The sequence below is a fragment of the Diuraphis noxia genome, unplaced genomic scaffold (genome assembly GCF_037042655.1).
Source record: "Diuraphis noxia isolate RWA-SAM2 unplaced genomic scaffold, SU_Dnox_SAM2 contig0003, whole genome shotgun sequence".
Lineage (NCBI taxonomy): Eukaryota > Metazoa > Arthropoda > Insecta > Hemiptera > Aphididae > Diuraphis > Diuraphis noxia.
Genome location: NW_028301713.1, coordinates 45,181,780 through 45,250,028, shown reverse-complemented (window position 1 = coordinate 45,250,028; position 68,249 = coordinate 45,181,780). Strand labels below are relative to the sequence as shown.

Sequence of the window (68,249 nt, the reverse complement as noted above, 5' to 3'; positions counted from 1 at the left end):
TAGGAGTTATACTTTCTGGTAATTAATGTTAAAATATTTTTTATAGTAATAACTTTTTTATAGTAAAAGATAATTTATATGACAATGGAACAAACGAAGGCAGACTACATCAACTCTACAATCGGAACCAATTCACAATATGCAAAGAGGTGTTATCCAGGCTGATAAAGTACCACCAATACATTTGTTTGACCATTTTTTTTCAATCGCAGCATTGATACACCTTGGTGTGTCTTCTTAAATACAGTATTTATCGCTTATTTCTGAGTTATTATTATTGGCTGCTTCCTTTGCTAGAATATTAACTTTTTCATTACCTTCTATATTACTATGACCTGGTATCCAGACAATAGCTATTTCGTTTGGATGGTCATTTATCGCTTCTATTATTTTTGATTTTAGACTGTTATTGTTTTTATGGTTACTTAAACATTTTACGGAGCTTAGTGAGTCTGTAAATATTACGTAATTATAGAGTAGTTGTGAGTTTTTTATATATTTTATAGCAGTGTATATTGCTAGCAATTCGGTGGAGAATATGCTGCAGTGATTATTTATTTATTTTTTATTTTTGCTGAAAGTTGGGAGCGATGATGGCTATTCCAGTACCTTTTTCAGTTTTCGATGCGTCGGTATAGGTATGTTTATAACTGGGGAGTTCTTCAATAATTTCATAAATATACATTATTATAATACATAGTCGGAAGGTTCATGCATCATAAAAAAAAACATATGTCAATAAAGTTGCATAATATTTGCAGTACTAATTTTTTGATTTATTAACAGTCTTTTTATTTAAATATCATATATATTTATAAGTCCAAAAAGAAAAATGAAGATGAATTCCACCCTCATAGTTTATAGTAGTAATAATATAATATACCTAATCGGTTTTGAATATTAACAATAATAAAAATAATATTTAAAATATTATATAATAATGATTTATAATATAATTTATGACATAATACTTTATTTCTTACAAAATTATAATTGAAAATTAAATTACTTATAGACTATAATGATTTTATAGTATAGTGATATAAATCTTTTAAAACATATATGCTGACTCAGCTTAGAATAATTATACGTTTTGTGAGAGGTACTTCTTTCGCCCAAAAATGACCTTCCTCTTTTTGCCCACGTCCTCTTTTCGACTAAAAATGAAAAAATAGTTTTCTTACAAATAATTGTATTCTTTTCGCCTACGTTTTCAAGTTTTACATTTTGGAAACCACCATCTCAAAATTTCTAGACTGACTATATTAATAATAATCAAAAACCCTTCGGTGCACTAGACCGGCCAGGCCAGGCCGATAACAATATCTAGATTGCAAATATAATTGATATATATAATATAATTTAACGAATTTGATATCGATACGTAACACTCGTAACAGTTTTAATTTTAGTATGTCGTTCACTTTTGTGCCGAATAGTGTGATTGTATTTTTTCTCGTGATTATAGTGTCTACATTTTATAAAAATGGAATTTTTAGAAAGTAAAAGAGGTGGTTGTATGGTTCTTTACAATAATTTTAAGTACAATTTTTGATCCACTAATAAAAAAGACAACTTTACCCGTTGGAGATTTGTAACAAGAACGTGTGATGCAAAATTATATAGGTGCAGAATTATTAATTTTGAGACAGTGGTTTCCAAAATGTAAAACGCGAAATTGTGGGTGAAAATAATAAAATTATTTGTAGGCGAAAAGAGGATACTATTTTTTCATTTTTAGTCGAGAAGAGGACGTGGGAAAAAAGAGGAAGGTCATTTTTGGGCGAAAAGAGTTCTGCCCACGTTTTCCTACATTAAATAATTTGAACGATGAATAATAATTGTAGTTTAAATGTCATCACATCAGTTACCCACTGTGGTTACCTTATAAATTACGAGGGATACTCAAAATCTTCTATACAGCAAAGTGAGTTCACTTTTTTTTTTTTTTGTTCATTAAATTAAATTTTTTTTATTAATAATTTTTCTTTTCTTACTATAATATGTATATCCACTATCCAGCTCACCGTTAATATTTTTAATAATTCTGCCAATATAATATACGTGGCTATAAAACATAACTACCTTCTACATATTTAACAAAGCTGTTAGATACTTATTTATAAGACTTGAGTGATAAACAACAGATTGCTCATACAACTATATGTTTAAAAAAAAAAATACCAGATGTATTGTAATATTTTAATTATTTTCAAATAATATAATGACATTTATTGCTGATGCTATTTTAAGATAATGCGTTTATTTTAAAATATTTTAATGGAATAATTTCTATATAATAATTTCATAAAAAAGACAGTTTTTTCGTAAAGCTTTTGTAATACATCAGTAGACTATTGACCAAGTGGTTGGTCAGATAAGTATGTAAATTTCGCTTTACGTGGATGAGTAAGCACTGTAATAACAATGATAAATCACGTCTTCAGTCTTTACGACGTGGCTACAAAACGACGATGGTTGGTATTGTTATTGATTTTTCAATACTCAATAAACAATAATATAGTTGCTGATTTAAAATGAATTCATCATCTAACGAAATTCCATTCATTATTTTATATGGGTAAAATTATTTATATACCTAACTCCTGTATATAATTCGATTTCCTTTAATTAATCTAATTTTCTACGTATAAGTAATCATAAATAATTATTGATGATAATTTGTTTGCCACACTCATACTTTAAATATTTAGCATTGCTAGAAAAAAGTATTTTCATGAATTGAATCATGCTGTAACTCTACAAAAATAGTTATTTTCAGTAAAATATATTCATTTGTATATTTATTTAACTGATACTCAATCTTTCTTAACTTCCAATACCTCTATCTAATGTAAGTTATTGACGTTTTTTTGCCAAATTGAAGTCGTCAAAGCATAGCCTTTTTAAACATTCCTTCTTATCTTCTTTAGCCCTTTAAGATAACAGATGTTTTATCTAAATTATTCTATATTATTCTATTCCCTTTAATCTATTTTTTTATTTCATAATATACGTTGTATCTGATATTGAAATGAATATTGAACCAAATTTCCTATGTAGTATTATTTTATTTTTCAATTATCTAATTTGAAATGTAGGATTAATTTTTTTCATGTTATTTAAACTTGCTATGCCATTACCATTTTGAAAAACATTTTCCATATTTAGAGTGTGTTTGTGCAGTAATAATTTTTGCAAATGGTTTATTTTCAAAAGAACTGATCAAATTATAATAATTAAAAAATACTACTTATATATATATATATATATATATTATTTTTAAATCGTATTTCACACTACTAAATATTTTAATTATGTTTTTTATTCGTTTAACATAACAATTTAGATTATACAAATTGTGTGGTATACTTATAATTGATTGAACTTAGTTATGTGTACCTACATAGGATTCTCTTTTTTCTTTATCATTCTGTTTAATCTTTAATGATATTATCATATAACTTCTATGTCTTATTGTACATATAATTTGAACTGAACAATAGTATACCTATTTATAATAAAATATTGTTTTAAAAATATTTTCGTTTAAAAAATTATTAATTTTTTTTAAAATTTAAATAGAAATTAAATTGATCGATTTCAAACAGTATTAATACTCACATTAAAATAATGAAAATTTAAATTTAAGAATACGTACATTATGCTTGTAAAATGTTTAAATGTATTTCAATAAATTATATTTTATACAACAGATAGGTAAATAAATATAAATAAAACAATGGATACTTCTCGCATTTTATATACACATTAACACATTTCTTGGCTGTATACGAGTTGGATAATGTCAACGTGATCATTTTATTTTAACGTACGTGTCAAATGTTGTACTTACGATTTTCATAGTAAATATTTAATGATACTAACATAGCAGTAAAAATAAACGCTACGAAGTCAAAATTGTCAAAATATATACTTTTATAATGTTTGGACATTATATCTGCTAAAGAACAAAAAAAATATGTCATCTCGAAATTTTGTATGCTTTCAATTTTCTTTTTTTGTTTAACTGCCTGTCCATTTGACGTACATCCAAATTCTGCAATACCATCAGTATTTAAGAATTTTTGATGGGGATCCAAATAATTATCGCAGAACAGTGTTGTGAATTACATTTGTAGTCATACTTATAACCCTATAAAAAAATTGAATCAACAATAAGGAAGAAGCCGGACTCCTTCTCCTGTAAATAAACCATTGGAAACCATGGAGTACTTAATGTTACGGAAAAACATCCAAGACACAACTAGTATATTACATTATATAATTCAGGAACAAACTATAGTATTATATAGATTCAATTATCGTGCAATTTCGAACATTTCGTATATTTTTATTTCTTAACGAACTATCTAATAATTTTGATTCTGTAGCTTTGTGAGGCACGATCTGCCGAAACGAACCGGCCGCAGTTGGTAGCTTCCAGATGGGTGACAACCCGGGATTTTTAGCAACATTCCCTTGAAATACATAAATATGTTTTACAACCATACCAACTTAAAAACCTACAAACAAACAAATAAAAATAATCCCCACACCCAATGGCCCATGTTGCCGCAAGTTCCCCCTAAAAAAATGTTTTGATTTATTCGGTAAAGTTATGTTAAATGTATACGATTTCACATTGTATGAATAATTTAATATATTTGAAATTAACATATTATGTTGTTTTTACTAAACATGTCGAATTATAACCTGTATCACCCACTTCGATATTGTTCTACACTGAATAGTTCCTCTCTTGCAATTTTCAATGTCCAACGCCCTGGCATAAAACATAAAACCATTATTTTATAAGCCTGCGTTTCAGATTTTTCCCAACTAGCTGAAACTTACCTCACAATCATTGCTTGATACCTTTGCATCGGTTATCCGAACCTTGTAAACGCCGACACTAAACATAATGGTATATTACACTCACAAAATTTTCTGTAGGTAAAACATTAAACTAAAAATAAATGAATGAAGCTCTTACCACATTAAGAACATTTTTTTTCAAAACTTTTGATCAATCAAAATCAATTCGTAATGCAATCTACATAGACACATTGAAATCAGTAGGATAAATTTTGAAAATATTAGGTATAATGTATACTTAAGTATTTTGGAACACTAGAATGTTTTGATATGTCACTCATTCAATCAAGTGTGAATACACACTAAGGTTTTCAACGAGTTCTTCATTTATTACTTGTTAGTTAGCAGTTTACCACTAGACATTTATGCTAACATATCACCATTAACTTAAACAAAGTGTGTTTTTTTTTCTCATTTTGTATATTATATATTTGAAGATATTAAATATCCAAGATCAACTTGATTTAAATAATTAAAACAGTAATTATTTAGTTATATACTAAAATCGTCCAAATCAACAAATTTTAAATACAAATTAGTGATTATTATTACCTGACCCAATCATTGCGGCATAATATCGATAATATTGTTTTATATAATATTATGTCTGAAGTAAAAATGTGTATTCACTTAAAATGTTCAAATCTATGCATTAAAATATGCACTAGATTATTTCATTTTTTTTTTATACTAATCATTATCAAAAAAAAAAAAAAAATGTTTAGAGCAATCAAGCTTTTTGAAATATTGAATTCATGAAAATTTAATTATCTACCTAAATAAAAAAAAAAACAATTGAAATATAGAACCAATACAACAATCAATTAAAACAAATTAAAGCTTAAAAAATATATCCTACAAGTTTTAAATATATTGCACGCAAAACTGTTAACTCTATACTTCATATCCTTAGACCACTCTTAAAATTCAAACTTTCCCTTTCCAAACTTACAGTATACAAATCAATAATTCGACCAGATTGGACATATGGTATCCAGTTATGGGGCTCTGCAAAGCGCCCTCTAACAACAAAACTCTTCAAGCTTTTCAATCTATCTGCCTACGATTAATAACGTCTTCTCCTTGGTATTTCACAAACAAAAATCTTCACAAAGACCTAAAAATTCCTACACTTAATCAATTAGCAAAAGCACATTACTCTAAATTTCACTCCAACTTAAACTCTCACAGTAATCCATTAATAAAGCAAATTTCTTTCACCTCACTTCCTAGCAATGTACGCAGAGGACTAAAAAGGTAGTGGCTTAGAGGCCTGCTAAAATAAAAAAAAAATAAAAATAAAAAAACCCACGACATCTAAAATGTTCTCGGTCGGGTGGTGCTGCTGAGTGCCTGCCCCTAAATGCTAATTTCTGTTATTTCATATTATATTAATTATCAAATTTGCCCATTGTACATAATGTTGTATAGATTGTAAATTACTTAAATATATATATAAAAAAAAAATATTGCACAACATTTTTTAGCTAAATGTTAAATAATTATTAATTTTTAAATACGATAAATTATTTAGACTCAAACACAAGAAACAATTTTAATTTAAAATTTCAAGTATTTGTAGCTATTATTTTTAAGTAAAATCATAAAAGACAAAATCAGTTTTGCTAAAAACTCATTTTTGAACGTATATAAGGATTATCGTTGTCTTTCTCTACTTTATTTTTATTTTACGCAATTATTTTGAAAATAACTAGGATATTTTTTCGTTTGTCCCTTTAAAGTACCAACTTTATCCACTTCGCTACCAGAAAAGATCCTGAAGATAATGACAGATAAACAAAAAATCACACAAATAATAGTGTAAAACCAATAAATGTATCGCTTTTTTCAGAACCAAAAGTGTACCCTTATGAACGATTTAAGCACATTTTAAATCACGTATATTGAACACTAGTTTTATAAGTAGTACATATTATAATAGATAGGTACAAAATAAAAAAGTTGTGTACTATAAGAGTAGATAATACTTTCTAGCTCCAGTAATCATGAATGCAGACTGCACAAATGACCATTCTCTGTCAACTATCACTGATTCCATGGAACATACAATCAATCTAAATTAATTATTTAATTATTTAACAAATAGTCACTATCTACATATTTTAAGTCCTCTATAGTGATTTTTAAATGCATTTTTGGTCAACCAGAATATTAGCTCAAATTAAAAAATATTTCGTGTAAAACCTAAATTTACAAACCATAATTTTTAACTGATCAGTATTCATTTTAATTAAAGGTTGAACATAATTTATATAAATCTTAAATCTATATCTGTATAATACGCTACTATTATAATATCAACTATTTGTGTAACAATTATAAGAACTCTTGAAGTAAGATCTAATCTTCAAAACGTTAATGGAACGTAGTAAAATGACAAATGAATTTTTAATCTTAACAACAGAAGTTTTAGTACCTAATAGATTTAAGTAATACCGTATTTTAGAGTTATTACTACATAGAGACATGCACGATGCACATCAGGGCAATTTACTTGTGATGGAACTACCATAGATGTATATACCATAAACTATATATACCATACTACTATATTCTGTCAAACTACTACCAATATTAGTATTGCATTCATATCATAAAATCGATTGTAAACGCTTTAGATAAATTGAATTACAAAATTCGGTAATCAAAGTGCAAATACTTAATAAGTGAATTAATCAGACAGCAGCATCCAGGTGGGAACTCGTCTAAGCTTGTTCTCCGGTCGACGATGTCCTGAATAACAAAGAAGTATATAGGAGCTGTTTTCGTTTAGTACTTAATATGATGAAAGTCCGCGCTAAGTGTATGTGTTATCATATAGTATATTCTAAGATTTTTATTTAAAACACATTATAAAAACTTAATTTAAATTGGACGTTTTAATTCAATTCTAACACGATCAACAAACCGTGAAAAATTTCAAATTTTACAAGAAATCGGTATAACTCTGAAAACCAAAAAGTTTTCAAAGATTATGTATTCATTTTTGGTAAGTAATGACAAGTGGATAATTAACCATAGATAATGTTATTGAAAGACATTTAGATGCCTTAAATGTAAAACCTTTTTAATTTTCCTATATTTTTACACAAATAACCAATACATAAAAAGACAGAAACAAAGTCAACAGGAAAAAACATTAAAACAATATTTTTTCATTTAAATACAAGTTAAGTTTAGTAATACACAGATAAAACTCATTGCATACCATAATGTATTTAAAATAGAAAGAAAAAACTACAATAAAAAATAAATAAAACCAAGTAGATGAATATAATAATATTTTTTTTTTCAGTACAGCAATAATAATTAAAGTTCTTAGCTTACAATAATAATAATATTCACACACGTGTACCAAAAACCTTCCCAACTTAAAACACTGCAGTAAAGTCTCTACACCCAATGACCTATGTTTCCACGGGTTAACTAAATAAAAATAATAATCATAATAATAATAATAATAATAATACATATTAATGAGTAGGTACGTTAAATTACTTAGATTGAGGTGTACCTATTAATAATAATAATATTGTTTTGCACATTACTGCATGATTAGGCATTTAGAAATTATGAAAAATATTTTGTTGTTACTATAATAAATTATAATATAAATGAATAATTGTATAATTAAAAATATATGTAATATTTAATCAAAAAAAGTTATTATTGTTTAGAAGCGGTTATAATATTTACAAATACTAATACGATTAAACTTTAAAACAACAAATAACTTATGGTCTGTTCATAAAATATTTCATGCACAGATTAGAGTAATAACATAATTTATGCTTTTAGGTAAAATTAATTAAATCGGTACTTATTTTGAGTGCTTCTTATGAGCTTAATAATTTAGGTACTTAGCGAAAATACAGTAACTTCAATCTTGTCAGGAATGGAATTGTTAATTTAGAAGGATCACTTAAGTGTTTTAATATTTTTTCATTCATACCTACGTTTTAGAATGAAGGATCACACGTATATCTAAAAGAGAAAATAGAAAATTAAAAATTATTATATCAAACTCCCAATTAATAATAAAACATAATAGCTTAAAAATAATAAATAAATGAAACAAAACTATGTATATACTCAGCTATAATAACTTTAGTTATTATGAAAATGTATTATCATATGTATAATATTAAGTCCATTAATTTTGTTATTTAATTATGAAAAAAGAATGACAAATTTAATATTATAAATCGACTTAATATTAATTAATTACATATCTATTTGTTAATTTCTAGGTACATTCTTCAAAATTCGTGAGTCCAATTAAAAAACGCGGTGCCTAAACTTTATTTTTATCTAACATTTTTATGAGAATTCCTTTCTTTGCATTAGGGTCATAATAATATTATGAACATGATTTTGTTTCTTTTAGTATACTTCTATCGTATTAAATATAAATATATATTGATTAAAAATAATGAAATTTAACAACGCAAATTAAACTGTGATAGATAAGGTAAAGTTTAACACTCCGTTAAAATCGTTTTGGTCCCAGTAGTGCACTGAATCATTAAACTGCATAAAAACTCTACAAAAGGTATTTGAGGTCATCGTTAAAATTAAAACTTTTAACGTTCATCAAATGGTTTTACCTTTAATATATATATTTATATATACTCCAAATTCTTCAGCTGTTTTTTGTTTCCCTTTAATGGAAAAAACCCAGAACTCGCTCTACTGAATAATTATAAAATTCGAATTTACTTCGTCATTGAGTAAATCACTGTAATAATATTTGTTAAATTTTAATTCGATTAAAAATCATTTAACACGGTAAAATGATTCAGAGCGAAGGGTTAAATTTATTTATGTTAATAACATTGTATATTAAGATAGTAAGTCAATACCAATGTGACATATTATGATAGAAAATTGTGAATATATTCTTGGAATAAATATTTTAAAATTTGTCTAAATATTTTTTTTTTAATTTTTAAAAATTATTTTAATATAGGTAATATCGGAAAATTTCAAGTCCCTATATTAGATATTTTCCAAAGTATAAAACTAAATTCGATTCAGGATCCAATGTCGTCAAGAACATCAAATGCTGATTAAAAATGATCCTATATGTAATTTGACCAATAACTGGTAAACATTATGAAATAGGTATATAAAAATAATTTAAAAAATTCAAATATTATACAAAACATTAAACATGTCTGGCTAACCAATTTTAATCCAAGTATTATATCAACATTTTGGAGAGAATAAAATATAATGCAAAAAAAATATCGACTGAAAATTGCTAAAAAAAACTTCAACCAATATAATAATATATTATAAATTTTAATACTTTAAAAAATATATCACGCAACTATGCGTATACGGAACTTCGTTGAAATAAAATTATGAAATATCGAATGTTCATAAATTATGCAAATTTCAATCTACAAACTAAATTAACGGTTTTATTTTATAAGATATCGTATGTTTAGAGTACATTGTATGAAGAAATAATACTTAAAATCTTGTGAAAAATTCTATTTTTTAGATTATAATCCCTAATGTTGAATTATATATTTTATATAAAGAGTGATACATTTAAGTAGGTACACTAATTATCTCGAAAAGTATTATCTTTTTCAACTTTAAGGGTTATATTTTTCTTAAACTGTATAATATTTAAATTTTTTTCACCCTTATAATGAAATCACTATCAACCCTTGTATTTTAAGTGATAACATATAATAAAAATATCATAGATTAATAAAATCGTTTTAACTATTTTTCAATAATTTTAAAGAACAGAAGTTAGTGATAAATTCGATATCGTTGAACCCAAGATAACAAAATCAATAACAATTAATTAAAGATTGTACTTTGAACCCTAATTATTTATTAACTTATCGTCTAATTGGACATTTTGAATTACCCTAGAATAATAAATGAAAAACTGGAAGTATATTAAGATAAATTTATTTTAATCACAATTTTACAGATAATTATTTAAAAATTAAAATGGTATCCCACAAAACTCTATCGTATTAAGAACTAAGGTATACCTTGATAAGTACGTGACTTACTATAATTATAATATGATTATAATATCATACAGAAAATAAATAGTAAATATAGGTATCTAGGTGATAATAATGCTCAATGATGTCTTTATTTAGATAGTCCTATAAATTATATAACAATATTTTAATATAAATTGCAATTTACAATAATAATAAAATTATCTACTACTGATTAGTGTGGAGGTTTACACATAAACTAAGTAGTAAGTATACTATTATCTATTTAACACCCATATTTTAGGTGGCTATGGTAGTACGGTCCATGCTTGATTTAAGATAGCTAGGTTGTTAGCTTAACTTTGGGGACTGAACTAAAATAAGTACATTCCTAGCACTTCCCCCGCATATGATGTATCAATAACTTTTGAAAGAGTAGAACACTAATGACCGGACAAATCAGGCACGGATCCAGTGGGGGGCTAGAGGCCTAGGCCCCCCAGACATAATATTTCTCATATTAAATTAAATAGCAAATAAACAAAATCTAAACTTCTTTTCACATTGTCCCTTTATATATTAAATAATCAATAATTTATCAACTACATTGATTATCTATACTATTATGACAATATTTTTAAATTAAGAATGACGTATTATATTATAATTGTATTTGTGTTGTAAAAAAATTGTGCCCCCCCTCCACATCTTTGCTCTTGATCAGCGCCTGGGATAAATAACATAGTAAAGCAATAACGAAGCATAAACGAATTATAACATTTTTGGACCCAGGATTCAAAATCTAAATTATCATGTCCTAAATACCCCTTCCCATACCCGAAGGAAATCCAAATAAAATTTTAAGGTATTGAGCATTAACGACGGGATGAAAAGTACTATAACGTAAACAAACGATCACCCTGAGTTTGAAGTCAGAATGGGGGGTTCTGGGAACATGGATCTAACAATTCAATTATTTCATCATTATATCAGTCGTAAAAATATAAAATACATATTTGGATATATTTTATTGGTAAAATTATTATCATGTTCAACATTTTAAAAGAAATTTGTCCAGCATTCATTACAACATCGTATAATTGGACTAAAAAGTATGTCTATCATTAGTATTATATTATATCAGTGGTTTTATATCAAACTCGTATATCAAATAGTCAAACGATATCATTTAATTTTTTTTTTCAGTTACCTTACACCTCGGAAAATGCACTTTATAATAACAATTTTTTTAACAGCAATGATATTCAAAATTTTAATAGAAATTAAATCAAACATTTCAGCAGATTCCAAGTAATTTATTATGTAACTATAATTTGAAAATTAGAGTTTAATCGGCCCATGATTGAAATGTTGTATTTACTTGACTTCTAACTTTTAAGATAGTTAAATGAATATTCCCAATAGATTCAACAATCGGGCTATACAGTGTGTTTACGCTAAGAGGTACCACTAAATATTTCAGTTCGATTACCTTGTACTGAAATAGGGTTGACAATAACCCCAGAAACACCGAAGAGGACACTGGCGGACACACATCGTAACGGAAGCCTCTAGCCCACAGGGACTCGTGTATCCGATATTGCTGTGCTCACGACACGAACCACAGGGTTACCGGAGCTTGGATGGTTCTACTGCGACGCAGAAGTGGCAGTATGGAGGGAAGTCTCAGAGTGCACAGATGATTATTCGTGTACACTATTTGGATGGATGAATACTGTATGAGACACGGAGGACAGGAAATTATACGTTACACGATGACTTGTGCGGAAAACATCAGTAGCCAGTTGTTAGTTGTTCGACACCAGCGCCCATCGGTAGTATCTTAGCCATCCCATCATGGCGTTGATCGGATACGGTTAGGGCCGATCCGGGTAATTGATGGGTGATTTCCGGGTGATTGCATACAACCGGGTGATTGCCGGGTGATTGCAAGTGATTGTCGGGTGATTGCATACAACCGGGTGATTGCTGGGTGATTGCGGAGTGATTACATATAACCGGGTGATTTCTGTGTGATTTCGGGGTGATTGCTGGGTGATTGCTGGTGATTGTCGGGTGATTGCATACAACCATGTAATTGCCAGGTGATTGCCGTGTGCTTGTATACGACCGGGTGATTGCGGGGTGATTGCTGGGTGATTACGGGATGATTGCTGTGTGATTGCATACAACCGGGTGATTGCGGGGTGACTGCTGTGTGATTGCATACAACCGGGTGATTGCGGGTTGATTGCAGGTGATTGTAAGTGATTGTCGGGTGATTGCATACAACTGGGTGATTGCGGGGTGATTGCATATAACCGGATGATTGCTGGGTGATTGCCTGGTGATTGCATTCAACCGGGTGATTGCGGGGTGATTGCTGTGTGATTGCATACAACCGGATGATTTCTGGGTGATTGCGGGGTGATTGCAGGTGATTGTAAGTGATTGCCTGGTGATTGCATACAACCGGGTGATTTCAGGGTGATTGTCGGGTGATTGCATACAACTGGGTGATTGCTGGGTGATTGCCGGGTGATTGCATACAACCGGCTGATTGCGGGGTGATTGCAGGTGATTGTAAGTGATTGTCGGGTGATTGCATACAACTGGGTGATTGCGGGGTGATTGCATATAACCGGGTGATTGCTGGGTGATTGCTGGGTGATTGCCTGGTGATTGCATTCAACCGGGTGATTGCGGGGTGATTGCTGTGTGATTGCATACAACCGGGTGATTTCTGGGTGATTTCCGGGTGATTGCATACAACCGAGTGATTTCCGGGTGATTTCTGGGTGATTGCGGGGTGATTGCAGGTGATTGTAAGTGATTGCCTGGTGATTGCATACAACCGGGTGATTTCAGGGTGATTGTCGGGTGATTGCATACAACTGGGTGATTGCTGGGTGATTGCCGGGTGATTGCATACAACCAGGTGATTGCTGGGTGATTGCCGGGTGATTGCATACAACCGGCTGATTGCCGGGTGATTGCCGGGTGATTGCGGGGTGATTGCTGGGTGATTGCATACAACCTGGTGATTGCGGGGTGATTGCCGATTGATTGCCGCGTGATTGCATACAACCGAGTGATGGCGGAGTGATTGCTGGGTGATTGCTTGAGGTGTTTGCATGAGGGTGTAATTATGTTCACAAATTGTTATTTATTAAATTCGAAGACTATGTCAACGGAATTTACATCACTCCGGTATTGCCGATATACATATACGGTTTCTTTTTTGTATAAAAATTAATTAAAAATAGAATAACCGTTCAATCAACTCGAAGCTTACACTGTTTCATTGCAAATGTTCCTGGCTACCATCCCTGGTAGTTTCGGTAAAAATACTAAAAACCCTGGTGGCGCCGAGTGGATGGCCGAATTCTGGTCGATCGCCCTGCAGGCACCCGGGTGGTTATGCAAATTTCTATTTCAAAAATTAATTAAAAATCGAATAATTGTGCGATCGACTTGAAACCTGTACCATTACATACGTTCCCCTCTACCATACCTGCTATTTTCGTGTATAACACTATAAAATCTCGCTGTCCAGTAACGGACGGCTGGAGTCTGGCCGATCGCACGGAAATCACCCGGCAACTCTGCGAATTTGTATTTAAAAAATGTATTAAAGACCGAATAATAGGACTACCTACTTGAAACCTTCACTGATAGATTGCAAATGTTCCTGGCTAACTTTCAGGTAACTTTAACTTTAAGGAACCAACTTCCCTCACATTTATTATTGTATATAATCCATATCGCACAATAAACAAACAAATGTACAAAAAACAACTGTGCGTATAATTATTCACGATCACGGAACGTCGAGAGTCGTCGAACCGTATCAATATATATATACATATATCTGTCATGTTTAGTAGCACAAATGCCGTTTTTATAATATATAACCTAACTAAACTTAAAGACATCTAGAAGACATTGGATTATACATATACTTAATGAACATAAAGACTATTGTCGGATATCGGTACAATATACACATATACATATTATTCATACTTTATACGTATTTTTAACGTTCGCCGTTATGGCCTTTATCGATACTCATTAAGATATCCGGGATCGTTCTAGAATTTTCTAGACTCCCCGCTCGTCCGCTCGTCCATTATCTTTACCGGTGTGTGACGGTGTCACCAGCAAGCCGGACATCAGTTGTCGTCCGACAGTTGGACAGTTGCTGACGGATATTTGTCACCCGACAGTAGTAGGTAGTTGTCGCCCGACGTAGTCGGACAGTGGTCGCCGATGTGAAGGTGCTAATAAATGCACACCGGAAGGCATTTTTATTGTTTGCAACGTGTAATATTTCAACCGCGTATCAATTTATATTGACACGTATTGTTTGTTGTGGCGTCCCGACAACGTTGGATTTGGTCCATCTTCCTTTCGTTATTTGTGCGGCGTTTAAGGATCTTTTATACACTCTTATACGAAGATTTCATTCATTATGCTAGATCGTATGTATGTACTCTTTGTATCGGTAAATATATTAAATATTGTATTATTTGGTTAAGGCCATCAAGGCCTCATGTAAATTTATTGAATTAGTTTAGTTCTTGTATTACTGAATTGGGCGCCCAGATATATATTTATATATAAATTTATTTAAATTTGATTATTTCTATTGTATTATTTGATTATTTTTTATTTTGAATAGTACGGCGGCGCTTTGTGCCCGTATCTAAAACACAGTATTTGCGTGTTCTTAATTTTTTTTTGTATTTTTTTTATTATTCAATCTCCATTATATTTGTAAAGTGTCCTCTTTCCTCTTTCGTGGATTGGAGCAGTGCCTAGGAGGTAAGTTTTGAATACGCCGTGGTAGGGTATACACCACAATTTATTAAATTCATTTAAGTGTAGCCGGATCGGTCGATGACTCTGGGTTGGCAGTTCGTGCCACAACTATATTGAAAATAATGTGAAGTTTATGTACGTCAATATACTTTTTTGATTAAAAAAAAAAAAAAAAAAACTAAACAAAACTAAATATACTTGTAATTATTTATATAAAATGTTTCTGATTTTTGAAAAAAAGGCATTTGTGTAGCATCTTTGAATTAAATAGTTTTACAGTATCGAAATTTAGTATGAATATTGAGCACCATGTACAGAACGCACATTAAAAATGTTTTTACATTATCACAATATTTTGGAATTCATGTAGATTTTTATAATTTCCCGAAACTTCTTCTATTGAAATAAATGTTCTTTTAACAAAAAAGCGATTCTATTGTTCCATTTAAATATTATGGTATGTGCATCGTAATGATGTCATAATATTATCATGTAATGAAGATAATGGGGGGGGGGGGGTCTAATGTGACAGCCAAGTTCAACAATACGTAGCTTTTACGATCAAATTACCATATATTATTATATGTGCATAGGACATTCAATTATTAATCAGCTACAAAGTACAACAGTTAGATTATTAAAACTATTAGGTTGAACAGTAACGAATTAATCGGTTATAGCTCCTGGACTTTTCAAATACAGACAGTTTAAAAAATGCCACATTAGCCACCTATAACATTGCATTTCACCACGAATACTTTGAGGAGCTGTATCTCGCAAACCAATTAACGAAAAATAAAAATTTTAACGCGTAAATTCATAGTAAAAATGGTTTTATTAATCCATGATTATTTTGTTTATATATTACCATTTGCATATCAAAAGTTGATAGTGTTTCACCAATAAATATAAGGGTGATAAAATTTAAATATTATATGGTTTAAAAAAAAAAAACATAAGCCTAAAAGTTAAAAAAAAAAGGTTGATACTTTTCGATATATTTAGTGTACCCACTTAATCAATCTGTATATTATAACACTTTAATTTTATTCTTTGAAAAATTAAATAAAACGATTTAAATTTATTGAAAAAGTTCTGATTCAGTTCCTTATAAGTATTTTTGTCCTGGAAAAATAGTTATTTTATTTAAATGATAAGTTATGGAATAATAAATAATTTTTTTTTAACGAATTTAACATAATAATATTTCAAAAAATAAAACGACATAACGAAAAATATTCAATATAAAAATTATAAATCCCATCAATATATTTTCGAAGTTTGTGAATGTTGGTTTTAATCTTTTAAAATTCGACTTAAATACCATAATGATAATATTATTATCACCATAATTCTTCTTCCAAAGGAAAAGTAATACATTTTTTAGATTAAATAATTATATTAGTAACTTTTACAGGAATAAATGACTATATTTTTTAAGAACCTATGCAAAAAAATGTATTCAATTATATTTATAAACGTTAACGTATATATTATTTTTAGTCAGTATTAACTAATTTTTAACAAAAAAAGAATATTAAGTTTATTTTATCTTTGTCAAAAATTTTTTACAAATCTATATGATATAAGTAGTATGAAATATGTGTTATATTATAATCTAATTTTTTAAAAGTTGCATGGTAGTTATTAAACTAGGATTTATTTTAACTAACCTTCTATTAAAACTTAAAGTATATTAATTTTGAATATCAGCCGAATAATTAATACATATTTTATGGGGTATAAAATAGTTATGAAGACCCGAAGTATTATTTCATCCTCATAAATTTGTAAGATTATATGATCTTAATTTTGAAGTTGCACTGATTTACTTATAGACAACTAAACCATAGTATTTTAAACTATATTATTACTTATTTTTACCAAAATAACTTGAAAATTAAAACATCATCACATAAATTATTGTTTTAATCAACAGTATTAGATATTTTAAATTTATATAAAATTAAGAATATAATTTGCAGATATAATTACCACGACGAATTTTTTCCCATAATGTTTTTATTTCAAATAATAGTAAATATTAAAAAACATATTTGCATACAAATTTGTTCAATCGTCGTTATATTATTTTCATTTTCATTATCTTAATATGCAATATGTAAATTAATTGGAAATTCAGTATCTGTAGGAATAATACAGCTACCTGCAGACTTCCCATTAATTTACATATTGTATAAAATAAATAATATGATTTTATTTTAAAAATAAGACTATTTTTATTCATTAGTTAACAAATTAAATTTAAATAATTATTTTTTTAAATATTATTAATTATCCGTTGTAGTGCTACAGGTTGTTGCCACTAAAGGGGGGGGGGAGTATCAATATATTTATATATCTACTTTTATAATCTTGCATATAAATTAATAAAAAAATTTACTACAAAGTACTGGATGAGATCATATTATTTAAATTATTTTTAAAAAAAAGTATTTAAATATAAATAAAACGATTATACTAATAAAAACAAACTTTGGTATATTACTTAATTCAATAGGGTCATTTTTTTTAAATAGTGTTTACTAACTATTAAATATCACAAAATCATGATCAGACGGAGTTTTGGATAGGCAATTTAACTACAAAGAGACGTTTATTTTTTTTAAATAATAGCTTTATTAATAATAAAAATAGCTGATCCCACACGTCGTTTCTCTTAACATATTCAATTCCTGTGGACTAACCTCTTTTTAAACTCCGTTCAATTTAAACCGTATAGATTTTTGGTTGTTTGTAAACTCTGCCAATTTTAACGACCTGTAAACGCTATCGGATCTACTCCAATACTACCTGACGGAAACATTTAATATCAATAGACTTCAGAACTACTAAACTACTAATATTCATTTTAAAAAAAGTAAACAATATTTAAAAATAAACGAAGGCATAATCAACACTTCTTTGGTAAGTTGACTTGAGCTATACAAATAACTCGGTTGAACCATTATAGCCAATATTGTTATTGGTAATTTTAAATATTTAAATGACAAAAATATAGGTTAATGCAGTTGAAACGGATAAAAATTATAAACACAGTCTTTGTTGTGTAACCAATTCATACTGTACCAATAACATTTAAAACAACTCGAGAGAGTTTACACATTTCCTTCAGGTAAAAACAATATATTGACTAAGAAGAGTTTACGAGTTTTAAAAATCGAGAGTGTTTACAACTGTTTGAATTTTTGACACGGTTATTACTTATTTATGTTATTTTAACTTAAACCAAATACAGGTATAACATTATTATTATTAGCAGGTGGAGAAGATAGATTTTTTTTTGTGTTTTCTAAGATTTTTTGAGAAATTTGTTTTGGATTTTAGAGTTTTATAATATCCAGACGCTCTGTCTTTTGTTAAGGTAGCCCCTAAAAGGGTTTTTTTGCTGATCAGGCCAGGAGGTCCCGGGACGTTTGGCCGCCGAATTGATGTCATTTCGTTTCGTGCTGACGTGCTGTTATCATATATATTCACATGCACTTGATTATATATTTTGGTGAGACAACAACACTACTCACAGGGGGGACCACGGGAAGGTACGACATCATCCCCCTCCCCCCCGTAAAAAATTATAACTAATTGTATTTAACAATTTATTTATTTTTTGTAACTTGTGACAACTACATATAAATATATAAAATTATCGTTTTTTTGTAAAGAAAATGTATTATTAAAATATTATTTAAAACGTCTATGTGTTGAAAGGTTAAACGTGAATAAAAAGTAGCTTATGACACCATGGATCTTGCTGAATCTATTGAAGAACGTTTTATGAAATTCGGTCTCTAAAATTTGCATAAGGGGATCCATTTTAGGCCTCTAATTTTACACAGTTGATATATTTGTTACTTATTGCTGATCCTACATGGTATTTTCCTTGACAAATTAAATAATGCCAGTAGAATTATCCTGTCTTAAATTTCAATAGCTATAAACTACACATTTTTTTAACTCATTAATTTTGATAATTTTTACCAAATATGAAATACATGTCGAACACTATATCCAATTATAATAACTATTTTATTTCCTGAACCAACAAAAGCTCTCGTGCGTCATTCTTTAAACGTACAATTAAAACAATTTTTTTTTTTGATTAAGATTGATATTATAATATTAGTGTGTATAAGTAGTATAGGTAGTATAGGTAGTATAGGTAATACGGTGTACTATGTAATGTTATCGTAAAACTTAAGAGAGTGAGTACTTCATAATATTGTTAAGATTAGTATTATGACACCATAAATGAAGGAATTAGACATAGGTAGTCTTATTTTTTTGTACAAATTTCAATTTAATTAAAAATATATAAATATATGGTTTTATTAATAAGTAAATACATACTAACTATAACAAACACGATGGAACAAAAATAACAGAAATAACTGGAGGCTAGAAATTGAGTTATTTAACCTATCTGCTTATGCATAATAATATAAAACTGAAAATTATTTTTTAGTTTAAATTATATAAGGTTTTAAATCTTAATGGCAATATTATTTCTCATAAATTTTTTTACAAAATCACAATTATTAAAATATATATTATTCACATTAGACATACATTTGTATGTCAATAAGTTTATATCAATAAATTATTGACAATAATATATGATACAATATTATAATAATCTTATACAATAAGGTGAGGTGCAGATGAGTTAATTCATTTTATATTAATATATATATATATATATTGTATATAATATATATATTTATTGTTTTTTTCTTGATAATGTTTATAATTTAATGCTTGACAGCAGATATGGATTTAGGTAACGTAGGTACATTAAATATCTGCATGACATTATAATTTATTTATAAATATATATTTTATATGTGTAAATTAGTAGGTACACCATGAGTACGTCACAATATTATTTGAGAAAATTAATTTGTATTATAATTGACTACAATAGGTACTATCTAGTTATATACAAAAAATTGTATTTAATATTTTGTTTAGATATAGCAAGAACAAAGAATTACAACATTTGAATATGTATAAACATTTATAATTTATCCAATAAATAACCTAATCAATCAATTTAACAATTTAATATTTTTACCCTTGGTTTTAAATTTAAAATGTACCTATTCTACACATAATTATCAGACGACCTTTCAAGGATACATTTGTCAAACTTATAAACGTAATGATGGTATTAAATTGTGATTTTGATTTTTCTTTGGTGTAAAACTTTCACTGTCTCAAATATTTAAAAAAATAAGTAAATTTACTCATTTAAACTGCAGCAGGTTCATCTACGTAATATTTTATCATGTACTTTCCTAAAGTAACTATCACAAATTTAAATAAATGTGAGCCTTTGTCAATTTTATTGCATTTCAAAAACGAAAAAAATAAATTTATCTATTTTAATTGTAATAAAATTCTAGGCATTGTAAAAAAAAACGATCAAGGTCAGTAGGTAATTAATATTTAAAGTGGTTTTTAAAATCAAAAAATTATCAATGGTTATCGATAAGTAGAGATATTATGCATTTCTATTTAGGCCAATGATCCCCAATTATTTATGAACAGAATCTGGTTTATTGTTGCTAATGGATATTAATCTACAATATGATAAAACATTATTCTACACTAAAAAATCTGAATTGCCATTTGGTATTTACGAGACAGATTGTTAAAACGTCAACTGTATTTTTTCATTCTCACTAATGAATCGCTTGAATGACTTCAATATAATTATTACAAATTCATTAAAAATAAAAAACAAATTTCTCACGAAACATGACAAAGTTAAAAACCGCTTAGTAGCATAAACAATATTATTGAATACTTGCATGATTAAAAAAAAAAAAAAATCATGAGCTGAATTTATCCATTTAAATTTTTCTACTTGCAAAAAAATATTTCAAGAACATATTATATTTTATAATAATTATAATTTTTAACTAATAAGTAGGGGCTTTGCCTCTTATTCCCTCTCGGACTTTATCCATGAAAAAATTACATTTAGAGTTCACCACTTAACTGTAAAGTGATACCTAACCTAACCTAATCATGTTACACATCCTATATTATCCAATATACTTTTGTTGCTTGTGGTTGTTTCTTCAGTTAAAATGAGCGTAACATTGTTATAGAAACAATGTAATATCAACACAACACCACAATATAATTGGAAAAAGAATTATTTTATTGATTAGAAAGAGTGTTATGTTATTAATAATGAGCGTTCGTATTTTTGGAGAAAGATTATATTGTTAAATATATATACTGATCATACTGATATCTCCCAACAAAAAAAATTCCAATTCGTTTATTTGATTTCCCTATGCTTAATTCTTTATCATTGTCCATTAGGATTTGTTTATTCTGTGATATTATTATGGATAATAAGTGATAAATTATTATACATTTTAATTTTAAAAAGGTAATTATTGTATCCAAAATAAATTAATGTTTTTTAAGAAGAGTTGAATAATATGAGCCTTTTAAACTGGATTTTATAAAAATCTGTGTTTTCTTATATAACTAATTATTATTTTTTCATATTTATGTTATTTTATATCAAATTCTGATATTTAATAATTTACATTTTTAACACGAATTAACTCAAGAAGAGAGGGCGTTAAAAATTTTTTCAGAAAAATTTAAAAAAAAACTGACATGACTGTGTATTTAGTGGATAGTTGAGTGATGTTCTCTAAATCCAAATTGTGTGTCAGTAATTAGTTTCTTTTCCTTGATGATTGGGTAAATTCTGATCAATATTAATTTTTTTTTAAAGTTTTGAGAAGAAAGGTAACAAGCTAAAAGGTCTGTAGGATGAAAGGTTATCCTTCAGGGTGAAAGAAATAAGATATATTTTAATAAAATAATAATGATTGATTGTAATTATTTTGTTATCGTAATTCAATGATATTATGCATTAGAATTTTAAACTTTTACGCATATTATTATATTACGTTATAAACAAAATGAATTAAATTTACCATATTACTCATAGTATACCTAAAATAAATATCTTTAATAGTAATATACTAATATTACATTTATAATTCATATAATCCACTTAGTTACATATGCTGAAAGATAATTTTCACTTAGAATCGAGTTTTTGTATGCAGTTCTTTATCATCATATTTCAATTTAACACAAACATATTAGTGACACACTCCTCAATTACAAGGTTCATTTGACACATACGCAAAGTAAACCAGTAACCTACTTTCTTCCTTATTTTTGTTGTATTTATAAAGAAAAAAATTGACAACTAAATGTTAATAATTATAATATTTATAGTTAATATGACATAAAAAAAATTAAAATATGGATTACATGCTAGCGGGGTTTTTCAAAAGTGTATTAAAAGAGTTTGACAAAAGTTATTATGATCTTATTATCTCGTTGGAATATCAAAGTTTATAAACAACTTATTTTAACAGTTGTATATTATACTTAAGCAAGTTAGGATAAAATGATGTTACAAAAGTTGTATATGTAAACACCGACACTATATAATATTAGACTACTACATTAAACTACATCAAAGGTAAAAGTATAATATAATATACCTAACTAATTTTTTCTCGTAATTTTGGTTTACATTTTAAATGATACGTGGAACAATATCAATACAAACAAACCTACGAAGTTACTCTACGGCATACTATTTTAATTTTAATTGTATTTCGTTCTTGAGTACGTCGTTTTAATGGCTGTATTAAATTTAAATATAATAGTAAATTACTAAATGAAAAAAAAACCGGTTTTATGAGGAGATTTATATATCGCATCATTCTTTTAAAAATATGTATATTCAATAATATCAAAATAATGTCTGTTTAATAAGAAGATACCTATGGGTTTTATTATGTTTGAAATATAGTAAATTCAATCGAAAAAAAAAAGTAATTGCATAGTAAAAATCTAAAAGTTTTTGTATTTTAATAAATTAGAATTGTAAATAAAACTTTCAAAATACATCTTCACCGTGCATGAAAGTGCCATAGACATGTATAGTCGGGTGAATGAAAAGTGGCCGCTGGCAATATGATAGGAACCTTTTTTTTCGGTAAGCCATGGGTTCTCAAAGTGAATCACGTAAAATGCGATTAATAATGATTAATAATTCAAAATGCGCGTGCTTTTTTCCATAATTTTGAGGTACAATGATAAAAATTCACCGCTAGGTGCGTGGGCATCAGCGGCCACTTTTCATTCACCCGACTATAACAATTTTTTTCAATGTTACATAATCTGAAGATGAAATAGCAATCATAGATAGATTAAAGAGTTATAAATAGTTTCAAAATGAAAAAAGCTCTATGTTGTATGATAAGAACTATTTAATAATGTGTGTAATTAATAATTATTAGGCACATAATTTAGATTTTATTTATCTATTTTCAATCCCAAAAACGTTTCCGTACCTTTTAATGATTGGTATTCTCATTTCAGCTGATACCTTCCGTTGATTCTAAAATAATTAAAACCATTTGCCAATTATAGCTCGTAAACATCAATATTGAAGAACTACTTAAACACACTTATGTCTCTCAAGTTCATCAATGCTGTCATGGAGTGTGCGTTGTATAGTTTATTTTTATTTTATTAGAAAACAAACGCCATTTCACGGTTGTGCCTTACAGTACATTGTTCGTCACGATTGAGGAGATAACCATTGTCTTCAGACTATAACATCCCTCGACCCTCTGTAAAGTCCGTTCTCTACCCTTAGTAATGGAACATGGACAACACGAGGTTTTGTTTCTGACAGTAAAGTGCGCGGTTCGCGAAAACCTTGCCGGCGGCTGAATTAGTGACAGGCACCATTATCCATTATTATAGTCTTACGAATCGATATTTTTTGACATACACGCCTATATAGTTTGTGCTTAACTATGAAAAAAAAGTAACACACCAATCAATTGATTGATGAGACTTAAGGTGAAACGATACTGAAAATGTTCAAAACAATTATTTCAGCCAGTGACTACACTATATAGTATAGATGAATACATCGAAACTGTGATTATAATTTTTTAGTGTAATATCTCAATCTAAAACAAACCTTTTTATACAGCTTGTGCTAAAACGATAAAACATTTACAATATAATCACAATGATTTAAATTTAATTTTAATGTTTAAATGTATATTATTAAAGCAAAACAATGAGTATAATTTCACAATAACTTTTTTTATGAGCATCTTATGTTAGAATTTTAACAAAATGTGAAAATTGTAAAATTTTGACTGTTTGAAAAGATATATTATAAATCGATGCAAATTCCAATCAAAAAAGTATTTTCAACTTGAGATGTCACTATATTTTTAGCCAATCCTGCACAAATAAATAATACATTTTGTAATAATAATATAATATATTATATAGTATATACTTAATATTATAATATTATTTACTGCCATACCTAATATATAATAACATTTGTTTTTATTAAGTTAACGTATAATATTGTAATTATTATAATAAAACCTACTTACAAGTGTAAAACAGGAGAAAAATAATTACACTATGAAAACAATTTTGGAGTTTACCAATATTAATTTTTTATCTTAAGATTAACCAAATCTTGTTTGTAAAATTTTGAACTACAAAAATCAATTAGAGAGTTAGACCAAACTACCTTGTGTATCCTAGGTTATGCCGAGTTAAATTAGAGTTCACCAGCGTATCGTAGGATTTATTTTGGTGTGATAATTATTTTCAATCAAAAAATATTTTAATTTTATACATATATTTATTGTAGTTACATAAAGTTGGTTCCTTTTATATACATTATATAATTATTTCAGTTTGTTGTCATACCTTGTTTATCACGCAAGATATCAAGACGTAAAAGTGTTACGAACAACAACAGTCACAGGCCACAGTTGAAATAAAAAGTCATTCTCAATATATTCTAGATTTTCAAGGAATAAATCGGAGTGTATCTTTACGACAATAAGTATCGATTTAATTTTGAGTGTTCAAGAAGTTACGCGTTCAATATACAAGCAATACGTACCAAACTGTATCGGGCTTAGATTTCGATACTAGTCGGTACGTAACTATTCATGGTTTATACGTATTGAATTCTTCTTTTTAAAAAGCTTGATCATTCACTATGAAATTATGTTAATACAACGTCACACAGGGAAATAAATTTCAAATTTGTATAACACCTCAGAGTTTTAGATGACGTGAGATACTGGTTTTTCCCAGCTATTTTGTGGTAATTAGAACATTTGGTGTGATGTAATTGAATCATTTATAAGTGTTTAAACTATAAATTTCAGTATTGAGTAATCTAATAGTTGAAAGCAAGTAGATAACACCTGATAATTTGATATGACTTATTAAAATAGTTAAGAAACTTAACGTTAATTCTAAAACTGACTTAGTTTAAAATCAATTTTTATTGTATTAATTATGAAATAACTGTCTTGTTATACTACTTGTTTTTAAATTATTACGATTAAAAGTTATACAATATAGATGATACATGATTTAAAATTTACTATTATTATAAATGAACGCAAAACAATTCTGATTGCACCATTACTTAAGGGTAAATATACCACTATGAAATATGAAATTAAGAGACAATATGATGTTATTAAAAATTTATGATGAAACAAATAAGTAATTTTTATAATAAGCTTAAAAAAATATTATTGTTTTGACTTAAAATGTTTTTTTTAAACGTTGATATATTTCGAGATAATTAGTAGGTATTTTCTTTTTACATAACCCTAGAGATTGGAATAAAGACACAATATTGTGTATCATACAGTTTATATATCATACTATTTCAGTGACATGTTTCTACTAACTATACGTATTTACTTTCAAAGTTTTAAATAGGTACTGAAATGTGCTTGTTTAATAGGAGTGAACCTTGAAATATAATTTAAATATACCAGAATACTGAAATTATTCAATTATTGTGTTCCTAGTAATATTACATTATTTTTAAAAAGTTTCACAGTACTAAACTTTATTTACAATAAGTAAAGATTAATTATCATACATTAAAGCACTAAATGAAACCATGACAAACTTTTATCCTCGTTGGCTTAGTAAAGATGTACATATAATATATGCTTCTTAAATAGTGCTATTACCACTTGCGGAGCAAATTATAATACTCACAATATGTAAGTACGTTGTGTATATTGTATAACCACTAACATTATAGAACATTTTTAGCATATAATATTTTATTATACAACTTTTACTTCAAAAAGCATTAAGTTCACAATGTATTGAAAATTGGAACTCTCCTTTAACACTTTTGAATTATGATTATAAATATTATTATAGCTATAATATTGATGGAGTCATAAAATATAGGTTTAAAACAAAATCTAAGACAATGAAGCCCAATGTGTGCGCTTTTAAAATGCACTACCTTATATTTAGTTTAAATAGTAAGGTTAACTATTTTTTATACCACAAAATTGTAGGGCTTATACATTTTTAGGCAAATATTCCATATAATTTTATTGGAAATCAATAGAATATAAAATAGTTATAGGTACCTAGACAAAAAATAATTTTGAAATTATGAGTATATTATTATGTTCTACAGTTTTATGAAATAATTTGAAAATATAAGTAAGAATATAGAGCCCAGCGATTCCAATACTTCTATTATTAAATTATTAAATTATATTTGTAATTTATTACTTCAACTTCACTTATCCTTGGAAAATATATTTGAATTATTCTATAAATATATATATATATTATTGTAAATAGGCACCTATAGGTATGTATAATATTATGACATGATTGTAGTCAACATGTTTTGCCCAGTTTCTCAGTCACTTAAACTCCATAAATATATACCACCGACTTGGTGAAATAATCCAACACCTATGAAATGTACTTAATAATAATATGACAAACACTTAAATATAGTAAAAATTAAATTATTTACAAAATTATTATGAAAATATATTATATTATCATATAACTCAATAGAATAAAATAAACACAATAATACATTCATTGCTCTGCTGAGAATATAAAATAATTGTATGATTATAACACAATTGTAATAATCAAGGATAATTTACTACCGAGTTAGTGCCCTTATTTGACAGGGAATCGAATAAATTTCAGTAAGTAATTTTTATTTTTGTTTTTAGGATTCGTTAATACAACATTTTATGATTTTAATGATTTTTGGAACACTTGTGTGTATGACAGAATTTCTAGTAGGCACCCGTAGGTTTCTGCCATGCCCGGCAGGAAGGTGGGAGGTGGCCTCTCTCTCTCCAGATACGAATGGATCTTCGCAAGAATAAATATTGTTTATGTCCGTATATAATATTGCCTATAATTGACCCCTTTTATGCTGCTAATATAATATGATAGCATTGATAAAACGATAACACTATAGAAGTATAGACAATATTCGCTTTGATTTAAGAAATGTATTTCTTAAACATGTTTAAATAATTTGTTTAAAACATAATAACTCTGGCTATAATTAGTATTTAACTGTAACTTTTGTCTTGAACATGGATCTCATCAACACAGATTTTGTAAAAAAATAATTGCTTGTAATAGCACCGTGTGTGCTGAAACATTTGATGATTATAATAAATAAAATAAAAACACAGATCATGTCATTTCCAAATACAAAAATTATCTTTTCCTAAATTTGTTGCAACATCATCATGCCTAATCGCCCTTGGTGTTTAAAATACAAAACTAGATTATTAATAACTTTTACTAATTGTTAAGCCCATAATTCAACACTTATAATGTAAACGTTCCAATGCTGTGAATCTTGAACATAATTTGACACCCTATGAATAGAAACTAGTATAGATGGTAGTGATGGTAGTATAGTATCATATAAAATAAAATAATGCAGATACAATTGTGCATTATCAGCTGTAGTAAACCTAAATCTTCAAATTTAATTTTGTTGCTCTAAATAAGTATTGTTGTATCTTACAATTGATTGGTTGTCATTTGTCCTTCTCATTTAATAAAGATTGAAATATGGGATCTTGAACTTTGAAGTATGATAATAATAATTAGTATATACATATTATATATCAGTAGGTAGATAATTATTTTTATTTTGCGTCTTGAAATTATTACAATGATCTCTAATAAGATAAATTTGTGTTCTAAGTAATCTTTCCTAATTCATTATAGGGACATTAAAATTTTTTTAAATATTAGTTTACCGTCTTGTTTGATTATATTTGTTTTACATTACATAAATGTGATACACCATAATATTATTATACATTAAGTCGGCACCTATACCCTTTATTGTTTTAGAATGTTCGATTAATAAAAACCAAATTTTTCAAATAAATCGTTTTGAACTCATGGACGTTCTTAAAATTATTATTAACTTCAGCTTTGAAGTGGTTTCCGAAAATTGGACCTGGTTATTATCGAGCCAAGTAAAAAAGTAAAGTTAATTTAGTTGATAGTAGGCCAATAAAAAAAGTTAGTGTAACAATGAAACAAAATTGTATTTAAAAAAAAAAACTTGCACAAAGCACAGAAAATACCATAAGTAATATCATTATAAGTTACAACTGTTTTAATAGCATTAAATGTCAAAAGCATAATATTTTTATTGTGAGTAAAACGATCAAAATACGGTAATATTATAGTTCATTTCATACAATTCACTATTGTCGAACATATAACACGTTTAAAAATTATTAAATTAGTTATACATACGTCAAGTTATATCTACAAAGTAATAAAATTGGGATAGGTTCAGAATATTTTTAATTGTCATTAAGTTTCGATAACTAACTTTAAATTAAATTAAAAATCATCATTTAAAATGTGTGCACAGTTCAAGTTAAGAACTTATTAAGAATTCACTCCGATATAACATAATTTAATTAGATTATTTTACAATAAAATAAATGACTATACCTGAAATTCCTTTCAACAATATAATAATATACTTTGGGTTCAAACCCCAAATTAGAATTTCCCCTATAGTTTGATACTTAAAACACAGTGATCTATAAACACTTTACAAATACTTTAATTGCCAAAGTTTGTTCATACTCGTTGCATGCACTGAGTTGGAAATTGATGTTCACCATACACGTTTGTGTAAAATGCTTTAAAAGTACCTACAACAGCTTTCTCTATTTGCTACATTTTATAAATGATTTTCAATGATTTAATGTACAGCATAATGTATAGGTTATTTTATGACGTGTCTAATAAGGTATCGTAATTACAAATTATTGTAAGCAGTTCTGTTGTATTATGTTTTTAATTTTAACTTATCCAATTCCTAAGATTAAATCGTCCACTTGCATTAAAAAAAATAGTTCATTATTAATATTAGATCAAAATTCGCTCTACGTGCATTAATAACTATTTATTTTGGAAGTTAAAAATTTATAAACAAAATGTTAAGTCAAACTTCATAATGATATTATATAAATAAACTATGGTATCAAAGTATCAATTTAATAAGAGGTAAGAGTCTAATATGTATATTATATTTTTATCAGAACATAACTCAACATTTCAGCACATTGTTACATTGTTAAAATATAAATTCGATTTTAAAATACATACATACTAGTATATTTAATACATCTAACACAAAAAATGGGAAATCTTATAATATGCATAATAAAATATAGGAATACAATAACAGTGTACTTAGACTACTTACTACCTTTCAATATTATCTAACTGTAACATTACACCTATAAGTATATAGAGATATGATGTAATATGATGCACTAATAGTTTACTATCAACTGATTGTATAATAAGTTTTTAATGTAAGTATAATTTATTACGATTCCATTTATATATTTTGAAATATGCTATTGCCTATAAATGGAAAAAAATTAAATTTGTTTATACCTATAGCTTTCGATACTGGTATATTATTGCTATATTTCAAAAATGTAATAAAATATTTTATTAAACTAAGCTATTCAAAGAGCCAAAAAGAAACCGTAAATATATATCAGAGTAGTGGTATAACATTAATTTCTGTCTTAACGGGGTCTTGGATCCAAACCTTAAAATTGTTACCTTTTTTAGGTATAAATAAAAAAGTGGCATGCAAAAATTAATTTGATCATTTCCGTAGTTGAATGTACTACGCCTGATTCGATTAGCTCAGTTTGCAACGTTAATTTAATATAGTTTCGCAAATGAAAAAAATAAAAGCTAGAAACTACTATTGACGTACTGTCTAGTATTTAGTTGTACAACTATTATTGGTAAATTTTCAACGAAAGTTATAAAATTTACGTATCTTATTTTAACGGCCACAAATCTATAATATAGGCATTAATATCAATCGTTGATTAAAATATATTGTAAAATTTAAATGAAATAAAAAAAAATTATAATAATAGTTAATAATTTTTTTAATTTATATTTGTTATCTTTAGTTTATAGTTTTTCTTTCTTTTCACCATAAGTATTACTTATTGTACATCCCTGTATAGATCGTAATATTTCACAATAAAGTCGTATTTAAAAAAAAAAAAAAGTTTATATTTTATATAATATTATTTAAATACTTTTTTAGTGATCTTGTGGTGAGGATTTTTCACTAAAAACTCGAGTGTCGCCGTTTCAGAAGTCGGGACTAGTGACACCAGCTGATCTCTTGATCACTGATGATTGCGTTCAGAAAACGTTTCATGATTAATAACCACCGAATCACACTAGGCACACACTATAGTTACAATTAACATATAACACTCAAAACTTGTGTCACCCGAAAGCTTTAGAATATCAGATATTTACACGATATTAAACGAAATTTACCTCCAGTATTGTCTAGATCATAACTTATATATTTAATTTTGTTTAACGCGATAATAATATCAGGTATCAAAATATAAGTGATGAACGAATTTATACGCTGCTCAGTATCGTTGATCATTAGTCTATGTGCATTTAGTCTGTGGTTTTTTAACATTATTAGTTAGGAGGAAGCTAGTTGGACCCTGTGGGATCGTGATTTCTTGTTTTCATAATGACAGTTAGCAGCTTCTTAGCAACAGTACTTATCTATTTATATATAATTCAGAAATCTGTATTTGACTTGGAACGAAAATGTATTGTTTGTTAATTCATCTCTCTTCCTCAAACAAATCTTACTTGAGTAGTTTGTTTTATATCAAGTAGGCAATTAAACGCAGGTCACATGGCTTAACAATACAACAATTAAATAATGTTTATTATTATGTACTATAGTTCAAATTTTAAATTTTCGATTATATAGAATGTTTCTTGCTCATTGAATACGAAAAATGAAAAAGTTCACATCGTTATTTCATTATGAAGTAATGTAAACTATGAAGTTCTTTATCATTAAATATTAGTAACACTAACGTAAATGCATAGGTATTCGTATTTGCGTTTATGAACTGGTAGGTTATAGGGATTATATACCAATATTAAAAAATAGATTTTGGGTACTTTTTTATCAGTGTTTCAGTAATTATATAAAAATTATGGATAATATCACAACACTAGCTATAAATGCACGTTTCGGTATTTCGATATACAAACATGAAACATTTACTCAAGTTTAGAAAAGCTAATATCAAATTTATATCAAAATTTTACTTACTGTTTACAATAACATAATGTAAGTTGTATTTTAGAGGATATCAGGCCGGCATAATTCTTTGCTTTGCCATAATCCATAACGCCGCGCTGAGTTTATGACATTATTTTGTGATTGTAATAAACTACGGCTACTGCTGTACATATTTTATCACTGTGTACGATTTAACAGGATTTACAATACTCTCTAGTCATTGTGACGACATAAGGGACATAATGATACGAACAAAATTTAAAATATTACATATGTAGTGTATGCTGACAGGATGCATAATATTCTCCCCTCGCAACCGATAACTGATTGCTATTATAGGCACACGCAAGTTATCATCAGCATACGTGATTTTTTTTTTCTTACTGTGAACAATACGTTTTGCAGAACGTTTGAATCGATGTAATTCCCATGCATGATGCACATAATCATAAAAAAAAAATAAACTATTGTCAGAGTTATTGGATTGTTGAATACTGGAAAACAGTATAAAAACAAACCAGTCAGTGATTTTCAACCGAAATGCTGCGCATATAGATAAGGAGTGTCACGAAATTATATATATTATAAACATACGAGTACCTAAAATATAATGTACATATTTTACGCAGGTTTTAATACTATGCAATTTATTTATCAAAACTTTAAGCATATTATATATTAATTTTGTTTATTGTTTGATATATTTAAATGTTGATATTAGTTTTTAATCACTATCGTATCAACACAATAAATTATTGCCACACTCCTGATTTTCAATAAAAGAATTTAATTTTTTAATGCTTCCGTGGCATGATAGGTATAGAGTTCTCTGGAATTTTGAAAAAAAAACCTAGGGTGTTGAGCTGTTGGTGAAAAAAAGGTTGAAAACCACTATACATTGCACGTTGGTTATGGCTTTTGTTATGGTTTTGAGTGAACCATTTAAATGAACACATCAAATGTTAGGTTATTGTAAACAATTTAAAAGCCATTATTATCATAATTAAAAGCGGTTCTAGGCAGGACTGTTTTTATTTTACGAAAGTAATTTATGAACATTCTCTTATATGAAATTCTACATTTAACTTAAATTTGAAGTGTTTTCCAGGAATAAAACTTATTGAAATAGTATTTAAAAAGGATAACTAACTTTTTCAGTTTTGTGAAAAATTTTACTACTATGACTGTACACACAATTAAAAATAGTAAGACATAATATTATTATATTAATAACATAAGATTATCTTTATTTTACCATTAGCTTGTTTTTATAATTTATACCAGATATATGACAAACATATTCATAAAATAATTAATTATCATAAAGTTATTTCGAGTATTAAATGTTAGTAATATGAAAGCATCGTCAGATCTAGGTGGATAAAAATATGACAGTAACAATAAAGTCATGTCTGAGCTTTAGTGTTTATAACATTAGTATATCACTTTCTCTTTTATTTAGATATCTGTCACTGTGCTTATTATGTTTGAAGAGTATTATAAAAATTGTAAAAATTTTTAAATTTTTTCCTGTTTTCAACAAAATACTCGTAGTTCTAGGTACCTCAGGTACCTGAAATTGTATATATAAATTGTAATACAATAAAAACCATACACAAACATATTATTAGTTATGCAATATCGTTATGATTCATAAATTTATTATATTTAGCTAATCCAGAAAAAATAATATAGATCACCTCATGCAAAATTACGTAAAAACCTGTGAATAACATTATGATAATTTGACCATTAAATAACCATTTATTTCGAAATTCGTATAAACTCTACAAAGTAATACATATTTATAACTACTGTTAATAGATTAATACCACAGTAATAATACTACTTAATTACAAATGTATTAGAAGTGTACATTAATAAAATCCAATAATAGTAGTAACTATTTAGAAGGTTTTGGCTTTTTATAATTATTATGGAAAATATTAAGTTTCAAAGTACTATTTATACATCGATTTATGATTTATAAAGTAACCTAGGTATATATTAAGAAGTTAAAACCCCAAAAAATAATTATGTTTAAATATACCTTAAAGGCGTAAAGAAATTTAATTTGTATTTTCATATAAAATAATATACGACGATTATTGTGATTCCGTTATTGTAATAGGTGTGGTTTGTATTTAATTTGATATCTAATAGCAACTAAACATTTATACATGTTTGTGTGTAATTAATAATTAGTTATCATAGATTTTTATCGATAAGATGTTGCGATTTGATGTGTAACCAATAAAACACTCTTAAAAATAACTGAATAGAATATCACATCAACGATCATCAAGTCAAATTATTATCTTCGGTTAATATAAATTAAATAAATTTGAATTTAATTTAAAAGCCGAATAAGCTGAAAGATTATTTTATCAAATATCACTCATATTAAAATGTCGGCAATTATAATCTTTATTCTTTGTCTAGACACGTTACTATTTGTTGTGAGGATGATGTAATACATTATACCTATAATTCTTGCAATATCTAAATTTTATATTGACTTAATTTGTCTATTTTTAAATTTTATAAAACTTGCTGGTTAAACTGCTAACAACTTTCGATTTTTAAATTTTAACTTTTTAAAATCAAAATTCTTGGAATAATAATAAATCACTTTTAATAGAACTAAAGTTTAAATCATTCACTCTAATAGAAAAAAGCCCCGTGCGTTTGTCATGGATAGGTACTGTAAAAACGGTATCGATTAAAATGATTTAATCTATTTTCAGACCTCTTCTATGTATTAAAATCGAATTTTGACCGGATAGTTTATATGAGTAATTGTATAATATATTTAAGTTTAGATACGGAGATGATGTACAGTATACCGCGAATAATGTAGATATACTAAGCTCATCTAAACTTTAAATACTTATAAATTATAACTAATTAACCATCAAAATACTTCAAATAATATTCTGATTTGAAATATGAAATTAAATAATTAAAATAATTGTATACGAATAACGATTCTGAGTGAATACGGTATGTCATACTTGTATAAATAATCAATTTTAATAATTAATAAAAATCCTCATGGGTGACTTTCTGGTAAACTTTTTTGTTGTTAAAATTAGAAGTACTCGAGAAGAATATTTTATCAAGCTTTAAAATGTTACCTATGAAATGAAAATTTTTATGAATTTCTAACAAAAAAATAATTTGCAAATTATCGTAAAAAAGTTTTATTAAATGTTAATAAATATACAAAATAATCCCGTCAATCTATTTTCAATATTTTTGACTAGATTATGTTGAACTTTGCATTGCATTTTGAAATTAATTATATAAATATAATAAATTATATAATATTATATAATAAATTGCATTTTGAAACTTTTTAAACAATCAAAAAATTATGTTTATACCTATTATAGCTTTGATACTAATATATTATTGCAACATTTCATAAACGTTTGATTTTAAGCTATTTATACCATGAACCTATTATTATTTTTCACATTTCACGATACATCAATATTGACTTACGCTAATAACAGCTAGTAATTTAATGGAAAATAATATTATAGTAATTTCTATAAAACATAATATGTGATTTAGTTTTACTAAAAATGAATTCAGCATTTAAACCAACCGTATTTATTTTAATAAAATAAATTAATAATAGAAATAGAAATAGAAATGTATAATTAAATAGTTTTAGTCATACATATACTGACATATATACTGAGTCATATATATATATACTAGTCATACATATACTGACATGTCTTACCTAATTTCCTGTATTAATATTATTTTTATAAATATGTTATGCAATCTGTATATACTATGTTTTATTGGTTTTAATTGTATATTTACCCTAGAAAACACGAGTCGTTGGTCATAAAGCAAAAATAATTAATTACATAATTTATGTAGTTCTTAAACCTATGTGTTAATTAAATTTTGGTTTGAAGGTTAACGGCTATAATGGAGTGGATGATATTAGGTATGGATTGCTTAGTATTTCTGCTAGTGATCAATATTTACTTATTTTATTCAAATGTACAGATACATATTTTATCTGAATAGAAATTTAATTCGAAGGTATTACCAATCAACAATATTTTTTCTCACTCAATTATTTAAATTACAATATCGAATTGTATTGGTTAGTATTGGATTGTAATTTATTGTAAACGTAAAAACGGTTAGATACTATACATTTATGCGACTAAAAACAAACAAAATCTTTGCATTTACAAATTTAAATCAATATGACTAATAAATTATATTATTTTATTCACACAATAAATTAAAATGGAAATGTAAATACAAAATCGCACATTTTATTTTAAATTCTGAAAAGATTCGGGAATGTATTGGTTTTATAATAGTATACCTTTCTTTCGGATCGGATACAAGAAACACTCCAAACATTTCATGTAGCTAATCGAATGGAAATATTGAACACAGATGGTCTTTAGATTACAGAAATCTACAAAAATAAATAGACACCCAAGTCAAAATCTACGAAAACGTTTAAATTTACGTTGCACTCGTCTTAAATAAGACCAATTTTGGTTGTCGAAGTACGTATAACTCAGAAAATAATAATATTAACGCTCAAAAACATTCATTAATTATTTGATTTAATGTTTTCTATACATAATTTTTTTTTACTGTTTTAACATTATATAGCAACGTAGCAAGTATTCTTATTGTAATAGTTTTTTTCGGTTTCATTTTGTATAATTATAAATACCATTTATATCTCAAATTTAGTTATTGAATACAAATTTAACAAGATTTTTTAATTAATAATAATAATAAAATTATTATAATGCAATATGAATAACAAAATATTACAGACATGTACATTAATAAAAACCGAATAATAAAGGTGATTAGGTTCTAAATTTACGATTTGATAAAATAGAAAGCTTACGAATTTTAAGTATTATCTTAATTCCTATATTTATGATTATAAAGAATTTATTATAAAAATTTATCAAAAAACAGTACCCTATTATAATCAATTAATTTATTGTCAGCTTAACTATTACTTTTTTTTTTAAAGATTATTTATCATTTCGTTCAAATTTAAAGATAGTTTAACAAGTTCACTATTTAATTTTTGTTCTATTTTATTTGGTATAGTAATTATAAATTGTTTTTATCTGCTAACAAATAAAATATGTTTTTATCACTTCATAGATAGTGAATCATATAGGTTGTAATGTATAGGTATGATAACCTGAATCATAATATTAGATTAACCAACAAAAGGAATTTTGTACAAACGGTTTTACAAAAATGTATATTTGAACAATGATAGAATTTTAAATACTTTTTTACTTTACTACTTTACAACACTTTAAAATATATATATATGAATTTTACTTAATAAATTATATAAAGTATATTGTCATCAATCTATTTTAAAAGTTTTCAATACTCATTAACATTAGTCAAAAAATATCGTTACCAGTAAATAGATACATTTTTCACTTTAAAATAAAAATTATGTTTTGTGTTTGCCATATTTCAGTGTCAATGTATGATAATATTGTTATATCTATTGTTCTAGAGAAGGGGTTTTGAATGAAACATTAATTTTATGAGAACCTGTTATACCTGTACAAGAACCTACGTTTAGTAGTGGCACATTGGCTATTATGCATTGCATTCTTATGATATAAACTTCATGATGCACAGTTAATTTGTTTTTTATTTAAAATACAACAGTTATAAGTTATTTGATTAACTTATGGAGTTTAAACAGTATTTCAATCTTTGGAAAAAATATTATTTAAATAATAATAACTTTAATCCAAAGAAGTAAAAACCATTTATTACAGTTGAACGATAATCAAATTGGATAAATATCTATTATTAATCAAATCCAAACGTGAGTTAATACAACATTAGCATTAATATTATATTCTAATTTAATATAATTTTAGTTTAAACTTTATGGTAATATATAGTTTAGTTATTTATTTATAATACGCAAATTTAGACACATAAAGTTATGCGTATAGTATACAGAGTGTCCCACAAAGATCTGATAAATGAAATAACATTTGTTCTAATCAATATTTAAAAAAAATTTCTTTTAAATATAATTCATAGACACTTGCGCTACATTTTTAGAATACATTTTTTATTTTTTAATACTGAAAATAAAAAACTTAAAAATTGATAAAATTTTTTTTCGAAATATTCAATATTATAGCCAATTTGTAAATCTGATTTTTAGAAAAATTTATATGGTAAAAACACTTATTTAAGTCAAATGGCTGATTTTTTACAATTTTTTTAAATATCAATATTTTCGTAAATAAATTATAGTTAATTATAGTAATTTATAGTTTATACATCACATATTATTAAAATAAATGCAATAAAAAAAATTATTATATTTTAAAATGCACCTATTTAAAAAATTTTCTTATAAAATATTTTTAAAAAACTTTATATTATTTGAAATTAAAATGTTTCTAATATAAACTAGATCGTAATTTACTTAACGAAAATATTGATATTTAAAAAAATTGTAAAAAATCAGCCATTTGACTTAAATAAGTGTTTTTACCATATAATTTTTTTCTAAAAATCAGATTTACAAATTGGCTATATTGAATATTCTGAAAAAAATTTTTATCAATTTTTAAGTTTTTTATTTTCAGTATTAAAAAATGTATTCTAAAAATGTAGCGCAAGTGTCTATGGATTATATTTTAAAAAAATGTTTAAAAAATATTGATTAGAACAAAAGTTATTTAATTTGTCAGAATGTCAGATCTCTTTGGGACACCCTGTATACCTAGGTAAACTCATTTACTATTTAAGAAGTGTTATTGTAGGTATTTATTTGAGTTCATTCTTCACCAATAAAATACATTTTTTATACATTTCTTTCTTTATTATATTAATATAAATGAAAAAATTACTTTTCAAAGTAAAACTAATTCTATTTTCAAATTAAGTGGTTCGATTTGCCTGTATTCATCTTATAACATTGAATTAATTGAAAATTATAATAATAAGAATGAGCCTAATGTTAATTTTAATATTACATTTAATATACCTAATTATAATAACCATCTAAATTGGAAATAGAAAATACTTCAATAAACGGGTTTTAAAATTTCTCAGTGATTCAAAAAAAAAAAAAAAAAGTAAAACATCCTTTAAAGAGAAGTAGGTATGAACTATAAAAAATTATAAAAAACAATGTTTATTATTTCATTCTATAGTGAAAAGGGTACCTATTATAAACTAACTAGTAAAATTATCAACATATCTTAGAACTATAACATTTTTTTATGGTATAAAGTATAGCATTTTTTAAATTAATCAACTTATTGATTTACCTTCGTAAAATATTATTACCACTAGAACATCAGCTTGAAAAAAAAACGTTCTCGCCCTTAAAATTGACCTATCGCAGGAATCCTACAACTTATTATTTCCCTTAATCGTAAATCACAGGACAACTTCTTAATTTTTTTCTTGCTCTTGCATCAGTTATTAAGTATATAATCACAACATTTATAAAACTTTTAAGTCAGAATAAAAATTATAATCGATATGTTCTCAATAGCCTTCTAGACTATCCGTCACTACTGAAGTTCTAAATCTCACTTTTAAACATCGAATGCTAGCAAATTACATTACATGCCTCATATAGTCATATGTTTATGTTCATGGAATGGTTTACGCATAATTGTATGTAAAAAATAACAACAAGATCGTTGAAACGGTAACATACTTAGAAATTTTGAGTATTAACAAATTATACAACTTATCCATATTATACTTAACGATTTGTCAGAGTTGGGTCCCGTTGGGTTAATCAAAGAGCCATCTGGACATCAAAAAATTAACTCGTTTTGGATACAGCCTATTTCCGACAAATTTAATCAAATTATAAATATTTTACATTATGTACTGATGTAAAATGTATTTATTTATTCATATAATATTTAAAGACACGAATTTTACACCATGATAAAAATCAATTTTAATTTTAACAATATAATAGGTAATTATAATATAAATTTGTTTAGATCGGAGTTTATATTACGAGTTTTTTATAATAATTATGAATAATACATAATTGCTTGTTGTAAGGTCAATTTTATTAACTATACTAATTAAAATAACTTAAATAAACAAAATACAAATGATAATATTAGGTATATATTGTAACGTAATGACTGATTGATAAAATCACACTGTGATAATTTTTATTCGATAATTTGACATAGCAAAATCCAATAACAGAAGTACCTACACCGTACAATATAACACAACTGGTATAAAACTTTATTTTAGTCTGTCTACGCAATGATATACAAAACTTTAAAATCTATAGACGTATAAAAATAACTTTTCTATGATTTACAACTAACAGATGTTATAACGTATAATGTGTCTTATTTAAAATGAATAAATTAAACCAAGCCTTTAATGTAAAATACTTACATAGGTAGGTAAATTTGACAGAAATAAGCTGTCGGAAAAAAGTAAAAAACACATCTTTATGTATTGGTGCAAATTAGTAATTCCCAAAGTACATCACAAACTACACTAGTTGGGTTTTTAATATTTATTGGTAAATACTATCATACCATAATACCATTATTTTTCTTCTTATTATTATTATCATTATTAATCGTTTTATTTATTATAGTGATTATGAATACGGGTGACTTCACCCGTAATTTAAATTGTTAAATTGATCAGTTGTTTGAATGTTGATGTTGATTAATGTTTTATAAAAATCCAACCAAGAAATGTCATTTTTCATTTTTAACCACTGTTACATTTTAAGCCCATTAAGATGTTGAATTTAAGAGAAAACCCTTAACTTTCAACAATAATATGAAAACAATGTAAAATAATTTACGGACAAAATAACATTACAACATTTATACCTACCTAAATAATAATAATTTACATTTTCCTGGAACACGTACACCAAACGTTACCAGTTGACTGATATTATTATTTCATAGTTTATTATATAAACATTATAACACACAATAATATGTATATAAATATGAAATTTACACGTAAAAATGTATTTTTGCCAATTTTGAAAAATCTTATTTTGTACATGGTGAAATTATATATTAATCTATCTATGCTCAGAATTTCAAGTCAACAACTCTAATAAATTCGGCTCTGCGTTGATTATGAATCAGGAGAAAACTTTCTTATATATATATAATCAAATACATTTCTACCAATACAAAAGTGATTTTTTTTAGACAATATATTATATTTATTTATGTTATAATATGTTAACATGTATTTTTTTTTTTGGTATTGTAACTAAATATTATGTATCATATCATAATATTTATAAAATTCGAATAATCAAAATTTGTAATGGTAAAGAAACTACACAAAATTAACTGTATAAAATACATTTTTTCTATCCATGCCTTAATTCTAAATACATTTTAATTTATAGATAGACCGTTAAAAATTTAGTATATATTTATTTATTTCAAATATATGGACAATACATCCTATTTACAATACCTATGGTAATATATAACGTAATTACAAAATAAATAATGGCATACTTAGTTGGTCCTGGACAGATTTTGAACTGGATTTAACAATTTAAATGGTACATAGAGGACTACTAATTATAGTCGAAAACAAATTTATTGCATTTATTTTTTTATTTATTTAATTTATTAATTTTTTTTTTTAATTTTTTTTGCGGAAATTAAAAGGTTGGCAGGACTGTTGACACAGACAAACGCATATTAAATAGTATGCTGGGACAATCTCCAAGCCATATGTGCTTACATTATAAAATTTCAATAGTTAATAAAGGAGTCTATCTCCTCTTAGTGCCCTTCACATTATATAAGTATTTTAACTAATTTTGATTTCTACCAGTTTGCTTTTCCACAACCTCGAATTTGTAAGCGCAATACCTAAAATAATGCGGGGCCCAACTATCACACCTATTATGTCTAAAATAATCTCCGACCAAACTAATTTAAAAAAATATGAATTCAGGACCAAATTCAGATGCAACTGCACGGCTGCAAGTTTATGTCTAATGATACCTTCTATAGTGGATTGAATTTAATACGCCGAACCTTATTATGATATTTGAATATTTTGAAAAATTTTTCATTAATAACGTTACAAAAGTAAATTGTATACAAATATGCAATTAGTATTATTGTATTAATCCTTTCTGCATTGCATAATATAAGCATAAAACATTTAAGCTATTTCCTTGTTGACCGAATAGGTACAATCAATAAAATTATGCACAAAAATAAAAATAAAAACTAGTTTGCCGCATTGTAAACACGGAGTCAGCGCCAGGTCTAGTAAATGATCTTCTATTAAATATTTTTTTTCTTAATGTTTTTTAATTCATTGTTTAATCAAATAATCAAATAATACAGTGGTAAGAATAAAACATACAAGATACGAATATGCGTTAGTGTGCACGAGGAAAATATTTTAATGATAATGCGTATATGCGCCAATAGTACCTACTGAAAGTTCCCCTCCTCTTAAAAAAAAAGTTTCATAAATTACACGGGTAATTTTATTTTTATGATTTATGCTACCTGCCCATTTAAAGTTTAATATTGGAACTATGATGGTGTAAAACGTTATTTATTGTGATTCATTAGACAAATTACGACGATATGAACACAATATTAATACTTGACTTGTAATAAGCTACTTAAGAACTATTGTTATAACATACACATGGCCATATAGTATGTTACTTACCAATTATTGTTTTCTTTAATACCTTCCTATTAATCGATTATAATTATAATAGTCAAATACCGTACGTGTTCTACGTTACTAATAATATAATATTCATCAATCAAAATTATCGACTTGACTGATGCGTATTAGTCTCCACTACAATATGATGTCTAAGTCCATTTATGACATACTACAATTATCCAGAGACCTTGAATTAAAATACATGTGTCGTAGTTTTTTCAATCCATAAAATTTCAAATAAATACTTCATAACATATACAATTATTCTAGTCAGCTATATTATGTGATATTATTGAATTCGTGTACCTACTATTAATCGTATTAGCTAAAGATATTTTGTGTTGTTATTTAAGGTGTTTTCTATTGTATCTTTTATGTTGAACAAACGATACAATGTTACGATATTAAAAAATATTATATTGATATTTTGATCATAATAATATACTACCTATATGGCTATATAATATGTTATGACAGTTAATTTTTCCACATAAAGCCACACTATTAATTGTGATAGTAGGTAAACAAAACCAGTATCAAATTGTTAAATATATGTAATCAGGTGTTATGTTATAGTTTGATAAGTATACCTACTTTGAAAAAATAAAATTGTCATATTTTGATATTTTGATAATATTAACCAAATACCTTAGTATTACAGAGTCATACAATATAATACGAGTATCTATATTTTAAACATAATTTTATATTAACATAAAATCATTGAAATTATACACTGCAGTAATTTGATATTAATATTTTTGATAAAAATATTAGATAAATAAAAATGTTTTCATTATTATTTATTAGATATTATAGATGATTTAGATTTATTTACTTTCCTCTTAGTATTGAATACTACATAACTACCAATAATATATCAAATCAAGTTATAATTTTCACATTTACTTTACTAAGCTTCTTAAGAATATAATGTAGTAATTAGTAAACAAATGTTTTACATGTCTACATTACAATTTGTTTCACTTAAAAAAAATAACAACGTTATAATATGACAATGCATAATTTGTTATCTTATTGCATATATATATTGAGCTGTGTCATTTATAGCACTATAAATTTTATAAGTACCTATACCTATGACTGTTAATTATTTATTCCGAGTGTTTAATTAATTATTAGTATACATGTAGGTACCCACTTAAATTTTGATAAGATTTGATCGTACTCAATGAAATTTTAAATTTCAATCAGTTTTTAGGCTGTAAAAACTACTAAAAAAAAATTATTTAAGCTACTTTTTTTTTTTTATTGATCTGAAATATACATCGACAACTAGGCCATTAGTACACAAATTTTTGATTAAATTGTTAGTATTTTAGTATTTACATGATTACATTAAATTAATTTGTACAGTTCTGTTTTTTTTTAAGAATAAGATTATAAGCTTTTAACGTCCTGTGGGTTTGGTCCTAATGCTTGACAAATTTATTCTGAGATGTGGGATCGATTTCAATACTGGTTATATTTTTGACATTCTGTAATGATGTGGTTGACCGTTAAAAGTACATTGCACGAATCTATTTAAGTTTTTGATGAACACGCTTGTGTTATTTTTGTAATTTATTTTATCTGAGTTTTATAGTATGGAACTCTTTTAGAATGAGTTACAAAACCTAATTTTGGGTTTGAATGTAAACTAATAATATATAATGAAATAAATTTCATTTGTTAGAATTATAAATATTTATAAAAAAAAAAATTTTACCACTAATAAACAAATTATACGTAATTATATTACGTATATTACTGATACTGATATTTACTGGACTCTGATGAAACCCTCGTTCCTTGTTTTGTATAATTATTTCCACCAAACCATTCAGCCTTGGAATATGTCCTTACTATTTATTATCATATTTGTATTAACGTGTTTACATTATAGACTTTTTTTATATAGATTTATGAACAATGTGGTTGGAATATATTTGGATAGCATTAACTGCTATAGCTGCAATATCGAACAATAGTGTATCTCATGCTCAGAGTCAAAACACTAATGAAACCAAAATAACAAATCTTAGAAATGATAAGGTTCAGAAATTACACGATACTCCATACACAGAAAATATTACAAAAATTATAAATAATGGAAACAAAATTAATACCCAAACATTATTTGGAGATATTATTGCGAATAGTATGAACAACTTCTTACCTTTTTCTAACGTCAATGAAAATTGTACTAGAGATGGACAACAATACATGAATAATTTAAATAACCAAACATTATGGGCTGTTAAAAGTAAGTAAATAAAAAGTTTATTATGTTTTATTATTGTTACTAAATAATAGTTACATTTTTATTTATTTTGTTTAACGAAAAATAACCGTTAAACCGCATTACACTAATTTCCTTTAACAGGATGATACCTACACCCGCGGTGTAGTTGTCTCCGGCTTACAAATGTATAAACAATTGTTTTGCTTTGGATAGAAACATTTGAGCTTAGTGACAATTCAGACTTTAAACTTATATATAATATAGTCGAGAAAATTATTTGTTAAATATCGTTCTTATTTTTTTTTTTATATCACTTATACAAAAAAAATCTTATTGTTTCAAAATCTATTATTTCATATTTTTTCAAACTTGAATAACTTTTTTGTACCTAGTTCTGATATCGAACAAATAAAATCAATATTCTACAATTAAATTTATCCTTTTTAGGTGGTGAAAATGTTGTTTCTCAAATATGACTTTAGTAGTCTTCCCGTTTTATTCCCGCGCGAAATAGTTTTTTCTATGTTTCACATTAGTAGGACAGAGATAACACATGTAGGTTAAGCGTCCTCTACTCGTAAGACTTATCTCAATACAATTTACAACGTTACTATGGAAAAATAACTTAGATAAAAATGAAAAAAATCAACTTTTTTGTATAAAAAAAATACAATAATCGTAATAATTACAATCTTTGACTATTTCTTAGAAAATAATTTTGATAAACCAAGGTTTTACTAGTTTAATTAATTTAAGTTTGTATAGATAACGTATATTTAAAAATAATCAAATTTTCAATAGATTATGGTACACACATACAACATAATATAAAAATATACTTAACGATTTTATATTGTTTTCTGATTAACAAATATTGATAAAACTAATTAAAAAGGGAACGTTGTGACTGAATTTAAACTTAAATTGTCTATCCTATAAAATTAAGTTTATATATTTTTAGATTTTTTTGTTCCAGTTTGAACTACTCGTGAAGATCCTATAGTATTAAGTTTTAAAATTTCAACTTTACAAATTGGACACTTAATACATTTTTAACTAGAAAATAATTTGTACTAATTTTGTCAAAATTTAAACTTCAAAAGCTAAGAAAAAAGAACATGTTTTTTTATCTTAAATCGTGCAATAAGTCTTCAAAAATATCTATCTATTCAACACACCATTTTAGAAATAATTTTATACTTATAAAAACAGTAATTTATTTTATGTTTCATACTCTAGGAATTTAAAATATAAGTACGTAATTATTATTAGAGTGATTTATAAAATTATATAATTTATACATTGCATTAAATTAGTTATTTTTTCTCATGGAGACCGTTATATTACTGTTACCGCTATATTTGTTACCTATACAAATATATTTACGGCGAATTTCCAAAATATTATATATAAATAAATAATATTGTTCATTACTTGTCGGATAGATGATTATAGGTAAAACGAGATTTATGTAAATAATACTATTTATTGTTTCATATTTAAATATTAAGCGTTAGAATGTATTAATGCACAAATATATAGAAAGTCTTGTTTCTTAATTAATAATAATGTTTTTGAATACCTTCTACCTATTACCTAATACCTATTATTTAGACTTAATGCATTTTTATTCTATATACAATTCAATTTAACTTTTTTTTTGATTGATTGATTGATTTTCATATTATGTATAATTTTAAACTCATATATTTTATATATTTGTAAATTTTGAAGGAACTTTGTAATATTAAGATATTATTTAAGAACACGAGCAATATTCTAACTTGAACAAACAGTAGAGAGAACACTTAGAGGCAGGGATCGAAACCGATTAGAACTGCGGTTTTTTCATTATTGAACACCGGAACAGGAACCGACATCAAAAGCTTTAAAACACCGGTTAAAAAAACCATAACTGAAACCTGAGGCCTTTAAAAAACCGTTTATAAAACCCAAATCGAAACCATAGAATTGAAAACCCGTTCTTCATCAGTTCTTGAAAAACCGATTAAAATTTAAAATCAATATCGGTTTCTTCAAATTTTATAAAGTTAATTATATTATTTATAATTCTAGTTAAAACGAGTATTTTTATTCGAAGAAAACAATATAATGTTGGAATTTATTAATAAAAATCCCGATGCTCTTAAGTAATCACTAATCAGTATTACGAAATATTAATATCTATTGGTAATACGAATATTGTTCTATTTATATTTTATATTATTCCTATACTTATTGTATTGGTTCTAAATTAAAATATAATATACCTAACTACTATTATTTTGTCCGCCCCTATGCGGTTATACATGTTTGTAATCACTAATCAGTATTTTTGTTATATTATATTAATTATAATGTTATTATTTATTGCCTATTGAGTATTGGTAATAAAAAGACACATGTTATTAAAAAATAGAAATATGTAAATTTCTAACAATCTCTTGGATTAACAATGTGTGTTAAACGTGTATTTATACCTTTTTAAATAACAGAATTGTCAATACTCCAATAACCTTTTTTAGCAACTATCCATTTAAATTTAAATTTAATATTTTGTTCAAATATCATAAGCATAACATGAGATGAGATTTAACATGACATATCATGAGATTTATTATACTGTAGGTAGTCTGTAATATAATGCAATATTATTGTGAATTACAATTAAATATTAATATAATGTAATCGAATAATGATCTATCTATAATATGTTGTATGCAAAAGCAGGTAGGAACCTACTACCTACGTTGTTGAGAACACGAAATTAGTTCTGTTGTTCATAACTTGGCATATTGTATGTAAATTCTACACAAAGTGTACAAATCGGATACCTATATTTTAATTTTTAGGGCTTTAGGCTCAGCCCTTAATAGTTAATAGATAGATAATAAAAATTGGGTCAACGGTTTTTAGATGTAGGAAAATATAATAAAAATTTAAAACACCGTTCCAAAAACCAAAACCAAACATTTTCAAAAACCGTTCTTGAAACCGATAAATTTTTTTAAAAACCTTTTTTGAAACCGAAACCAAAACCAAAAAGTTTGAAAAACCGATCTTAAAACCTAAACCAAAACCAGAAAATTTAGAAAACCGTTCTCAAAAACCGAAACCGAAACCGTTAAAATATGAAATGGTTTCGATCCCTGCTTAGAGGTATATTGGTCTCTGTGAAATTCATTTTAGAATATTTGGTATATGTTTGAATGAAATATTATAATCATAAATGTTTTATTATAATGTACATTATTCACCAACGTATAATATTTTTTCTCATTAACAATATTGTATATTTATTTTATCATAAGGCATTGGGTAAATAATTATTAAATAAAAATTGTTTAGTCACGATAACGTATATTAAAATGTCCATTACTTAATGACTTAAAATGATAATGTTAGCCATACATACATACCTTGTAATTTGTAATATTGTGTGTAACGTATAGATAATTTAACTTTAATAAGCTTGTCAATGAATATTCCTTAATTTAAAATGTGTGTGTATCATGCATATAACATTATGTTATATTTATCTAAATAAAATATTATCGCCAAGTAAAGTTAAATATTAGTTATGATAGTAAGTTAAGTACCTACTACCCTATCCTAAAATATATTCTTTTTAAATTTGTTATAATATAGAAACAATTCAATTACCTACATACGAAGACACTAAATTTTACTTAACATAATAGTATACTTAATATACCTCTTATTAAGGACACGCATTTTAGAATATTATTAAATTTGTTTTTATAATTTTTTTTTATGTATTATATTTACAATAATATATAATATATATTGATATTATTATCTATGGCCTATGCGTTGTACAATATTACCGCAATCAATCATTTCAGGCCTACTTTTATGTTTTATAAATTGAAATTATAAAAAATATTTAGTATCAGATATAACCATAATAATATACCACTATTGAATAGAAGAAAATAATATCCTTAATCACTTTGAATTTGAATAGTGTACAGCTCTTCGTCAAAATACCCTGGATTCATTGTATTCGGCGAAGTCGACGAATTGGGATACTTTGACCAATGCATGCGCGTTTCATCAAAACGACTTGGGATTTATGGAGCGTATGCCATAGCAAACATACGATTCCATCTTTCAACAGACAACGAACCTTCTGAACCGCTCAACCAACTCGACATAATCAAAGCGGACCAAGAGCGATTGAAAGTAATGTGATGACAATATTATAAATTATACTATGCATAGTGACTGCGCATGAAAATTACGAACTGCAACAACGGAAGTCGTAATATTTTAAAATTTTAATCGATTTCAGAGAGACGCGTCGGCAACAGTACCGAGAAACTTATTATGGGCGTTGTGTTTTCCGGACTCGTGTACCAACGAAGACATACGATTATCCGTCGATCGTGTGTTGAAATCAGCTTTCCAAACGCGCAATATTAGCGTAAATGTCGCAGTGCCGCCGTCAATGTATACATCTAAGAGTACGACGCTGAAGTACACAAATATAGTTTTCATCATCTAGTGAGTTAATCATCTAAATCCATACCTAGACATAGTGGTTGACTAAATTAAACCATTATGGCTATTTCCTCTTTCACGGTCGAATTAACTCTGAAAACATATCTTCCGATAATATAATATATTCATATATGAATCATATAAAATATATATGTTACCGTCAATGATGCAAATTAGTTATTAACGTAAATGCCTAACCAATATTAAAAATTCCTAACATTAGTAAGTAGTTGATATTGTCAATGCCTAGGCATTAACTGACAACATAGGCAAGGTTGTAAAATTCAAATATTTTGTTAACAAGTTTAAAACTATAACTAGGAACTTACTTTAATGTCTAATACTGATAGGCAATGTTGATAATTATGTTTAACGAAATACTTTAATTAGGCCAGAAATGTATAAATACAAGATAAATTATACATAACTAGTTAATAATTATTTATTTTCACAATTTGTTTTGTCGTGACACTTTGAATTACATAAAACATTTTTTTTTTTACATGCACATCTATTAGTTTTGCATTTGGTTTTGCAAATACATCTTGTATAGCCTTGTGATCCCGCGATTCCATATCCAGCAGCCTCACTAACCGTAATTTCTTTTACTCCGGCAGTCGCGATGGTTTTTTCATAATTCAATATATTTTCAGGACATGAAACCAGTTGTGCTCTAGTAAACCTATTTTTTAGCATACCGTACTCCGTACCTACATAGTAATTTATTTTAACAATTAGTTTTTATTGTACTTACATAATTTATACATATCAGCTCCATATGCAACAATGACCGCCAAAAGATTAAGGGGTGAGCCACATGCTCTATACACGTCAGGTATAGGTACTCTTACAGTAGTTCCTACTTGGAGTTCTGTTAACTTAGTATTAGAATACTTCATTATTTTTTGTGCCTGTTTTTGAAGGTTAGTTATGGCCCCTTGTCTCCCCTTGTCTATGATTATTAATTTGATCTTTGTTCGAATCTAATGCACACATTAAACAATTTGCAATAATTAATTACAAACTGTGCTATAATAATAATAATAAACATAATATAATAAAATATAATAATATATTATATTATTATAATATTATTATTATTAAATATTAATTAATCAACTATTGTGTTTTTGAATATTAGTTACCTATAATATCACGATTTCCTTGCTCTCCACTATCATCACCCTTAACGTCAAATTCTTCAGTGTTTTCATTTTGATTTTTAAATATATTTTCAACGTCTTCTTCCGATTCTAATTTAGAAATTTCATCGTAAGGAATATTTGTTGAGGCTAATCCGATTTTTGCAGGACAGCCAAACATGATTTCATAAGGAGAACGACCTATCCTAGAATTTTATTTATTTATTTTTATTTTTGACTTAATATTTTCATATGTTTAAAATAAATAATATTTTTTGTATAAATTACTTATGTTGATAATTAATTAAATAATAATAAAAGATTACTAACCTGAATTGAATGCTCGATTTTTTTGAAACTGGATAAACTTGAGAGCGGTTGGCCAATCTTTACTATTGTTATCTGTCATCCATGCAGCTAAGATTGTTTCAATATCTCTATTGGCACGTTCTACCAACCCTTGGCTCTGGCTATGTCGTGGTTTGCCATGTACAATTTTTACATTACTCCACATTTCATTAAGATTAGTGATAATTGAATTGACAAACTCTCGTCCGTTATCAGAATGCAAAATTGACGGTGCCCCCAAAAGTAGCATAAATATCTAATAAATTTATAGCAACTTCTTCAGCACGTTTTGACTTTAGAGGCCGTAATAATACAAATTTTGTAAGATGGTCTGGTAATTTATAATAAAACGATAATCATTATAACATTGTGATTGCATGCCGATTAGATCAATTTGTGCCCAAGAGTTAAAAGCTGAGTGCACAATAGGCTTTGAAACCAAACCCTTTTTCGGATTAGGTTGTTTTTATTGGCAATATGAACAGAAGCTTAAAAAAATCATAATCGATTCTTTGGTAACGTTACAATATTTATGTTTCAATTCAGCCACCATTCTATCTCTTCCCTCATGTCCAATTGCAATATGAGTAGCATATAGGACGTCGAATATTTCATCAACTTTCAAATAATAAAGAACTGTTCCATCTGATATGGGTGTAATTAATTTTTCTTTCCGAGCAATAGTCATAACATCGCACTTACGAACTAATCTGCAATCTTGTAGTCTTTTTTTTTTAATTTCGCACTTTTAACGGCCGATATTTTTTCGTCATACTGCACGGTAAACAAAAATGTATCAACTCCCTGAAATCGGTGTCAGAACAAAACGTTTACAGTAATGTTGCACTGGATGTGAAGTGAACGTGAACTGTGTACCTACAAGTCGGTCGACTTTGAAGGTAATTTCTATAGATGGATACTAGATACATGTTATCGCTATCTTAAGATAGTACTTAATAGGTACCTCGACATATTAGAGCAGAAAAGTACGTACTGATTATACCTTTTTTTTTTTTTTTTTTTTTGTGTGAAATCACGGCGCTACAGGGGGCACTTCACCCGTGTCGGGCCGTCCTTCCCCCTGCATCCGTATCGTTTATTTCTTTATAACAAATAATTACTTTTAGGACTGAGCTTCGCTCTACAATGCTAAGAGGGCTCTATCCCTCTAACTTCCGCTTTCAGCGCACAATAAAAATTAGCTTAACTAACAATTATTCGCTCTTCAGCTTGTCTTTCTCGTTCTTCAGTTTCTCTCGCCGATTGGATGTTTCTCGTGAATTCCTTCATCGCGTCCCACTTTGTTCTATTTTGCAACATGCAACTAACCAGCGTCTCCGGTTGTAGATCGTTGTTAAGCACCACTTCCAGTGCTCGCCGCTCTCTCCATCACCTGCCACACCGGAACAACACGTGTTCCGCATCGTCGACAGGTTCCCCACAATCGAGACAAGACTGTTCGTACTGATTATACCTAGATAAATCGATTTTACAACGCAAGAACATTTCTAATCCAACAAACAGATCAATTATTTTATATTTTTGTCAATTATGCCTGAAAAAGCCCGGAGTTATTGTCATTACCTAGGAGATATTTCTAAATGCATCATTGACTGATTATAACAGACATTAACGATATTTACTAGTCAAAATCGTGTACTGCCTAATTTTTTCGGAAATATCGTTATTGACTAGTCATTATCATTAATTCCTTAATTTACGTCTTTGCCGGTAACACATATATGTAATATTTTTTTTTATTATTGATAGTAACTGCATTGACGGCTAGGGTCATTGACTAGAAATTTAACATAATTTTTACATTATGAAATAAAATGTTACAATCAGTTGAAACAGATAATTTAAGTGATAAGAAAATTATTAGACATAAAATTAATACCTAGTATTATACATTATAGGTGAACACAATACACATTTATAACAATTATAATAGTCTATGGATTATGGATACATTTCTAAATAAATTATATTATGAAGTTCTGTATCCCTAAGAAACTTGAGAACATAAATGATTTTCAGCTATAAGTTGAGTTAAATTGTACTTGAGACTTTGTACTTTTCCTGATTTCAGTATTATTTTATATTATATAAGTATCAATTGATATAACTCGGTGTTATAAACTTTTTTATTATTATTTAAAGTTTTCCTGACAATGTCATCTAGCTTATTGATTACAATATTTTATTTATAAAATTTAAATTTGGTTATATCTTGAACATAAATTACTTGTTATTTCATAGTGTAGTAAAAAGAATAGTTATATGTGCAATAAACATTTTGTACGTATGTCACAATTTATGATTGTGACAAATAATATCATTAACCATTTATTCCGTATTTGAGATAGATATTATAATATTATATGAGGGATATTTTTTCGGAGTTAATTTGACTGAAGATATTTTGACCGGTCACTGACGGCAGACATTGTTTCATGTGTCATAGTGGAATATTCATCGTGGGCATTGCATTGATGATCGCCGGCACTTTATACGAATTATTTGCAGATCACTCGCAACCCGAAAAATCTACTTTTTTCGGTAAGCATGGATACGTGAATAATGGGAAAAAAGAATCATAAATATAGTTTTTAATTACTTTTAATTTTGTAAAATTTAATACAATTGACATCATTAATTTAACGTTCGATGTTTTAGGTAAATTTTTACACTCTTACTCGATGATTACAAATATGAGAAACTTAACAGAAAATCCAAAAACTAAAGACTTTGCTGTAACTAATGGGCTTAAAACGATGGGAATAATATCCGTGATAATTGGTCATAGAGTTGCTCTAAACTTAGGAATCCTATCCTTTGATTCAGAACACTCAGACCACGTATGGAAATAATACCATTTTTTTTCTTATAATTATTTTAAATTGATTTTACTATGTTTTATTTGATACAGGTTTTCACCGATTTTTGGTGGTCATTTCTAAAGTCTCCAATTGCAGTTGAGATATTTTTCATAATAAGCGGTTTTTTTACATATATCCTGATCGAAGAGCGTTTAAGAGGTGGAAAATCATTGAAATTCATTCATTTGATGATTTATCGAATAATCAGGTACCTACCTATATCGAATAAAATATGTATTACTTGCTAAAATCTTAACATAATTGTATTCCTAATATTAACGATAGTTTATTAGTTTAGGATAAGTTTAGAATTGTGAAAATTTATTAGGTATATATTATTATCTCGATAAGTTTAAGAAACGTATACCGCACAAAAGGTATTTGCTTATAAAATAATATGATGTAGGTTAGATTACCTACCTACACTTGTTGCTTATCAATTACGTTAAAAATATGGGCACTCGGGAATTAGATCAGTAAAATTTAACATTTTATAACAGGTAAACCCGGTAATTAGGACATTAAATCTTAAACGATTTTTTATTATTAAGTCTAGTAATATCAAGTCATTATATTTTAATAAAATACCACTTGCAGTATCAAAATATAATAAATTATCCAATATTAACTGATATAGAATTATCATAATAAATAGTTGTTAGACTCCAAATAATTGGGAGGAAAGCGAAGGCGAAGGCAAAGGCTAAGAAGAAATGGTATACATTTATACATTTGTGTGTAAAAGTAAATAATAATTAAACTAATTGGGTGTAACTAGTTTATATTTTATATTAATAAAAACAAAAAGTTAAAATTCTGTATAGATACTGTAAATTATAATTAATAAAATGTTATATAATATTTGTATATTTTTCAATAATATACGTGTAGGCCAATTCCTGAGTACCTTTTAAAAGTATAATACATTTCAATTGTGGACCAATACGCAGGAAATAAAATAAATTGATTATTGCATTTTGTATGCAAAGCGCCAAAGCAGGTAGGTAAAATGAAGCGCAATTATCGAACACCCAAAAATTTCAATTCAAAAATCCCCATGTATTTAATTGTTGAGCTCTCAATAAAAAAAAAATAAAAACAAAATACTTATTTTATTATAATGATACATTAATAGCCAATATAATGTCAATAGACAACATGCATTTACAATTATGTATTACATTGTAAAACTTAGTTTTCCATATTATTTTATTTTTAATAATCATTCTATAATAAGTATGTAATTTTAACATTTATAAAACATAAAATATGTATAATATGTTTTACTATTACATAATTTGAAAAATTAATAATAATTGTTCCTATTTTATAACTAATGGATGTTTTCAATATTATATTCATTTTATTATACATAGTTGTTTTGATTAATAACATCGTAGCACAATGATTCAAAATTCAAATACCAATCACAGTTCATATTATATGTAGGTACTAAAATTTGGGTTTAATCTTTCACTTATTTAACTATTTGTATGAATTTATTAATGATGATTAATAATTTATATTTTCTATGAACTGCGATTATAATAAATTGCATTTATACATTAAGACCAAAATAAAAATGGACTTAAAATACAATCTCATAGAATAATTATTTTATTTTATAACAACGTTAATTACTTTATTTTTTATCTAATGATGTTTGAATATAAAAGTAAAAACATCATTAAAAGTTAATAATAAACAATAATTATCCAAACTAAAAATTTAACACAATATTCTCATTAAAGCAGTAAATAGTAATACTTTCATCGATATTACAAATATACATAATGGATATATTTTTTATTGATCATGAGCCTGGTAACTATGGCCATTAGTTCTTTGTAGGGGAGAACGGTTGGATTATAACACGTAATGTGGCAATGATTTTGTTGCTAAGAATCCCGGGTGATCACCCATCCGGTAAAGTGCTGGTCGATACGTACACTCAAGAGAGCGTACGCAACTGAGTGTGAACACTCCACCACACCAAGTCACAAATTAGTTTAACTTTATTTTTGAATCAATATACAATAAATTTGTTTTGATTCTAATGAAGTTGGTTATGAATTAAAATTGTCATTTTTTTTATATTTAATATTTGTAGAAATAAGAATACAATAAAATGAGTACCTATTTATTTTATTTTTAGAATTTTCCCAACGTATATTACTGTTATTGTGATATTTGCATTTGTTTTACCTTATATGGGTGATGGCCCACTGTGGAAACTTATTGTTTACCCTGAAGCTGAGTTTTGCCGGAAAAACTGGTGGACTAATCTATTGTTTATAAACAACTACGTAAATTCAAACGAAATGGTAATTATTTTATTTTTTATTCATAAAGTAATTTCTTATCTAATTTTAACTGTATATTTTAATTATTTATTTCATTTTAATGTTTCTATGAATTGTTTTTCTTTAAAGAAAACTATATTTTTGTAAATTTGTAACCTACAAATTTTGATTATTATTACGATTGGTTATTTTTATGAAACCATCATGAAAACGATATATGTAATACATACATACTATTATATATATATAAACAGTGTTTTAGTAAGCATTTTTACCTTTTTTTTTTTTTAATTCCATTGTGCAGTTATTCAAAATTTGATTTTTGAAATTTACTTAAAGAACATATTCTCTGATCCTTGAGATGTTTTGTACTTTACTTAAAGAATGTTTCTTGCAGATACAAATTTCATTTTTTGAATAAAATACACTCTTTACACGGTAAATTATTTAGAAAATAATTATTTTGAAAATTTGGACGTATCAAAACCAAATTTTAACGAATAGTTTTTGAGTAATTTAGCTTAGTTTATTCAGCGTAATAATCCATGATAACGAATTTGGAAGATGTGGAAGCTATGGTGATGTTTTTGATGACTTTTTTAATTGAATACGATTAAGCACGCTTTGTATAAAAAAATCAGATAATAATTTAATATGGTTAGTATTAATAATGTACTTAAGATTTTCAATTGATAATAACATCTATTGGTTGAGAAGTTGAGGTACATATAGTATAGCTAAAAAAAAATTATCATTACATAATTTGTTATAAAAATATGGATATAACCACCAAATTGATATTATTTGCGTTACAAAATCTTTAATCAATTTCAGTCACAAATATGTAAAATATAAAAGATAAAAATTCAATATATTCTATAAGATGCAAATACACACTTTAAACCTTTCATTAGATTTAATTGTTATATGAATCCAAAATCTATTAAATCTCTATGTTTTGCTTTAATAACAACGAACAACTTATTGCCTTATTAAATTATTAACATTTCAATGAATACGTTTTTGATTTGATTTTACCATTTTAACCTTGGCTAGTTGGCAGTAACTTATTTAATACTTGTAGCATTTAAAACATTCATTGGTTTGATTTACATTTTTATAAAAGAAAAATTATTATTCTACACATTATCTTAGGTGGTATTGTGAATAGAGCTTAATTTCAGATTTAATTTATTTTAATAATTTATTGAAGAATAAATTTAAATCCCTCCTACGTTTCGTCAAATTGAAGTTTTAAATATAACCAGCTGTATAAATTAATATTGTAAAATATCTGCACATGATACACACACACAGACACCTAATATGTGTCCCTGTACGCATGTCTGCTTCCGATACACTTAAATGCATTGTTTGATAAACTAAACCATGGTAATACCGTACAGTTGAATTGTATGGTATATTGTGATATAAAACAAGCCAAACAAGATTTTGTCATTACATCACATTTTCAATCATAATTATTGCAACTAACTATTGGCTACTAAGAATATTTTCAATTTTCAATCACTTATTAATGTACCTTGATGGACAAACACCGGAAGCTATTTACTTTTCACTTATTAGCCTTAAGGTCTAACGAGTGACAAGAAATGCACGTTATATTTTATTATGAATTTAAATTTTAAAAATACACAATACCTATTTGTTTTTTTAACGTGACATTTTGAAACCAACTTAAGTATAAAAAGACGTAGAGCAATATATACATATAATATTCATATCAAATAAAATATTTAAATTGTAGGAATATTTTATAATCCAAAAAAGTTAACACTTATTCAGAATTACTTTAATATTATTTAGTATATTATAATATTATTATATAGCTTTACAATTATATGTGACTAACTATACTAAAAATTTAAAGCATTAAATTGTCTAAGACTTATTTTAATATTATGAATTAATTTAGTAATTAAATCGACAACCTACCTACTATACACCTATTATACCAGAAAGTATATCAATTAGTTTGAAAGTGAATAATGTAGTTTTATAACTTACTCTAATAATTACCTTCATTTTTCAAGTTCGACTAGAATCATATTTTATGATGATGTATGATAACCTAACTATTCTATATTATAGTATTTTGCATTCATACATATTATTATTGTCATTGAGCCGTCAACTAATTCAACATATTACAGTCATGCAGACATTATAGTGCAGTTCGGGAAAAATAATTTTAGAATTACTCTATTATAAAATAATAACTTATTTAATTATTTAAATAGTTAATTATTTATTTTAGGAGATAAACAGATTAAATAAGTCATAAGAATAATATATTAATATATGTTTTATACAAACATAATACAAATTATTGTGGATAATCCATAGAAACTAATGATTTTAACTTTACCACATTTAAACTCGTGTTCCTCTATGTATAATAATATAATAAATATATTTTTTTAGTTCCTGCATTAGTATAGGTATGTGTATTATAATAATTTAATGATATAATTTTCAGTGTATGATACACGCGTGGTACTTGGCATGTGACATGCATTTTTTCATAATTGGAGTTTTCTTGACCTATATTGTGTGGAGATGGGATAAAGCCGGTGTTTGTATTTATGGCGTTCTCTTCGCTGTATCTATTTACATACCAGCAAAATCAATTAACGACGATAAACAATGGGGAGTAATGCCATACTTCTATGGGTAAACAATATTATGTCAATTTCACTTGAAACAATTGTGTGAAAGCTAATTACCTTTGCATTTGTTCCTCGAAATTTTTATAGAAAGCAATCATAAATAAATTTGCTTTTATAAATATATTATAGTTAAATAAAATATCAATGAAGTTAGACAAACTATTTTTCCATTAATATATGCAGATTGTCATAAAACAATTGCATGCTCCCACGTGTTTTTTTATTATTATTATTATTATTATTATAGCTTTAAGTTACAACTACTATAGTTCAACAATTATATAATAGAAGAGAACAATATAAATGCAATTAAAGCATAATATAGATTTTATATAATAAAGCCAACATCCAAAATAAACTACTCCCACGTGTTAAAACGATGTTTCTTAACCATTTCATTATATTATTTTCATTTTCAATTTAAATATACGTTAGCACGTTACTGTTAGCATAGTAATTATTAACTGCATGTATACATAAAATGCATACTATACTTAAATCTACGTCTTATCAATATTATTATTAAAAGCATAAGTAATTTAATTTTCATAAACTTGTTTGTTTTAAATTGAAAATAACTCTTTAAATTATGATTTTAGTAATATTAAAAATATCAGAACAACTGAACATTTTCAAAGAATTTACATAAAGAGTCATAACAGGATCACAACATACCTTATTGGTCTCGCAGCCGCATACATATACTTACGTATCAAACAATCCAAATTAAAATTTTCAGTGGTGAGTAATAAAAATAGAATAATAATACATGTTGTTTAAATCAATTTACTTGTATAGTTGTATGATAAATGTTGTCTTTTATTTAGAAAAATAGAACAATAGGGTTTATGATATGCGTATTGTTACATATCGTCTGTTATATTGTGACCGGCTACTTATATTTACCGGGACTTGCATACAATCCATTGAATCATATAATTTACTTCACGTTCCAGAGAATTATATATTCATTGACGATATCGTACTTGCTAGTCGTCAGCTCATTGTCTAATTTTGGTAAATATAAATTAATATTTTATTTTTTAAGAAGATACTACACCTGCATACCTACGTAGTCACGGTTTATAAACTTGACAAATTTCACGTTCAAAATAATACATTCTTACTCTATTATAAAATTCAATAAAATCATCCAAGATGCATTAGATAATTATCTTATACCTTTAAATTTTACCATGACCCAATTCCATCTAAATTAAAAAATAACATATTAAAATGGATTATCATTTAATGTATTATTTTCTATGTTTAGCATTATCTAACATTCGTGTGTGATATCCAAAACTAAAGATATTGAAGGCATAACTAAACGGTACAAAAAAAAAATAGTAATAGTAATAATAATAATAATTCCATTAGTATTATTCTAAAATATAAACATATTGACGTAAAATCACATTAAAAACTACTGATATTGTGACACACAAGATACAACATTGTTGCAAGTTTGCAACACGATTACATATTTTCGAAAACAATTTTTTTTAGACCCTTGACGACATGGGCTATTCAGCTAACACAAAAAATAAAACTAGGTATTGCAAAATATTAATACCTATACCTATAAAAAAAAAATTTAATTTAAATTTTGGTCTTAAGTTGGAATTAGGTAATGTTGGGTATGGACTGGGGGTGATTGTTAAACATTTCTGCAAGTGATTCAGGTAGGTTGTAATTTTTTCTGTTAATGTGGAATATTCTGCACTTGGTGATGATGTATTTGATGGTGATTGGAACGCTTCAGGCTGTACATATCGTGCAATCTTCTTTGGCCATTAGAAAGCTGTGAGATATTTGCATGTGTCCTATTCAAAGTCTGATTAAAATTGCTTCAAACTTTCTGGGTGTTTCTGAAGGGAATGTCTATTTGTTGGTGTTGTGTTTAATGTGATTTTGTTTGGTTGAGTATGAGATTCTATTCCTGGTACGATAATTGTTGACATTTATTTGTTATTAGCATTTGCATATCTCTGGGTGATTTAATATGAATGAACGATAAGAGTGGAGAGGTGAATACGAAAACAAACAATTAAAATATGTCTTGTATAGTGATAACTTATAAATAAAATATTTTTAGATAGGTATGTTAAAAATTCAGATTATTTAAATAATCAATTTAAACACGGGACGAATAATATGCAATAGAATGAATGTTCATCTCACTTTGATTTCATATCTTCTTATATCTATCTAGTGAATTTGTATTTATGTTACTATACATATATAGAATAATAACAATAGTATTTAGCAATAGTCCCTTAAAATAATATATGTCATTCAAATTAATAAATATTTTAATACATTTATTAAATAACTTCAAATACAAGTTTACGTACAATAATATCATGAAGAATTTTTCCAAAGATAGAGTTTATATTTAATTTTAATTCAGTAATATAGCCCCATTGATTATAAATAATTTTAACTAATAATCAATGCAAAATTTGTATTATATTTACGTAGTACCTAATTGTTTCCCTTCTATCGTCTATTCGTCTCGTAAAATTATTTCAATTTAAACAAGTTAAACAATATAGAATAATATTATAGTAATTATTTCAATGTTTTAATAGAATAGTTGCAGAATAAAATGTATTCTATAGTGAAAAAAATATTGTTCCCTTTTCTAAGATACTGAAAGACAAAATTACTTTTCACGAATTCACTACATACCCTAGCCTACTTGTCACTTAAGAATTCTGCGTAATTCGAAAAACCTACACAACAAATAAGATCATTCATATTATTAAACTGTATACCTACATCATGGAACCACTACTAATTTAATCATACTCTTAGAATTTTCATAAACTATTAAATTCCAATACCCAAACTTACCAAAAAACACATAACAGATAAAAATGCGGATTAATTGATTATCTTAAAATCATTGTAACGTGACAAAAAATGTATTAATATTTCGATTTTTTTAATTATTTAGAATTATATACATATAAATAAATATAATGCCAAGTTTCTAATATAATTAATCCTGATAATCATTTATATATATATCTCAATATAATATTTTATAATATTTGTGAATTTTAATTAAATAATTTGTATTATGCAACGTGTCTCAGATAAAGCTGCCGGTCGTAATCTACTACGCCAAAGTTGAAATGAGATTTTTCTGTAACAATCTTTGCCTGAAAAGTACAATCCACACTATTTATGTGGCTTCATTTTTTTTTTCTAATGAACTTATTGATTTATTAAAATTTATCAGTCACCATGAAGTAATCAACCAATATTTCTTTTCCTGGATATTCTCCATCTATCGGGAAATTTTGAGATACCTTATTTTCACGATATAATAAAACGCTCTTAATGGGTAACCATGTAGTTTTTTTTTACTGTGATGGTTGTTGTTACTTAAAGGAATCAAATTAGATAAATGTAAAAAACGCCTAATTTATTAACATCGGTTAAATTTATGACAGAACAAAAACTAGATTAAAAATAAACCCCATATCAAAATTTTACATTTGAAAAATGCTTTAATTTGAAATTAATTAAAACAAACATGTTTTCAAACAGGTTTTATCAGCAGTTTTATCGAGTGCAAACTTTTCGTCGTCATATCAAGACTATCCTATGTTCTGTATCTGACACATTTTATTGTTCAGTTACAAAGTATTGGTCAAATCCGCCAACCAAAATATGGAAACTTTTGGATATTGGTAAGCTTAAAAATTGTTTATACTGGACAATTTATCACTAAGCAGTAAACACAAATTAATTTATGATTTTTTTTTTTCTGAAAAAGTATTGGGAAATCAACGCCGATTTAATGACAGCTCTATCATACTCTATAATTTTTAATCTAATTGTTGAAGCACCATGCAGAAAAATATTCAAAGAACTTATCGGCATATTTATAAAAGGTATAATTGTTTGTTTTGTATATTAACTATGCATTGTTTACATTTGTTAATATTTACAAATGAAAATGTATTTTTTTAGCTGAAAAAGAATCGGACACTGCACGGTCATGATATTCAGGATAGAAATAATGTCTTTAAACTACAACTTAAATGCAGTTCTTGTATTTTTTAAAGAAGCTTAAAATAAGTATATAAACTAAATACATTTTCAATATTATTTTGTAACATCTCAGTAAATGTTTGAAGTGTCTATGTATCTACCTATTTTATCTATATGTATAAATTAGCGAGTTTATTTAAATTGAATACAAATATACAAATTAGTTTTACTTTAGTAACATTAAAGCTTTACATTCGCTGAATTAATATACTTCACGATATCACATCATTTTACTTTATTTAAATAAAAGCATATATTTTGACTACCTATGTGTATTGTATGACTGTATACGTCTGTAGTACAATTTGTGCTGCTGTGCACTTTGCATTTGGCACTCAATGGTAAGAAAAATAACTATTTAAAATTATAATATGTATATTATAAAGTATGAAATTTAATAATACATTTTATATTTATTCTATTTTCCGCAGAACTAATTTATAACAATACAATTTAAGTCTCGATGTATTTATATCACAGTGGTGTATTTACAAGGGGAATGATTTTTTTTTGCTTTTTTTACACCAAAGAAATATTATAATATGCCATGGGTGAGTATTTTTATAAGACCAATAAAAAAAAAAAACACACTGTGTAGTAAATACCTGCTATCATGGTATATCAATATTTTGACAACGACTGACGTTAATAACAATAATAATTAATGTTCATATTATGTCCAATACTAAAACTAAGAAAATAAACATAGGATATTATTCCTATAAATATATATTTACTATTAGTTTTATAATTATAGCCTATAAAACGTAATATAATTTATTAAAATCGCCATTTTTCCCTACAGCTAACCAATCAATCACTCGCTGGTGAAATAACCAACTTCCAAATATAACAATAAAATCAATAGCCGCTAGTAAGGAAAAAAACGATAAAGCCATAAATGTATAATATATATTAAATAGGTACTATAGCCTATAGGTAATAGTAATATCTAAGTACTTCAAAAAGGTGTCAAAATCAAATTTGAAAAATATTAAGTTAATCCGAAGTAATGTAAAATATGTTTTAAAAATAGGTTATTTTCCATTTCTCATTATTTCCTATTAATATGGAAATCTATTATGCACAAACTGATTTCATTCTTCATAATAAATTCCTTCGTATTTAATATTAGGCACTTTTCACAACTAGACCACTAAGCGCACCCCCCCCCCCCCCCAAAAAAAAAAAATAGCACGATATTATGTTCTATACAATTTATATCTATCCATAGTCCTACCTAATACCTTTATACTAGTACATAAGTAGTTGATTTAAATAATTATTATTGTATACTAATGTCCTATGTCACCGATGGAAAATTTTGAAAATAATATATATTTTCTTATAGTAAATTAAAATTTTCTAAAATCACACATCAGTTAGAATTTTAAGTATACTATTATAATACGTCAGAGGAAGAAGATAAATTACTGAATTTGGTGTATTTTGAACTGTGTCTCTTCAAAATTACGATTAAATAATGAAACAATAATATTAGATATAGTACAAAATATTAAAATGACATGGATAAATCTTTGTTTTGCTTAAATAAATATCCAATACCAAAATATTATTTTTTAAGTACTCCACAATAGTATATTTTTCTATAGCGACTATTTTTTGGTTAAATTGTTGAGGTTACACATCTAGAAGTTGGAGACTATTTAGACCATTTAACTCCATTGATAAATTTTTCTTCTGAACAAATAATTCCAACTATAACACCATATAAGATGATGTAGATATATAATACTAACTGATCCCCGTGTATTTCGTGTCCGTTTAAAATACCAACTCTATATTATGATTCAAAATTTGTGTTTAATTCGTCATTTAATATCTGGCTAGTCATGTTTTAAAACTCCCAGTGAAAAATTCCCGTTGATTTAAAAATTAAAAAATTTACAAAACTCGAAAACGCGAAATGAATTACGCTAAAACAATAATAAATAGTTATAACGTATAATTATAATTAATAATCTACCTTAGATTTAAAACCAATAGCAATCTTACAATACACAAAAATATTTAATATTTAGTAGGTATGGTTTTAAGTGGAAAGATGGAGACACTGTTGTATTTTTTAATATGGTCATCTTCTTAGGCCCGCAACTTTATTGGACTAAATTTATGCCAAAAACCAACTCTACAATGTACTCTTTTGTTAAAAAAAAAAATTCAAGAATATTTAATAAGTAGTTCTAGAGTTTACTTTTACTCCGTGCAAAGATTTTCATTTCATGATTATACATATAATTAGATTGTTTAAAATAACACTTGTTTTTTGATGATTTATTTAAAAATTAATTAATTTTAGATTCTGATCAGAGCAAAGAAAATAAATGATAAATTTATTTGAAAAATATAAATTGTTGCTAATATCACCCAGAAATTTTTTCTAAATACTTTAAATTGAATCTGGTGTATTGTATAAATTTTGATCTGGTTTACTTTAGATCCAACAATGTTCTCTAATAAATACAGGATATTAATTTATACAGCATCAGTTTTTGACAAAATGTTTAATTTATTATTTTTGAAGTAGCTCTGAAAAAAATAGTTCTAGAAACTTTAAATTCTCAATATGTTTGTAAAAATCGTAAAGACAAATCATTAATGCACAGCATACAAAATATTTTGAATGTTAGAATTATGCATTGATATTTCAAATTTTTACATTTTTTTTTTATATTTATATATATATATTGATTAGGTAAATTATTTTACTAGATAATAGCTTGAGAATCTTAAACAAAGATCCTTAAAATTTGTTGTTAAAGAATGTAGATTATTCTATTATATCTATACTTATTAGTTATTATATAAAGAGAAACTGTTAGTTGACGTTGTTAAGTGTAATCTCTGGAACTACTGAACCTATTTCGAAAATTATATCACCGATAGAAAGCCACATTCTTTGTGAATGTCATAGGCATAAATTTAGTTCAATAAAATTAAAATTAAAAATTAATAGTTAAAATGACCGTGCTAAAAAATACAGTGTCAACATATTTCAAATAATTCATATATTCATATGTACAAAGTTTTAAATATGTCATTTAAACATTATCATCGAACTCTTCTGACTTCAAAGTGATCATTAGAGCCGATCAAAAACCATCAAACGAGCACAGAGGCCGTTTCAATACTCCACAGTCAGATGAAGTGGCGATACTAATTGTTGGCCAAGAATTTACTAAAATAGACATTATACTTCAGGCAAGAGACGATATTCTCCATCGCGTCAATGAAACACATCTAACATTTGATGCTCTCCAATATCCAGTGATGTTGTGTCGTAGAGAAGATGGATAATATATAATTATATGGATAATATCCGAATTTGTAGTTAAAAATTATAAAATGTTCAATTTATATAACTAAGGATTGAAAATTTGAAACAATAATTCTCATAAATACTAAATAGTTCATATTATTGTAACCAAAAAATATAATAATTATATAAATACAGTTATTTTTTATAGGCTCGTAATTTTAGAATATTATTATGAATAATATTAATTAAACCTACCTGCAGCTAAATAACCATATAAATATGATATAAAATATTCTAGACCAACAAACAATGTTTTTAAAGTTTGTCCTGTATTTATTGAACAGAACACGATGGGGTACAATAATAAACTAGTTGCTAGAGACTAATAAGAATTGCTTGCAATTATTTAAAAAATGTTTTCATCAAGTCGGGTAGCCAACCTCATCACTAGTTCAAGAATACACATCAGTTGAATAATAAAAACATGGACAATTTAATTTAAAGCCAGAAAAGTTAAATCATTGTTAGATGTAATCAACATTTTTAGTCATATAAAATAGCAGAATGACTGAGGAAGTCCTATGATATCACGTGAATTTAAAACGCACCAACAGAACCATATTACTTAAGATTGACCGTACTTTAAACTAAAACAACTTTTTTTTGTGTACCCTTTTGAAACTAATATTACTTTTATAATTGAAATCTTTAAATGCTACTATAATGGTTCCGGAAAAAACGTTACCCCAGCACTGTTATGGAGAATTTTAGTTCTGTGTAAACGATGATTGCAGATAATCAATATTAATCTGCAAAAAATTGAAGAAATTACATTGAATAGAAATTATTCTATTATATTACCTATATATAATAATTAAATTATGTCCAAGTTGAATATCCTTAAATTTTGGTTATGATGCGTTGATGCTATCTGCAAAGTGGTCATCACAGCACAGCCATTAAAAACTTGAAATTCTAAGAATAATACGCATGTAAATACCATAGATTTTTTGGTAGTTAATTTTACTTTTAGTGTTAAAATTATAACAAATAAATTCTACTGGTATATGTTTCTTACCTACAAAAAAATGTTACTTCCACTGGTATTATAAAAAAAAAAAACTTGCATTTATAAATGATTGTTCAATCGCAATTTATTAAATTGTATCAGTTTATTATATTTTTACTAAATTGTATATACAATATAGAAAAAAAAGGTCCCATACTATTTCTAAAATTAGATTGTTCAACTATGATAAGGTTAGTTTACATGTATTCTTACAAATTAAAAATTATTAACATTGGAATTTACCTACTTGTTTTTTATTCATGTAAAAAGTCATACTAGTTTAATCAAAATTTACATACAAAAAGATATAATTAAGTAGATAATACTGTGTTTTTTTTATGAAAAATAAATTAAATTAAAAGTAAAGAGATAATTTCCTTAACAAATGTATTATAATATTATAATAATATAATAATATTATTCTAAAATAACCTATTAGGATTAATTATTTCTTAAAACTCAAATTGTGAACAAAAAAAAAATCAATTTTGCACAAAATTTAATACTGAAGTAATGTAATCCAAAATGTTTTGTAAGTCAACCAATTATAATTAAGTAAGCAAAATTTATTTGTACTTATTAATTTTTAAATAATAATTCCTTATAAGTAGCACTAATTAAAAATTTTAAAAAAACTTTATTTTAAGTACTTTACAAAAATAT

General features: G+C 26.3%; 1 protein-coding gene across 1 annotated transcript; it reads left to right on the top strand.

Annotated features, from left to right (window-relative positions):
* Nucleotides 1-37,932: 37,932 nt before the first annotated feature.
* Nucleotides 37,933-63,502, top strand: LOC107164950 (nose resistant to fluoxetine protein 6-like). Its single transcript, XM_015512979.2, has 14 exons — nt 37,933-38,155; nt 44,957-45,301; nt 49,269-49,486; nt 49,596-49,807; nt 53,762-53,856; nt 53,974-54,155; nt 54,227-54,384; nt 56,332-56,500; nt 58,980-59,173; nt 59,769-59,910; nt 59,997-60,186; nt 62,731-62,873; nt 62,960-63,077; nt 63,157-63,502. Exons 2-14 carry the CDS (start codon nt 44,968-44,970, stop codon nt 63,186-63,188), a joined length of 2,187 nt encoding a protein of 728 aa, XP_015368465.2. The 5' UTR covers nt 37,933-38,155; nt 44,957-44,967; the 3' UTR covers nt 63,189-63,502.
* The last annotated feature ends 4,747 nt before the right edge of the window (nt 63,503-68,249 follow it).

Coding starts and splice junctions, on each gene's coding strand:
- LOC107164950 (XM_015512979.2), top strand. CDS start 44,968: ATGTGGTTGGAATATATTTGGATAGCATTAACTGCTATAGCTGCAATA. Junction 49,487..49,595: donor CGGACCAAGAGCGATTGAAA/GTAATGTGATGA, acceptor AATCGATTTCAG/AGAGACGCGTCGGCAACAGT. Junction 54,385..56,331: donor ATGATTTATCGAATAATCAG/GTACCTACCTAT, acceptor TTTTATTTTTAG/AATTTTCCCAACGTATATTA.